This window comes from Galeopterus variegatus, unplaced genomic scaffold (genome assembly GCF_000696425.1).
Source record: "Galeopterus variegatus unplaced genomic scaffold, G_variegatus-3.0.2 Scaffold2922, whole genome shotgun sequence".
NCBI classification, from domain to species: domain Eukaryota; kingdom Metazoa; phylum Chordata; class Mammalia; order Dermoptera; family Cynocephalidae; genus Galeopterus; species Galeopterus variegatus.
This window is the reverse complement of record NW_007729033.1, coordinates 336,828-408,780: the sequence shown is the minus strand read 5'-3', so window position 1 is coordinate 408,780 and position 71,953 is coordinate 336,828. Positions and strand designations below refer to the sequence as shown.

Here is a 71,953-nt window from a genome sequence, read left to right as displayed (position 1 = left end):
CTCACAAAGATTGCAGAGTTGGGCCGGTCTGGCGTGTTCCACTCCATTTCTGTGCCGTCTCTGCTGACTTACTTGGCCTTTGTTGTCTGGGCTGCTCGCTGGTACCCGCAGCAGGGCTTGGGCGCTCTCAGGAGTCTTCTTTTGTGTCGGCCCTAAAACCTCGAACCTGTTGTTGCTTGTTTGTCGTTGTAGGATCGTTGTTGAAAGAATTATTCGTTTTTTGTTGCTCTTGGAAATGCAATTAGTACTCTGGTATCACAGCGCACACTTCTCAGGATCGCGATGTCTCCTGGCACGGCCGCTCCAGACCCATCGCCATCTTAAATCTCCAGAGCCTTACAACTTTAGAACAAGCAGTTATTTCATGGATACCCAAGCACATGAGGAAACTTTCACCCAAATAAATTAAGAGATTTGGCCAGGTTATAAAAGCTGAGTAAGTTAAGAGCCAGGACAAAGTAGTGAATTGATGTTAGGGTAATAAACCAAAAATGTGACACTCAGTTGACTCAAGTTCTTCCTTTTTTTCCCAGTTTTTCTGAAGTATAATTGTCAAACAAAAATTATGTATATTTAAGGTGTACAACACGATGCTTTGGTAAATGGATAAATTGTGAAATGATTACCACAGTCAGGCTAACTCACATATGCACCACCTCACACAGTTACTTCTTTGTGTGGTGAAAACACTTAAGTTTTACTCTCTTAGCAAATTTCAAGCATCCGTTATTATTAACGAACTAAGTCATCATGCTCTACATCAGGTCTCCAGAACTCACTTATCTTGTAACCGAAACGTAGTACTCTTTGACCAACACCTCCCCCTCACCCCCACCACTTGACTCCTGGTGATCATCTTTTTGCTCTCTGTTTCTATGAGTTTGACCTACCATATGATCCATCAGTTTCACTTCTGATATCCAAAGGAAATAAAATCACTATCTCAAAGAGATATCTTCACTTTCATGTTCATTGCAACATTATTCACAATAGACAAGACATGGAAACAACCTGTGTCCGTTGACAGATGAATAGAGTAAAATCTGCAGTATATGTACAAAGGAATAATATTCAGCCTTAATAAAAAGAAAAACAATTCTGCCATCTGCAACAGTGTGGATAAAGCTGGAGAACATTATGTTGACTAAAATAAGCCAAACAGACAAATACGACATGATTTCACTTATACATGAAATCGGGTTCCCTTTCTGGCTCTTACACTAGGAACGAGGAAATTTTCCAGATAAAAAGGTAATCAAAAATGACTATATTTTATGATGTTAAGTATACCAATTACCCTGATTTGAACATCATATATTACACACAGATATTGATATTCAATGTAGTACCCCACAGATATGTACAATCAATTATGTTTCAATAAAAAATTAAAAAGTAGGTAATCTTAGACATCTAGATATTATACTCTCCTAATATTTTTAGAACACTCCAAATAAATTTTTAAAATTTAAATAATTATAATATTTAATACCTGATTGCTTCAGTTTGAGCTGGTGAGCCTAGGAAGAAGACAGAGTTCTTCACAAAACAAATGAAAAACTGTACTTCTGATGAGAAAATATACCCAATATGTTGCCGTGATTATAAAGGTGAGCTTCCCTCATCAACCTTTTTAGGCAGAAACGGTTTAAACAATAACAACAAAGTTAAGTTTTAGTGCCTAATAAAGTGTGCAAATATTATTGGTTGTCTATACGAAATTAATTTTCTACTTTTTTCTTACTAACAAAATTCTGACTTTATTCTGGTATATACCTACACAAGGGTAGGCATATCCCTAATTCAGGAGTGACTCTTGACCATCTAAGTCAGTGATGAAGTCAGATTGGGGATGTTTATTGACATGTGAGGGAGTTCTGCTTGGAGGCTTCTGCAAGAGGTTTCTTTTCTCTTACAAAGCAGCAGCTGGATGAGATAGTCTCTCCATACTTCTGCATGTTGTGTTTCAATATGATGCCTGGAACTGTTGCAACTATTTTATGAGGAAAGGTAGTCTGAGAAAGAAGGCAGCACACTAAGAATTGCAGGGAAGGAATCCAGAAAGAACCAGGGTATTCGATGATGTCATCGAACTTTTAACCATTTCTGGAGTCTCCCTACCTCTGATCTTCTTGTGTGAGATAATAAACATCCTTATGACATAAGCCACTTTGAATAGGGTTTTCTGTACTCACCAAAAACATACTGACATAAAAGGTAAGAGGAATTTTGAATCTCTCCCTGACAGGTGGAATAGACAACCACTTTGGGAGTTGTGAGACTCTGAGAGGTGTAGAATTATGGGGAAGCATCTTGAAAAATAGTTGGGTGATAAGGAGGGGTAGATGAACAAGAAGGCAGCAAGCAGGATCCTAAGGAGCATGTCTGGTGATAAATTTCATACGGCAGGGTGACTGTGAGCTTTCTGTACCATGACAATTATGAGCTATGCTCTAATAATTCTCTGTAACACCAACTCTTCAGTAAAACTTAGCAAATCTACAACCCTGTGTTTTTGAGAAATAAAAGAAGGGAGATAGTACCTAACAAGGAATAATGTGTCATAGTGCAAGGACAAGCTAAGTCTGCATCACCTGGTTACCAGGAGAAATATTTCCTGCCACACAAATTTTCCAAGAAATTGGCAAAGTAAATGAGTGAAGAAGAAAAAAACCAAACAAACAGTGTTTTTCCTATTACATAGTAACAGTCCACGCAAAAGACTGACTTCTATGACCAAATGTGTGGGGATTTCTCCCTACTAGAAAGCAAGGCCATTCTGCAGTGGACACCAGCTGAGTGTCCTCTAATTCAATTCATTTCCCACACTATCTACCTGGAGATAGTGTCAGATCCCACAGGGTGAGGGCTCAGTCCCCATGACTGCTTCCCACTTCAGATGCCAGTCTCAAGCCCAAGCCTCTAAAACTTCTGACCAACCAGCTATAAATCGGGGTTCTTTTTTTTTTTTTTGCTTGGTGTCACCCGCACCGCGCTCAGCCAGTTAGCACACCGGCCATCCCTATATAGGAACCGAACCTGCAGTGGACTGCTGCTGCTCTCCCAGTGCTGCACTCTCCCTAAATCGGGGTTCTTACAATTGTCTCCTCCCTCTGTAGGCTGCATTAATTTGCTTCAGCAGCTCACAGAACTCAGAGAAACACTTATTTCTGTTTACCAGTTTATTATAAAGGTTATTACAAAGGATACAGATGAAGAGATGCATAGGTCAAGGTATGGGGGAAGGGGCACAGAGCTTTCAAGCCTGCCCTTTCAAGCCTGGGCTTGACGACCTCCAGGAATCTCTGTGTGTTCAGCTATACAGAAGCTCCCTGAATCCTGTGCTCTTGGGTTTCTATGGAAGCTTCATTATGTAGGCATGATTGAAGCATGAACAACTACGTTGAAATGGCATTGGACGAAAAGGGTATGATCTAATGCTAATAGACTGGGTAGGGGAACCCAGCGAGGGCTGTCTGTACACATTCATCTTGGCCTCTCTGTGCAGCATTCCTTCCTCCTGGGTACAGGGCAGGACTCATCCTGAAACAAGGGTCTTATGGCCTACAATCAGATAATGTAGGTCATAGAATTTCTTTATGGCCAGCTCCAAGACAGAAAGGTGGGGAAAAGTTAGAACAACCATGGGCAAAAACCAAAATATACATATCAAAATATCACAGTAGATCTAGAAACTTTTTTTCTTATTGTAAAATGAAATTGTAAGAAATACTAAAAGATATATTATTAGTAAAGTCAAAATTATAAAAAAATCTTTACGTAAATACAGATTTATTGCTTTCCAATACCAAATTATTATAAATCAAATATTCCTGTGGTCTGAATATTTGTGTCTCCCCAAATTTCATATGCTGAGATCCTAATCACCAAGGTGATGGTATTAGGATGTAAAGCCTTTGGAAGGTGATTAGGTCATGAAGGCTCTGCCATCATGAATGGGATTAGTGCCCTTATAATTAGTCCTTTCCAACACCTGAGGATGCAGACAGAAGATTTCTTTTATGAGCCAGAAGATCATCCTCACCAGATGTCAGATCTGCTGGCCTCTTGATCTTAGACTTCCCAGCCTCCAGAACTGTGAGAAATAAATTTCTATTGTTTATAAGCTACCCAGTTTATGGTATTTTGTTATAGCACCTTAATGGAATGAAACAAATATAAACTACATAAAAGTAAAATTTTATATTATTTGAGAGATATATGTGTCAAACATATACTCACTCAAGGGCCAGCCTGTGGCTCACTTGGGAGAGTGTGGTGCTAATAACACCAAGGCTGCGGGTTTGGATCCCTATATAGGGATGGCCAGTTGGCTCACTTGGGAGAGCGTGGTGCTGACAACACCAAGTCAATAGTTAAGATCCCCTTACCGGTCATCTTTAAAAATATATATATATATATATATTTATATTCACTTATACATATAAAAATATTTTTAATATATATCCAAAATTTTCAAATAGTTTAATATATGCATTCTCAAAGTCAATTATTTATGGTAACTAGGATACGGTACAAATATCTATTAGCACAATTTATTTAAGTTCCAATTAAGGAACGGCGACCACTATGCAAGGATGTATGTTATGTGATTTGAATAGTATAAACTGAAAATGGCACGGCTCCTGTGCTTCAAGAAATCACAAAGTAATGAGGAAGGGAGATACACACACGACATGCAGTGATGTGTGTAACAAGTTAGTAAAAAATAAAGAATAAGAGTATAAGAAAAGTATTGATTTGCAAATGGATATTTTGAAAGGGCCTCATTAAGCAGAACCTCAAATTAGCTCGATGCAATCATTTCATACTATACACATACATCAGAACATCACTGGGTACCCCATAATCGTATACAATTATAATTTGTAAAAAAAAATAATTTAAAAAGTTTTTAAAGAAAGCAGAACCTTGAAAGCTGGCCATGACATCAGCAAATGGGAATGAAGAAATAGATCTACCAGGTAAGGGACAAAAGATAGACAAAGTTATGGTGATCAGTGAATAAAGAGTATCTTTAGAGAACAACAAATAATTTAATGTCAGTAGAGAGTTTAGATGTCAGTTTATAGAAGGTTAAAGAGCTTATTCTGTCTGTGTTGGTGAACCATAGAGGTTTTTGATCAGTTGTGTTTAAAGAAGTTGACTCTGAAGCAGTCAGCAGGCTAATTGGAATGGATGAGACGACCATGAATAATAGTTGGAGGTATTCGGGTGTGGGGTCAAGACTAGGGTGTTATTGGTGGTAATAAAAGGGAGACAATGAGGCAGGAGATATTTTGAAGGTAGAATGGGCAAAAAGAGGCATCAAATTTGATTCCAGGATTTTCAGCTAGATTAGCTGGGAGAACTGTGATGCCATTGACATAAAAGTATAGAGAAGAATAATAATACTGGAAGTTTCTTAGGAATATCCATGTGAGGCTGACAATAGGCGAAGAAGAGAATAATAAATAGAGAAGCAAGGAAAAGAGGTGACAATTCAATAGCCCTTCATTTACATAGAACTATGAGCACAGATAAAACTACAAAGAGTGTGAAGTGAGAGGAAGAAAAACAGCGAGGGCAAAGGGCAAGAAATGTCCTGATTCAAGATAGAGATATCTCGTTTGGAAATAGTGGCATAGAGTTGGCATTTCTGACTTTCCTGGAAATCATCCAAAAACAATAAGGAAAAAGAGAAACGAAAACACTAAAGCCATTTTTGGTAAAACTACAAGACAGTTACAACTACAAACCATATAATACTGAAAGGGCTTCCAAAAGCAGTGAGGATCAGACAGGAAAATGCTTACAAAGAAGCAGAGAACAACAGTGCTACAGATGTTCATCTCAGAAACAGCCAGGACAATAGTACAGTTCATGAAACAGATGGACATGCCCTAAGGTGCAAAAATCCGTATCCCTAGCCTGCAACAGTAAGAAGCAGCAGCAGGCACTTCCTGCAAGAATTCAGTTTGTTTCCAAATAGTGCTGCGGGCAAAGCCAAATGAGGAATCACACAGAGGGGCCATTTCTGCTGAAGCAGGCTTTCTTTGCAGCAGCGGAGGAGAGACTTCACCCTCTTAAAGGAACAAACTTAGGCTGCCTATCCAGCTGTCTTGGTCCTCCCTTACTCCCCCAAACTCTTGTAAGTATATGGAGGAATTGACCTGTTTCGGTGACGAATAATAAGGAAATCTGTTCAGGACCTACATGAAAATACTAGAAGGAAAAGGAAAATGAGAATGAAAGGAGGTGTTTCCTACCTAGGGACAGGAAAATCAACTAGCAAGTTAGGGACACTTAACAGGAATATTGTTGCCAAGGAGTAAATAAAAATTATTGCCAGAAATTTAATATAAATGAGAAATTCTTAATGAAGCAATTACCTCTATTAAAAAAGAAAAGAATAAAGAGCAGAGATGCAGCCACTCAGCAAAGATTCAGTGAGGACACAGAGGTAAAATAAAAGCTGAGGGAAATCAGAAAAGAGGGGAAAATGTAAACTCACCCCTGGAAAAGAGTGATTTGGAAGAAGCACAGAGAAAATAGGTACTACTGAAAATACAGTAAGTGACATAGAAGATAAAAATAAGGTGACCCCACAAAATAAAATGAAAATGAAGAGTTAAAAATGATTAGAGAAAAAGTAACAGAAATTGACAAAAGGCAAAGAGAGGTAACATACACATAATTGAAACTTCCATCTTAAATAAAACTTTGATAATAGAATAGAATATATATTTGAAACTATATTCAAATAAATATCCAGAAATGAAAGAGGACACAAATCGTTTCAGAGAGAAAATCAACACCATCAAACAGCCTAGTAAAATTTCTGGATGTCAAATAATCTTTAGGAATGCAGGCCCACTATTTGGGCAGCAGAGTCTTCAAGTTTATCTTGTATTTCTGCTCCTCTGCCTGTACCAGTGGAGCCATTCTGGGCAAAATTAAGTGAAAAGGAAGAAGCTTTCTTTTAGTACATAGTACATTTAAAATACATACACAAAGGAAAGCTGCATCCACACATGCATACATAGCCGAGAACATACATGAAAAACATTGGAGTAATTATCTGTGAAGGGAAGGGAAGTAAGTGGGGATAAGAATGAAAGGAAAAAATAAAATAAGGGGGAAGCCTGTTGTAAGCTGATAACAGAATATGACGAACAGAAGACTGTTACCTCAAGTCTCAGCCCTGAACTTAGGAAAAAAAACAAAATCTGCTGCACAAACAGTGGGAAGGACAACCAGGTAGTAGGAAGAATGCAATCATATTTTTAAATATTATCAGTATTTTTGAAATATTATCCTGCTACAACAGCTTTAATTTATTTAATTCCATCTTATTTCTCATTGGTATTAAGAGAACATAGTAAAGCCTCCATTTTTTTCATTTCTTGGACTTTATAACGCATTTTGGACCAATTTTTTAGATACTTGTCGTTTCTCTTATGTCTGAAGATATGGATGTCAAATTTAACATGGCTATGTTTCAAGATTTCATTTTTTGTCTGTCAGAAACTCAAACACATTTCCTTGGTGTAATAATATTATAAATGTTAGTGAAATGAAGTGCCAATGTATCAAGGGCGAAAATAAAGAGGGTATCATGGTTAAATGCATAATGATTGAAGACAGTTTACATTATATGTTTTATTCCCCATATGTCATATTTAACAACTTACATATCTGTTCTCCTCCATTAAATCTTAAGGTTCTTTACAATTAGATCAGTGAGTTGTTTGGTTTTTTAAAATTTTCGTAACCCACCACAATGCTAGTAAATGTGTTTTGCTCAGAATAGGCCCTAAACCAATGTTCGCTAGGTGAAGAAATGAATATATTGCAGCCAACAACATGTTAAAGTGAAAAACAGAATTAAGTCATTGTATATTCTGTAATACCATTGTCCTCCAAAACAGAAAGGAATTAAATCTGAATAAGGATCATTTCAATGCCACTCACCTTTTCTCTTCCACATCTCAAGCCTGTTAGGTAACAGAATAGTATAACTGCACAGATAAGACAGTGTTTGTGGTGCAGGTGGCTGAGCACTTATAGGTAAAAGGGGGAGTGAAAAAGGAGCCCCTATATTAATAGAATTCTGTAAAAAAAATAATAATATGCAGAGCCTATACATACCTAGGTTATTGCTCTGGAAAATCATTATGATGTGTAAAGCCCTATGGGCATAGAGATCAATAAACAAATTCTCCAGTCCATGGGAATGGGACCACCTAGTGGTCGGAATATATCCTCACCCTTTTAATTTGTGGTCTCTTAATAATACATTTCAACTTTAAAAGGCCTGCTGCAAGTGCCTCTCAATCATCCCTGGGAGTATTGTAAATAAATCCTGGAAAGCAATTTGGCAACCCGTGTCCAGATTCTTAAGACTGCTGCCCAGACCCTTTTGTAATCTAACTTTCTTCAGGCCCTACAGATGAAGTAACAGCAATGATACTAATTCAAACTGGCTTTCTCTGTTCATGTAGGAACTCACCCTTCCATCAAGTGTCCCTCACCTCTTTCAGGGAGTCTTCGATGATGTCTAGGATTTCTCCAGCTAAGTCCTGTCCCCATCAGTGATGCTGCTGGTTCCTCTGGATTGGCCCTGCTGCCCAGGCATCATGGACTCTGAAGCTTCTCTCTGCTCAGAACAGCCACTAACAAATTGACTGACGAACTGTCAGCCAAAGAGCAGTGCTAGCTAGCCCTCCACTTTCTCCATTCTGTTTCATATTTTCTCGTCCAAAGCCCTAAGCATTGCTACTTCTGCCCTCACCCTTGAACTCTCCTTTGTGATGACAGCTCCTGCATCTACCATCTATATACCCTTTCTCTCACAGGACCCGGCTGCCAGCCCATATGGTCTGGCAGAGGACAAGTACCATGCTGTCCTCTCTACTTTCCCACTCTTGCTCAAATACTCAAAATTCCCCCTCTGTATTAGTTTTGTATTGCTGCTGTAACAAAGTACCACAAATTTAGTGGCTTAAAACAATCTGAATTTATCACCTTACAATTCTACAGGTCAAAAGTCCAAAATCAGTTTCATTGGGCTCAACTCAAGGCATCTGTCAGCAGGCCTGTGTTTCTTCTGGAGGCTCAAGGGGTGAATTGTTTCTTTGCCTTTTCCAGGCTCTAGAACCTGGCTCAGGGCCCCGTCCTCTGTCTTCAAAGCAGCTCAGCATCTTCTCTTTTCTTTGACCTCTGCTTCTGTTTTTATACCCTCTCTGTCTGACTCTGGTATGCCTGCCTCCCTCTTAGAAGGACCCTGTCTTACATTGGCCCCACCTGCATGATCCAGGGTCTTCTCTTCATTTCAAGATCCCTACCTTAAATGCTTCAGCAAAACCTCTTTTACTATATAAAGTAACATATTCACAGGTTCTAGGGATTAGAATTTGGACATTTTGGGGGAGCCATTATTCAGCCCATTGCACTGTCCTTTGGCAAAATCCCAATGCTTTCACAAAAACCAAGAAAGATAATTGAGTTCTTCAAGACTCATCATCATTTTTGCCAACCATTCACCAACATGATTAGGTTTGGAATAATACTAATAATTGTAACCTAAGTGTTAGTCGTATATAAATCCTAATAGTCCTTGAGTCTGTTGTGGTTACCTTGTACTTTAAGATTTAAGTAAAATTTCCTTACACTCTCATCTTACATGTAGTTGGAGATCCATTAATCCTTCCAGTTTCTACGAGGACTCTTGGGAAACTTGCATTTCTCCTGCTCGTCACCAGTTCTGATTTCTTGCTTTTGCAGCATTCACAGTCCCACTCTACATCTGAGATCTTGTGCATTCTATCCCCCTTTAACAACCTCTCCCACATGCTAGACATGGGCCTGAGGACTGCACTCCCCTAACCCAAACCCTGGCCCAGACAGAGGCTGTGTGGGTAGCCGACTCTAGCTAAAGACAGAAAGGTACAGAGGTATTTAAAGCACAGTGCAGCACAGCACAGCAAACATCTTAAAATGCTCTAACTCCAGCTCATCCAGGCTTCACTTTTTCTACCCAAAGAGCCTCTTAGCTATTATGCTTAAAAATAATGCTCAGTTATCTTTTCATGAAATGATTGTGCCTGCTTATAAACTAACCCATTTTTGCTGACACAAATATTTTTAAAACTCCATTTACTGAGCCCTTATTACATGGGATTTACTGAGCTAAATGCTTTTTATGCATTGTCAGTCCTTAAAACAACCTTATGATGTGGTCATTATTATTAACATATCGACGAAACAGATGAGAAAATTTAGACTCATAGATGATAAGTAATTCTCCCAAGGTCTGGCAACTGACAAGTAGTAAAGAGAAGATGTGAGCACACAGACCATTGAGCACAATGCATGCTTAGGAGACACTGTGTCCCCTGTAGAATCTTTCAGTCCTGTGCAAAGATCTCTTGCATGCTGCCCACACATCACATTGAGGCAGTCAGAGAAATGCACAGTGTGTTAACTGGGGCACTCTGGTATTTCTGGCTCCCTCCCAGGGCCACCGACTCCTACATCTTGAAAGGAACGGTCCCTTTCCATGCACAGCAGAAGTGGTGCAAGTGAGCGCAGACAGTGAGCAACTTTGAGACATCCCCTATAGACAACTCACCTCTGTCCAGAGTCTCCTCTTTCCCAACAAGGACTCCTTCAGGAATGGAGCTGTTTCCTGTTGATTTAGCACTGTGTGACCAGGGGCTAGCAGCTGTCTTCTGCTCAAGGCACCATCCAAGAACAATGATCTAGTCAGATGACCCAACTTCTTCACCCTCTGATCAGGGGCTACACCTCTATGTCTCTACTTTCTAAGTGGTTCCAATTGGAACATTTCTTCCTTTCCTATTCCAGCCTTGTGGCCCTACAGCAAGTGTTCAGTGAACAGTAAAATTCTCCATTAGCCCCTTTCGGGAAGTAGTTTGGGTGGTCACCTGATGTTATCAGCACCAACACCCTTCCTAGCCCCACTTCTAAGGTTTCATGGTTTCCATACCTTTTCTATCATCTTGCCCGAGGGCCCCATCTGTCCAAGAGAAGAGAACAAGCTAGAGAGAAACCCCTTACTAGGTCCTGTCTATTCTGAGTCTGGGTGGATGTCTCTGTTCTTTCCTCTCTCCATCAAGTCCAACTTTACTAAATCATTCAAGACTGGTTCTCATAGCATCGAGGTTTAGAACACAGTTTCTAGAGTTTGAGTCTTTTTGTTCAAATCTTATCTTGAAAACAGATGCATAGACCAGTGGCGTAGAATAGGAGCCCAGAAATAAATCCAGTTGGCATTTACAGCCAACTGATTTTCAACAAAGCCAAGAACACACAATAGGGAAAGGACAGTCTCTTCCATAAATGGCATTGAGAAAACTGAATATCTACATGGAGAAGAATGAAATTAGATCCTTATCTCTCACCATATACAAAAGTCAACTCAAAATGAATTAAATACTTAAATGCAAGACCTGAAACTATGAAACTACTAGAAAAAATCATAGGAGAAAAGCTCCATGACATTGGACAGGGCAATAATTGCTTAGATTTGACACCAAAAGCAAAAATAGACAAATAGGATTACATCAAACTAAGAAGCTTCTGCACAGCAAAGAAAACAATCAACAGAGGGAAGAGGCAACCTGCAGAATGGAGGAAAATATTTGCAAACTATTCAGCTGATAAGGGATTAATATCCAGAACACACAAGGAACTCAAACAACTCAACAACAACAAAAATAAATAATCCAACTAAAACATAGGCAAATAACCTGAATAGACATTTCTCGAAAGGAGATAGACAAATGGCCAACAGATATATGAAAAAGTGCTCAACATTACTAATCATTAGGTAAATGCAAATCGAAACTACAATGAAATATCACCTCACTCCCATTGGAATGGCTACTATCAAAAAGACAAAAGATAACAAGTGTTTGTGAGCATGTGGATAAAAGGTAACCCTTGCACACTGTTGGTAGAAATGTGGATTAGCACAATCACAACAGAAAACAGTATGAAGTTTCCTCAAAAAATTATAAATAGAGCTAGTATATGGTCCAGCAAGCCCACTACTGGGTATATCCAAAAGAAATGAAATCAGTATGCCAAAGAGATATCTGCACTTCCGTGTTTCTTGTAGCATTATTCACAGTAGCCAACATATGGAAGCAACCTAAATGTCCATCAACAATAAACAGATAAAGAAAATGTGGCATATGAATATATATGTAATGAAATACCATACCTTCATAAAAAAGATGGAAATCCTGCCATTCGCGGCAACATGGGTGAATCTGGAAGGCATTATAAGTGAAATGAGCTAGGCACAGAAAGACGAATATTGCATGATCTCACTCTTACATGGAATCTAAAAAAGTTGCTCTCCTTGAAGTAGAGAGTAGCATGGTGGCTACCTGGGATGCTTGGGTGGGGTGGCGGGGGTGGGAAGATTTAGGGAGATGTTGGTCAAAGAATACATATTCACAGTTAGGTAGCCGGAATAAGTTCAAGAGATGTATTGAAAGGAATCGTGACTGTGGTTACTGATGATATATTGTATTCTTGAAAAGTGCTAAGATAGTGAATGTTAAGTGTTTCACCACAAAAATAACTATGTTACGAAAGGCATTTGTTACACAGCTGGATTTAATCTATATATACTTCAAAACATCCTGTTGTACACTATAAATACATATAATTTTATGTGTCAATTTAGAATAAATAAACAAATTTGAAAAATATCTCATTTTGACCACTTGCCAGCTGTGGGACTTTGAGCAGGGGTTAAACATCCCTAAACGAGGCTCAGTTTTCTTATCTGCAGTTGGAGATGATTTTAAGTGTTTAAGGATTGCTGGGGTGATGAAATGAGATAATGCATGTAAAAACTCAGCAGTAATCTGCATGGCACAAGTTCCCAATAAATATTAACTACAAGTATGATTAAATCTCTCTAAAAACTAGCCATTCTCCATTAACATCATCACAGTGGTGAGCATTTTTAATTCACCACATTGTAGGGTCTTGTTCCAGAAGCATACTGCTTTCAGGGCTAACCTTTTCTGGTTTGGGTGGCCTTAGATGTAGTCTTTGAGGGGCCAGTTCCATAGCTGCATGCTCATAAAGGTCGTCTTCTCTCTTGTTACTAGCCAAAGCCAATCTTTACACCTAGAATTAGTCACATCCCCTGTGGCCTAATCGAGGAAATTGCTTCAACAATTCTTCCCTCTCTTCTTTATCATAAATTTTCCCCTCTACTGGATTATTTTTTATCAATGTGCAAAGAAAGTATTATTTCCCACTTATTAAAAAAGACCCAACTCTTTTGACCCCCACTTAGCCCTTCAACTACTGTATCTTTCCTCTTTTTTCTTTACACCAGAACTCTTTAGATATCTATACTGAGTATGTCCACATTTCCTCCTTCTATTTCTTCCTTAATCCACTCCAGTCAGGTTTTGCCAGCACTAAGCCAGTGTACCTAAAAAAAAATGCTTAAGATCATCAGTGACTCCACGTTCTTTTTTTTTTTTGGCAGCTGGCCAGTAAGGGGATCAGAACCCTTGACCTCGGTGTTATCAACAGTGTACGCTAACCGAATGAGCTATCTGGACAGCTCCACTTTCTTAAATACAACAACGTGGCAATGTATTCTTCCTCTTACACAATAATCACAGCATTTGATATAATAGATCACTTTCTCCTCTCTCCATCCATTCTATTCATTTAGATTTCATACTGGTTTCCCTTCTGTTTTGCATTCCATCTCAGTCTCTTTTGCTGTCTTCTTCTTGTTTCCTTAACCTCTACATGGTAGAGAGCTTCAGGGCTCAGTGTTCAGACTTTTCTTTTCTTGTCTCAACTTTTTCATCTTAGCTGATTTCATCTAATCTCTTTTATTTTCTTTTTTCACCTCTCAATCTCATCTAGTCCTATGTCTTGAATAATAACTATCTGCTCATGGCTCTAATGTTTATATCCTAAAACTTTCCTACAAACTCCAGGCCAATATATTCAATAGCTCACTTTTATATCCCTTTGCATGCTGAATAAGTGTCTCATTCCTGACAAGTATGAAACATAATCCCTAATTCTGCCCCCAAAACTTAGTCCTCTTTTAGTATTTTTCATCTCAGTTAATAGCAACCAACCAGTATCTTCTGCTCCAGGCACAGCAACCTAATTTGTTTCCCAATTTATCATGGTGTTTCATTCCTTTGTGCCCTCCACAGTGCTGTTCTCTCAGTCTAGACCATTCTTATACTTTAATAGTCTTTCAAGAGTCATCTCAGCCAACAAAAATCTCATTCTAGCCGAAATACTTCCCTGCTGTGCCTGCCTGCCTTAGCATGTACACCTCGATCACAGCAGAAACAACAGTCTACTGTAGTTTTCCTGTCTCCCCATCAGAATGCTAAGCTCCTGGGCCGGCCCGGTGGCACACTGGAGAGTGCGCCGCTTGGGAGCGCGGTGGCGCTCCCGCCAAGGGTTCGGATCCCATGTGGAGACCGGTTCCTGCTCACTGGCTGAGCGCGGTGCGGGCGCAACACCGAAGGTTGCGATCCCGTTACCGGTCAGTAAAAAAGACAAAAAGGAAAATCACTGGCTGAGCCCTGGGCCGGCCCGGTGGCACACTGGAGAGTGCGCCGCTTGGGAGCGCGGTGGCGCTCCCGCCAAGGGTTCGGATCCCATGTGGAGACCGGTTCCTGCTCACTGGCTGAGCGCGGTGCGGGCGCAACACCGAAGGTTGCGATCCCGTTACCGGTCAGTAAAAAAGACAAAAAGGAAAAAAAAAGAATGCTAAGCTCCCTGTCCTGGTCATCTTGGTTTGGTATTTCTAATGTATAGCACAGGACCTGGCTTGTGGAATGCAATAAATGTGAATGAATGAATGGAAGAAAGGACTGCTGTATATTAAGTTTGTTCATACATGAAACCATAAAATAAAAGGTAATGTAGAGACATATATCCTTTCACTAGAAAGATGGATGAGGTATTCTTTGGCAGCAACATTTCACACTCATCTTTGAAGGAAAGATGACTTTGAACATTTGCCTTGAGAGTGGTTTATTTTATTCCCCCAAAGTCATCCAAAGACAAGATAACATTTTCTCTTCCTCTTCCTGACATAGTCATTTTCTCCTTCAGACTAAATAAAAGTGTCTTAAATGAGTATACTCCAATTTCATTGAAAAAAATATTTATCAAATTTCTGTGTGCTGTATATTGAACTAGATTCATCAGCTTCCATTTTTACTACCATCACCTCTCTCTCTCTCCCTCTCTCTCAAGATTGAGATCAGTTTGCTGTAGGTCTAACAAAAACTGTGCTGTAACAATACAAAGAATACAAAATTCTTTATTATCATAAGATTGAAACTATATAAAAAAGCATGTGTGGGTAGAGAAATAGTATTATGTAATATGAGACACGGTTCACAAACGTTTACTGAGCACATACTGTAACCCATGCATTGTTTTAAATGAAAGATTACAAAGAAGGACAAAGATTACAAAGAACAAACAGTTCCTCTCCTGGAGGAATCTAAGGTCTAGTGGCATTTACGCAAATTGCTGTAATCTCATAACTGTTATTGGGATGGAGAGAAAAAAAGGAGTTTTTTGGTGTGTAAGAAGTGGTAGGTGTCCTCCTCACATAGTTATCAAGAGATTAGTGTCGATGTCTGGGAAGCACAGTAACTGCAAAGGCTCTGTTCAAAGAGCCAGTGTGTGAGGGCAAGTTGCCCACGCACGTGGCTTGCAGCGCTGAGATGCCTCCCTTCTCCAGGTGCTGCACTGATGTCTGTTCACAGCTATCCTTCCCCATTTCTGCATGAAGTACCTTCTCTCAGAACCAGTCCCAGGAAGGGCTGGGCCATCAGTTACTTCACAGGCAAAGAGATGTGAAGTATCCAGTGACTCTCCTAGGACCCAAAACACCAAAGGCTTATTCTGTCCTCTTCAGAAAAGGCCAAGACCTGAGAAGCACAAAAGCATTTTGCCCTTTCTGAGAAGGGGAGGCAATGCGCTACCTTCCATTTTTTTGGGTGTATTAAACGTCACCTAGGACAGGCAAGGAAACTCTCTACTTTCAGACACAGGCTTGCAAAAAGTGGTGAAAGACAAATGCATGTTAGGTTGGAGGTAACTGCTTAAGAATCTATAAAAAAGAGATGTGTGTGCGTGCACATGTGCATGCATGTGTGTGAGTCTTTGAAATTTTTGGTTGGATCAAGAGGTTTCAATGATGCCATTAGGGCTCTTTTTCTCCTCTCTCTTCATGTCTTGGTCCTGCTTTCCTCAGTGTGAACATCAGTCTCCCAGCCCATTTCATAAAAGAAACCCCCGGACCCCCTTCCATACCCCTGCCCTGAGGCTTTAGGTCTACAAGGTCCTTAGCACCCTAAATCTCAGCAGGAGAAAGATTCATTCTTTCTAAGAGTCTCTGGAAAGGACTCCAGTGAGCTCTGCTTAGTCATTATGCCTGTTCCTAGACCACAGCTGTGTTGGGGAAAATGGGGTGCTTAGGTAGACCAACTTGGGTCACACAGCCACTGCTACCATGCAGAGAATGTGAATGAAATCCTTACCAGGTGAGAGAGGTAACGATTTCTAAAAGGAAAAAAGGAAAAGACTTTTAGCAGACAAATACAAAAACAAACAAACAAAAAACCCCAAGAGAACAGGTGTACACTACACAAGATGGGAATACTAAAGTTGACTTGCAAGTTTCTGATGCTGAGTAAATGATTTTGTTGATAGAAAGTGCAGAGGTAGAAGCAGTCTGAGCTCATACAGAGAGTTGAGCTTTTTAAATGTTAAGGTGCCTGTAGGATATTTGAATCAGGTGTTCATAATCTGAGAAAAAATGAGTCAGGAGCACAGGACAAAAATGTATATTTAAACTATAAATTTTAAAATATAAAATTTGTGTTAGGTTGCATCAGGGTGTGCAGTAGGAAACCCACTACAACAATTCTTAAGCCAGAACTTTCTTTAGCAAAAGATCAATAATCTAGTTTGCTTATTTTAGAACTCTCCAGACATTATCAAGCACCCCAGAAACCGCGCCTCCTCCAGAAGTCTCTGGACTCCCCCCGCTTGGCTTAGGTCTGAGGACCCCATAATCAGAGCCCCCTTGGCCTACTGGACCCGGGCTAGGCGGTCGCGGACTACAATTCCCGGCGTCCCCCGCGAGGGGGCGTGGCGTGGCGGGGCGCGGAGCAGCCGCCCGCGCGAGCGGTCGGGCGGGGATCGGGCGACGCGGAGCTGAGGTGGCGAGGGACGAGCTCCCGGATGTGGAGAAGCTGGGGAGAAGGCGTGGGAGGAAGATGGACTCGGTGGAGAAGGGGGCCGCCACCTCCGTCTCCAACCCGCGGGGGCGGCCGTCGCGGGGCCGGCCGCCGAAGCTGCAGCGCAACTCCCGCGGCGGCCAGGGCCGAGGTGTGGAGAAGCCCCCGCACCTGGCGGCCCTGATCCTGGCCCGCGGCGGCAGCAAAGGCATCCCCCTGAAGAACATTAAGCACCTGGCGGGGGTCCCGCTCATTGGCTGGAGAGCCGAGGCGTGGAGAAGCCCCCGCACCTGGCGGCCCTGATCCTGGCCCGCGGCGGCAGCAAAGGCATCCCCCTGAAGAACATTAAGCACCTGGCGGGGGTCCCGCTCATTGGCTGGGTCCTGCGTGCGGCCCTGGACTCGGGGGTCTTCCAGAGGTTCGCATGTGCGAGAGCGGGCTGCGCGGTCTGGGCGGGGGTCGGGACAGGGAGCCGGGCTGCCGGAGGGGTGGGGGCCACCGGGGCCGTCGCTCCTGGACGGCGGCGATCGCTCCTGCAAGGAGCCTGCGAGATCCGGGGTGTCTGCGCTGGGCCGAGAGCCCGGGGAGGAAGGGCTCCAGCTTCCTTGTTCCGTAGGTGCCGATAGTCATGACCTGCAACAGTTCCAGTGCCCGCCCTTGAGAATGCCATTCGGGAAAGGGGAAAGGGGAGATTACCCCTTTCCAGCAGTCTTCTCTGCCCGGGTCGACCTCGCGGGGATAAGTAAAGGAGGCCACCCCCTTGCAACGTCTGTGACAATATGTGAACTCCTTTAGACAGAGGCCCTTGGGACTCCCCTGTTGCTCTGCCTCTGATAACTGCTTGGTGCTCATCGATTAAGCAGGCATCAGGTTCATGAATGGAGTCGAGTGTCAGGGCTTTCTGGATTCAAATTCAGCTTAGAGATCCTTTTCTAACCTTTGAAAAATACTCTAGCTATCTGCCTGTGAGTCAGCACAATCTAGAACGCTCCTTACATGTGTACATACGTGAGAGACAGTGGGAAGGTGTACAGCTGGCTGTTTTATGATATGCCTGTGAAGTCTTTGGCACCTCGTCTGCCCTAAGGACAGTTTTAATTGTGCATCATTTAGAGATATTGCCGTATGCCACACTGGTCAAGAGTTACAAGCTGATGTCATTCATAAAAGAAGGGAGATAAAATTCTCTGCCAAGAATGAATTTGTACGTAGCAGCTTCAACCTGATTACACTTGCATTTTTTGTTACCGTGGAAATTAAATCATTTTAACCTTTCGATGTTTTGGTTTTTAAAGAGATGACTTTTTGAAGCATATTAATTACCCACAATTAATTATCCATATTAACCCATGGGTAAATGATTTTCATTTAACCAGTCTCATTTATAAAGGTACCAAAAAGGTATAAATTTGCTAATTAATTTTTAACCCAAAGGAAGCTCCGGGTGGAGCAGGGCAAATAGGAGTTGGCACCCAAAAGATAACACTAATGTTATAGGAAGTGTGCAAAAAAGAGATAGGGAGGGACTTGGGGATTTGGTTCAATTCAGTAACATTTATTGAGCCCTAATTTTTGCCATACACATCTGTGGGAATACCAAGATGAATGGGACATGGTTCTTGTCCTTGTGAAGCTCACAGACTTTTGAATAGTTTTACCGTAGAAAGAATACAAACTGAATAGAAGGACTGAGAGAAGTAGGTGCATCCAGGCAGCGGTGATATAATAAAATCTCATTTTTGTGGAGTGCGCTAGTGGTCAAACTCACATTCACAGTAGATTGAGAACAAAGCTGTCATTTGCAACCCTTGGGTTGCATATGTCAGTATACCCCTTTCAAACTGGTTTAATGAAAAAGGATAAGGCTTGTCTGAAGTACAATCATATTCAGGGACAAAAAATCATTCATTCATTCAGCAAATATTTACCACCTGCTACGTGACAGGCAGTGTTCTATATCCTGAACGGCCAGTTAAAGCAATAGCAGTATCAGTTCCTAGTCTCTTGGAGCTTGCATTATAATAAGGACAGACTGACAATACACAGACGAATTAATGTATTTTGTATCAGGTGGTGATAGATGTTTTTGAGAAAAATAAAGCAGGCTAAGGGGTGCTGCATTCTGTCATCAGAATCCTCAGTTTCCCTTTATGGTGAAAGCTTGCAATTATGAAAACTTTCCTGCCCTTTGATATGTAAAGCTACCCCCCAAAACTGTTTTCCTCAAGGACTTGAGAGCCACAGTGTCAGTGAAATGCAAACATTCTAGGAGATAACTCCCGATCTCTGTCCAAGTCTCTGTTGGAAGATAAGGGCCTATCTTCGGTGGGCGTCTTGCTTCAACTTGCACTAGTCCCTCTTGTCATAAAGACAGAAATTGGTTTCTCCTCCAGATAAGTACCAAATAACAAACCCAAGTGGCCTAGTCATATGGACTAGCTCCCCTTAATACCCCTCAGTGCCTTTCCCTTAGCACACCCCACCCTTTAAAAAGTCTCCAGCTTTTTCAGGAAATTTGAGTTCAGTTCATGCTGGACTCTTTACCCTATTGCAATAAGTACAGAACACAACCCGTCCTTTCCACTTTAACTAGTGTCTCGCTTTGTTTATCCTTGACAGCACTCCTTATATCCTTCTAGGTTTAAGTGTAGTCAAAGAGAGCTGCTCTCCAAGCTTTAACAAAAGTCCTGTTGGGTCCTCTGCTCATCCTTGAACTAGTCACTATGGCAAGGGGAACACAGGGCTTGTATTGGTATGATTTGGCCACATCCTCCACTCCTGGAGCCACATCCTCCACTCCTGGAGCCAGAGGAAGCCCCCTCTGAAGCATACGACACATTTAACATGAACAAAATCGGAGTACGATGACCAAAAGTGAGGGGTAATAGATTCTGGGAGTCAAAACCCGACAAACAGCCATTACAGTAGACACTGGGGATTTTGCCTTGAAAATGATTGACAATACATGTACATACTAAGCAATGATTATTCTGTTTCCATTTATTTAAATGCATTTGTACAAAATTCCATAAAAAAATAAATGACTCGAGTATCAACTTTTTCTGTACCAGTTTTATTTAATACATCTAGATAGAGTGTGAGCTCCTATGGTATCTGTCTCTATACCAATAAGCAATTAGAAGAAAAAGAACCGGTATTTCCCTTAACTAACATTTCTAACTCATAGTATCTCTAACTTATTATCATGTAATAGCAGGACTTTACTCTGTTCAGTTTTCATGGCTACTTTCAATCTGGCATCCTTTTTAGGGACTTAGAAAGTTCAACTCAAAAGGTGATAGAAGGGACTAGCACTACTTCCATGAAGCCTCTGCTGATCTGCTCAAGTGGAAAGTAATTGTGCCTTTGTTTCCCCGTACGCAGCAACATTGTTTGTACCTTCATTTAGTGTGTGCACTACTATGCAGGGAGGTAGATCATAGACCTTGGAGTCAAACTGTATGGATTTGAATTCCAGCTTCACCGTGTATTAACTGTGCAACTGTGGGTAAATCACTTATCTGTGTGTCAGTCTCCTTATCTGCAAAATGGACTTTTGTCTACCTCATAGGCTTGCTGAGGGGATTAAGTGAGATAATGTATATATAGCCCTTAGAAAAGTGCCTGGCACATAGTACGTGATGTATTATTGACATTTTCCCCTTGTATTGGAGGTTTTTACAGTCTTCATGTCTTCCATTGGCCATTGTTTCCGTTGGTTGTAAATGGGAAAGTTGCAATGATCTTCAAAATTCTTTCCAGTGCTAACATTCTTTGACTTTGAAGAGTTAAAGGAAATATGTCTTTATTCTCTGTTTTAGAGGTTGGCAGACTTTTTCTCTTAAGGGCCAGATGGTCTCTGTTGCGACTACTCAGTTCTGCCACTGTATGTTGTGAAACTGGCCATAACAATGCATAAATGAATGAGTGTGACTGTATTCCAATAAAATATTATGAAAACAGGCAGAGGGATGGGCTGTATTTGGCCTGGGGTGACCCCTGCCATACTAGGAAAAAAGGTTCTTGTGAGTAGGTACTATCTTGTTCATCTTGGTATGCTTTATATATTAGATCATCAAATAAAATGTGTTGATTTGAATTTAATTGATTTATATGAAGCAGCAAGAGGACTTTGGAGCACTCTTTCTGCCTCCCACCTTCCCTTTCTTCAACAAATTAAAGAAAATTGTAGCTGCCTGATTCGTGTTTTTCAGGACTAGAAGACATCTTGGAGATTATTTTGTTCAAAACCATGATTTGACTTAATTGAGGCAGGTTTCTCTGGCCTGCTCAGAATCAAAGCTAACAATACTTTTCAAGGCTGCTAAACTTTGCATACTAACTAGGATAGTTAGTAGTTATGAAAAATGCTGAGATTTTTTTTTTTTTTTTTTCATTTAGTAAATGCTTGCTGAGCATACATCTGGCCAAAAGTGTTGTGCTAATAGTAAAGATGCAGCAGAGATCAAGATAACATGCCCCTTACAGTAATGATGTGATGTTATACTTGCTCTATCTACTTATATTTAACAGATGTTAGTTTCTTCCCAAAACTGTGGATGCTAGAAAAGTTACATTTCTTTCATTATAAACTGTATTATACCTGGTTCTAAGTTGTTACCTACCTGATTAGCAGGATGACCACTGTACTCATTAGTGAAGTTTTCTTCAACCCTTTCTTGGATACTGCATTAATCCTGCACACAGAAAAATTAACAGAGGCCTGGTCCTCAATCCCTCCTTGCAACCATTATCTGAAGATACTGTGGAGGAATCCTGTGTGACTTTGAGGGTGCTGCTTCTACAGAGGGCCACACTGAATCTGCTCATAGAGTCCTCTAGGTCTGAGCTTATTGGGGATCCGAACCCTCGGACGGGAGCGCCGCCGCGCTTCCCAAGCGGCGCACTATCCAGTGCGCCACCGGGCCGACCCAGGGCTGACTTTATAAGAGCTTGATTTTCAATGGTGGTTCAGTGCTGTGTAAGTAAATCTCAGAACAAAGAGATTTTTAAAGTGTTGCCTAACATACTTGTGAAAAATAAACATAAGTTTTACTGTTTTCCTAGGGTATGGATTTTTGATTAATGAAAGGCCTATGCTATGTTATTATTCCTAAAATGGCAGTTTACAATTTGAAACAACTGTCGCAGGCACCATGGTTGATACTCCTTTTCATCCTGTTAGATGTGATATGACTTCATTCAAGGCTAAAGCCATCACCATTAGACTTTGACATTTACTCTACTTGATTTTAAATTTTATCAGGCCTGTTTGTTCACTTGCTCGTTCTTTCTCTTTTGCCCATCCTCGTCTGATGCCCCTAAATCAAAGGAAAATAATCTACTCACTCAAGTCCCTTTAATAGGTGATTGTATTTTAAATGTATGTATGGAATGCTATTTTCATATTTTCATATTCATAGTGCCATTGCCTTACATAATACATACAAGTTAAGCATTTGGAGCTTTGAAGACCTGAAAGCAGGACTTCAGTTTCTAACAGATGCAGTGCGAGGTTTAACTGAGACAGTGTAGATGCTCCTTTATTACCACTCATATTTAAGTGAGTAGCTAATATTTATTAAATGTTTATTCTGTGGTAAGTGGTTTTTATCTAATTCTCATAACAACCATATGAGGTACCCGCTGTTATCACCACCTACATTTTGCTGAAAATTGAGGCTTAGGGAAATTATGGATTTTCCCCAGGGTCATATAGCTAGCACACGGTGGAGCCAGAATTTGCACCCCTCCCTACAGAGCCCACGCTCTTAACCACTTACCGTTTCATTCATTAAATATATATTGAGCACATATTATGCAGCAGGCACTGTCAAAGTGCTTTGTAAAAAAAAGTCAAGCATTATAAAGAGCATAGTTATTTAATTGCTTCCTCACCTCTCTTTCCCTAATAGTTTCAAGGGAATTGTAGTACTGTATTGGCCTCAGCGTCTACCAACAGTCCAAGAGTTTCTCAAGAAAATGGACTGTTCTGTATATATTGTTATATCCTCAGTTTCCAGGGTAGTGGCTGGGACAGTCACATTTAACTCAGTAAACATTTAATGAACGAAGGAACGAATGGATGGGAAAAGGAGGAAGGAAGAAAAACCTCTTCCAAACCTCTATTATTTGTTATTTACTTTTCAAACATTTTGAAAAAGTCACTGAACCCTCTGGTGTTGAAATTTCATTGCAGTAAAGATCAGAACAATAAAATAAATGGCTTCAGTAATTTACTTCAGTTAATGACATGAATTAGATGTCAGAAGACCCATCTCTTCTGCTTCTACTGATCACTTTTTACTATAAATATATACTATATATATATAATATATACTTGCTATATTGCCATCTTATCACCCTCATTTCACCTATTTTAAAAATTCATGGGGTTTTTCATTGTTACTTCACTTTGTTATATACCTTTGACTATGACATTTCCCCAGTGAAAAATCTGCCCCCAAATTATTTCAAATTTCAAGATGCAGGAAAATGGGGACTCCTATGTCCTGTCTTGCACAGAGTGACATGAATAGATATCTTAAGACACCTTATCCTTAGCTAGTGGCTCGTCTTGTTTACCAGGCTTCCTTTGAAATTTTTTGTCGTTGTTGTTATTGACTTTACCCCATGTTTTAATTCCTCCTTCTACAAATATTAAAAGAAATAGGTGAAATTAATAAATGAAATCCAGACATGTTAGAAAATTATCTTTAGTTTCTCACTTTCTTTTCACTGCTGACAATTGAACATAGACATGACACATAGTTTCTTTTCCATCAGTAGATTTTGAGTGTATGAGATAAAAGAACAAACATGTATATTCCAAAGACTGTAAGTCATTAAAATATCTCTGTGTAATATCACTATGAAAAACCATTGTGGCTAGAGTAATATCTGCATCTTCTGTTTCTAGCAATGGCAATTTATAAAAGTCTGGGAAACAAAACTTCAGCAGAGAGTAGTGTACCTCCCCAAAATAGCATTTTGCTTTTAATCATCATCTTAGAAAGTCTAAATAGGACACTATTTATGCTGTGGTTAATAGAGTTGAGTTAAACTCTCCTGGGCCAATCAAGTCATGTTCTTCAAGTCTGTTATCAATGACTATACCCCAGTTGATTCTGTGTTGAATATCTGTATACCCATTGTTCATTGTTAAACAAACAAAAGAAATGGATTATCTGATTATTTTGAGCCCAAATTTGGGCATTTACTCTCTTCTAAGTTTGAAACTGTTTCAGCATTATGATTTGGCTAAGACAAGGCCATTTTTTCTTAGCAAGTATATTAAAATACTTCATAAAATGTATAGATTTGGAAGCTGAATAAGAAGCAGAATCTTTTTAAATTTCCTTTATATTTGACTTATTGTGCCATTTTGCTTAATATATCAATAATCCTAAAAATACTAAATATTTCCAATTTTATAAAATTATATCTAGGGCTACATAAATAAAATTTTACACAAAAAATAATATACATAAAATATAAATACATATCTATCTAGTATATCGATCTAGATATACCTAGTATATCTAGGACTGCATTTTTATTCAGATATTGATATAATTAAATTAAAATACTTCATAATTCTTTAAATTTGATATTACCTTGGATCTGTAACATTATTTTGATGGTACAAAAACTATTCTAACATTGTGTAAGCTGTACTTTAGAGTTGCAGAGCTCCTTTTTATTAATGATTTCTTTTGGTGATTTAGCTGTTTTATTTTTTTTTTTAATATCTGAACAGTGTGTGGGTTTCAACAGACCATGATGAAATTGAGAATGTGGCCAAACAATTTGGTGCACAAGTTCATCGAAGAAGTTCTGAAGTTTCAAAAGACAGCTCTACCTCACTAGATGCCATCATAGAATTTCTTAATTATCACAATGGTATGAGTTTGATTAATAGTTTATTCAAAATTTATGTAGTATCCAACTTGTTTATCACCTCACAAGACTTGTTTTAACATTTGAATTTAAGCTCTTAGTATTACTCTCTTGCAAGGAACTTTATTTTGATGTCCTTTTCGTTTCTTTTGTCTTCTTAAGAGGTTGACATTGTAGGAAATATTCAAGCTACTTCTCCATGTTTACATCCAACTGACCTTCAAAAAGTGGCAGAAATGATTCGAGAAGAAGGATTTGATTCTGTTTTCTCTGTTGTGAGGCGCCATCAATTTCGATGGAGTGAAATTCAGAAAGGAGGTAATTTGTTACTTTACTGAGAATTTTTTATATGTAAATATACTTTAGGAGTGAGAAGAGTAGAATGGGGGCAATGAAAGAGACTCTTTGATTCATAACTACAGTAGGCAATGACATGTATAATTATTTCTAAATCTTGTTTTTGAGTCAAGACAGCGAAACCAAATTAATTCTTTGCTTTACTCTTTTTGCGTACATACTAACCCTCTATTTCTATTTGCCTTTTGAGGAAGACATGTCATTTTTTCTAGATCAAATACTTTTTGATTGTTCTAGACTTATTTGATAAACTCCATGCAAATCATATTGAAATAGCATCTACCAAAAAGTTCTGGAGGACCTCAAGAATGAAACTGCAAATTGCTTCCCCAAATTTGTAACTTCATGTATAAGAAGTGTTCTGTAGGGTTCAGTAGGGGCCTGATTTCTAGCCACATAAAGTAGCAAAATATGTAATAAAGAACAGATTCACTAACAAATAGGTAAATGTAACATATGTGGGGAAAGGCAATGTGATTTCTATTAGGTGCACTGACATTTGTTGAGCATAGGAAAACTGGCCTGATTGTCTCTAATAAATGTGTGATTTAAAGGAGATAGTAAGGGAGATGCAATGAAACTGGAGAAGGTATAAAAAAGAGCAATTAAGACAAGACGATGAAGATAGATTAAAAATGATTTTTCCTTCTCCAAATGTGAATGTTACCAAAACCAATAAAATATATTGATGAATACATTTATGTATTGATTTCATTCAATAAACATTTATTGTTTTCTCTGTGCCAGATTTTATGTTAAGCTATATGTATAAAGTTTTGAACTTATTTACCAAATCTCAGAAATAAGATCTAGGAAAGATCTCTTAAATCTTAAAAAATAAATTTTTGGAACAAATCAAGGAAACCCAGAGTTAAGCTGAATATTGAGCTTTATTGGTATATGTTTAATGTTAGATAAATTCAAGACCTACCTAGATTAAATAGGTGATGTCTATAGTGGATTGAATTATGCCCCCCAAAACTTGCTGAAGCTTGAATTGTGCCCCTCAATTTTATGTAGTAGAAACTTAGCCCTCACTGTGACTGTTAAAAGGGTGTGAAATCCTATTATGGTAACTGAAATGTGGAGCCTTGAAGATGTGATTGGATTGTAGGACCATGCAGTAGTGAATGGATTAAAAATGGTGGTCAGGGGTGTGGTTCTGAGGGCTTTAAAAGAAGGGGAGAGTCTGTCTGTCTGATCTCTCAGCTGTCGCTCTTCCACCATGTTCAATGTGAGACCCCTGAGTCACTGTCGCCACCACCTGGACTTTGGGCTTCCCATCCTCAGAAACTGTAAGCAGTAAATTTCATTTTTTTTTTTTATAAATCACCCAGTTCTGAGTATTTTGTTATAAGCAACAGAAATGGACTAATACAAAAATTGGTACCAGAGAAGTGGGGTGTTGCTTGTAACAAATATTTGATGTGGAAGCAGCTTTGGAACTGGGGGTTGGGCAAAGGTTGGAGGAGTTTGGAGGACTCAGAAGAAAACCAGGGAAAATTTGGAATGTTTCAGAGACTGGTTAAATGGTGGTGAACAGAATACTTATGTAAATATGGACTATAAAGACCACTCTAAGAAGTCTCAAATGTAAATAAGAAGAGTCTTATTGGAAACAGGGACAGGGATCAACCTTGCTATGAACGGGCAAGGAACTTGGCTGCATTGTGTCCATGCCCTGTGATTTTGTGGAAGTTAGAACTTAGGAGTTATGAACCAGAGTATTTGGTGGAAGAAATTTCTAAGCAGCAAAGCATTAAGGAAGCTGCATGGCTACTTGTAACAGCCTATGTAGAGTTACGGTGAGTATTTGGTGGAAGAAATTTCTAAGCAGCAAAGCATTAAGGAAGCTGCATGGCTACTTGTAACAGCCTATGTAGAGTTACGGTGACAAAGGCACAACATAAAGCCAGAATTTAAAAGAGAAGCACTGTGTAAAGATTTGGAAAATCTGCATCCTGGCCATGTGGTAGAGAAGCAGAGAGTATTTTCAGAAGAAAAAATCAATGACACTAAGAAGATTAACACAAAAGTATGGGATTATCAAGAGAAGGGGAAAAAGACCCTAAAGGCATTGCAGAAGCCTGTGGGGCCAACCCTTCCATTTCAGGCCCAAAGGCCTAGGGAGACAAGATGGTCTTGGGGGACAGGCCTGAGGTACACTCCACAGGCTTGCTGCCTGGGGCCACGTTGGAATGCTGCTCCCCACAGCAGCACCTCAGCTGCTTTGGCTGCCCAGGTGTGGCTGGATGCACAGCTTTGGAAAATACAAGCCAGAATCCTTGGCAGAGTCCATGTGGTGTTAGGTCTGCAGGCTCACGGAATGCCAGAGCTGGGAACGCTTGGGAACCTCCACCCAATTTCAAAGGATGTATGGAAAAAAGTCTGGGGGGGCTCAGGAAAAGATCTATCTCGGGGTGGAGTCACCACAGACAAGCTTCACTAGAGCAATGCCGAGCAGAAATGTGGGGTCTGAGTTGTAGCAAAGAAACCCCAACAGTGCCATGCCTACCAGATCCATGAGAGCAGGACTGCCATGGAGGCCCCAGACCTGCGAAGGTAACAGAGTGAACACAAGCATGGGAGAGCTAAAGTGTGGCCTGAGACTAGGAAAGCCATAGGAGCAGAGCTGCACAAGAACCTGGGGACCCAAACCCCATACCAGCATGGAGAGGAGGTTGAACATGGAGTCAAGGCTCATGATTCACCAGTTTTGAGACTTAATGCCTGCCCTGCTGGGTTTTGGACTTGTTTGGGACCTGTTACACTTTTCTTTTGGCCTCTTTCTCCCTTCTGGAAGGGGAATATGTACCCTATGTTTGTCCCACCATTGTATCTTGGAAGTAGATTATGATTTCACAAATGGGACTTTGGACTTGTAAGCTGAAAAAAGTTAAGACTTTGGGGATGAAATGAATGTATTTGCATGTGAAAAGATGAGTTTTGGGGGGCCATGGGTGGAATGTAGTGGATTGAATTATGTCCCCCCAAAACTCATTGAAATTTGAATTGTGTCCCCCAAGTTTTATGTATTAGAAACTTGGCCCCCACTGTGACTGTTAAGAGGGTGGGAAATCCTATTGTGGTAGTTGAAAGGTAGAGCCTTGAAGAAGTGATTGGATTGTAGGACCGTGCAGTAGTGAATGAATTAAAATGGTGGTCAGGGGCATGATTCTGAGGACTTTAAAAGAAGAGGAGAGTCTGTCTTTCTCTCTCTCAGCTCTCTCTGCTCTCCCTGCTGTCACTGAAGTCACCACCAAAGGAAGCCTTCACCAGATGTGTTCCCTGGACTTTGGATTCCTACTCTCCAAAACTGTAAGCAATAAATTTTGTTTTCTTCTAAATCACTCAGTGCTATTGTGTTATAAGCAACAGAAATGGACTAAAACAGCGTCTTAGTTCATTTTCTATAGCTTATAACAGGATAAGTGAAACTGGGTAATTTATTAAGAAAAGACATTTATTTCTTATAGTTTGGGAAGCTGGAAAGTCCAAGGTTGAGGGACACATCTGGAGAGGGCCTTCTTCCTGGTGGGAAATTAAGAATCCCAAGATGGCATAGAGAATCATGTGGCAAGAGGGAAGAGTGTGCCAATGTGCTCCCTTCCTCTCCTTCTGAAGCCACCACTCTACTCTCATGCTAACTTCTTAAACCATTAACCCAATAATCCATGAACAGGTTAATTATTCATGAAGGCATAGCTCTCATGATCCATTTACCTCTCAAAGGCCCTGCCTTTCAAATACCATAGTTGGATTTCCCACCCTCATAATACTGTTAAAATGGGGATTAAGTTCCAACATGAGCTTTGAAGGGGCAAACATTCAAACCATAACAGATGACAAATCTATAAATAGCAGATTAATAAGTATTTTTTAAGAAAATTAGAAATGTTTGACGAAATATCTTTTAATGTTAAGAGTGAATATTAGAGTGTTAGAGGCAGTAGCTTTGTCTTTTCATATTCTGGGTTGAAACTTCAGTTCACCTCAGTGCAGGTGACTTATCAGGAGATATATCTTGTATTGATGGACAGTGATTTTGAACCAGACTGATATTTCTTATGATTGTAATCTTATATTTCTTGTTTATAAAATCATTATTGCTGAAAGTGCTAGCAGATTAGTCAATACTTTAAAAATTATTCTACTTTATTATCTATAACATTTGGGGTTGTTTTTAGTCGTTATTCTAGAACTGCACTAGTACAGTAGCCACTAGCATTGATATTCCTTGACTGTAAAATGTTACATTTCTAAGATTTAGTATGAAATAAGTATGTACAATATCTCATTAATAATTTTTTATTTATCACATGTTGAAATGAGAATATTTTTGATACATTGGGCTAAATAAAATATGTTATTAAAATTAATTTCACTTTTTTTTTACATTTTTTAAATGTAGCCACTAGAAAGTTTAAAATTACATATGTGAGGGAGAAAAGGGAAAAATTGGTAAAGGGCCACGAAAATCAATTACATTGTATATGATAAGTAAAAAAAAAACAATAAAAATAAACAAGTAAAATTACATGTGTGCTTCACATTATATTTCTGTTGGATAGCACTGTTCTAGAGATTACACTCTTTACGCTTTACTTGTTATAGTCTACCTCAAATTAGCATTTTACAGCTTTATTAAGAACCTCACACCAGTATAGTTCTATTTATCCCCTACCCTTTGTACAATTATCAGAACCATCTATTCCTACGTGTATTATAATCCCACAACACATTATCGTATTTATTTTAAACAATAAGTCTTTTAAAAATCATTTAAAAATAGCCATTTATCTTATCCTTTCTGTTCTTCTTCATTCCTATTCATATATGCTTCCATCTTGTAGTGTGCAACTGTTGGTGACAAATTCAGCTTTCGTTTGTCTAAAAACGTCTCTAATTTGCCTCTATTTTTGAAGGGTATTTTAATTGATTATATAATTTTGGTAGGTCTTTTTTTGTCCTTTCAGCATTTTAAGATTGCATTTTTAAGATGTTATTCTTTTGAAGGTGCATCTTTAAGATATCATTTAATTATCTTCTGCCATCTTTTCTTCTTAAAATAAATCAACCATCATTCTTATTATTGTTTCTCCAAAAATAATGTGTCTTTTTCTCCTTGGTCTGTTTTTAAGGTTTTCTCATTATCTTCAGTTTTCTATAGTTTGATTCTGATGTGTATGGCTATGGTTTTCCTTGTGTTTATCTTGTTTGGTGTTCTCTAAGCTTCTCATATCTATAGGTTGATATCTGTCATCAGCTTTCAAAAATTCTCAGCCATTATCTCATCGTATATTTTTTCTGCCACATTTTCTCTCTCCTCTCTTTTTGAGACTCCAATTTAAATAAATTCTAAACAATTTTATGGTAGCCATATGTCTCTCACATGGGTTTTGTACTATTTATTTATTCATTCATTTATCTATCTGTGCTTCATTTTGAGTAATTTCTACTGACTTATATTTTAATTCATTGATCATTTCTTCTGACATGTTCACTGCACCATAAGTCTTATCCAGTGAATTATTTCAGACACTATGTTTTTCCATCCTGTAAGGTACATTTGAGTTCTTTCTTTAGGATTCCATTTTCTGTTGAAATTTTCCATCTTTTCATCCATTTTTGCAGTCTTTTCCTTTAATTTATTTAACATAGTTATGATAGTTATTTGAAAGTTCTTGATTGCAATTCTAACATCTCAGTCATTTGTAATTCTGTTTCTATGATTGCTTTTCTCTTGATTTTGAGTCACATTTATCTGTTTCTCCATATGTCTCATATTTTATCATTTGCCTGACATAGAGATTGGAGTACATGTTTTCCTCCAAAGAGGGCATATTCTTTCTTCTATCAGACAGATAGTATAAGGGGCTAATCACTTGAATCCAAGTAGGAGTTGGGCTGGGTTGAAACTTCAGTTCACCTCAGTACAGGTGTCTTATCAGTAGATATATCTTGTGTGTATTGCTGACACCCATCTCACCCTGCTCTTGCTAACAGGACTTGGAATCTAAACATCACAATGCCGTAAGAATCAATGCCTTCCAGCCCATTCCGAGCCTCCTGTGCTACAGGACATTTAGCAAAAATCCTGTAGGGGGAATCGTTGGATGAGAAGAACTACCTCTATGTGTAGGATTTCTGCAGATGGCAGTCTGTGACTCAAGTCCACAAGGCCATTAAAAACTTCTAGTTTCTACTTATCCTGGAAGAATCCCTCTGATTATGCCAAGCTTGATCTTTCTTTCACTTTCTCCTCAAACTCAGCAAATATCCCCAGGAAGAGCCACTGCTTCTAGGAAAGAGTCATTTCTTTCCTTTTCTTCAGAGTACCACTTGAATTAGCTAGTTTGTTTTTCATTGCCTGTCTCCACCACTAGATTGTGTGCTCCATGAGAGTAGAGAGAGTTGTGTTCACTGCTGTGTATCCAGTGCCTATAAATGTTACCTGCAGCCATCCAACATGTGATTGCTGAGTTTTTTTCCTAGGTTATATCAAACACCAGGGTGGAGTGAATAGAGGATGATTTAGTTAAGGAAGTAAGTAGAGCTTATCCCTAGAGCCTTTACCTGCAGAAGTGACAGCCACAGTGAATAAAGATTCTCAATGACCACCACTATTAAACACACACACCTGCGCACATATGTACCCACACACGTCCACATACAAATTCAGGAAAAATTTAGTAAAAGGCAAGGGAATCTCTGTATTCTAATACCAAAAGCTTAATTTATTACCTCATGTTACAATCATTAATGTTGACATTACTGAGCCTTAATTATCAGTATAATAAACAAACAATTTATTTATTATTGTGTATAATAAAATTTTTAAATACTGGTAAGAATGTATAATACACTATATAAACAGGTCCATCAATATAAAAGCTTTACTAATTTAAAGGGGAAAGCTTCAGTTTTCTGTTATAATTACATGAAAGTAATTTTTCAACCACATCAGGTAAGTAACACATACATTGTATATCTTTTTTTTAACAGACTCAAAATAAAATTTATTGAGAGCAAAATAAAAATACATTGTACATATAATAGCTCTGTGACATTTGCAGCTTTAACATTTAGGGGTTTTTTTTTTGTTTTTTGTTTTGGGTTTTTTTGCCACAAAACAAATCTTAATACATTTTAAAAGACTAAGATAATAGAAAATATGATCTCTGACCCTAATAACAGAAGGAAATTTAGAAAATTCACAAATGTGTGGAAATTAAACAGCACTTTCCTAAATAAACAGTGGGTAAAAAAGTCACAAGGAAATTAGAGAATACTTTGAGATAAAAATCAAAGCGCAACTTATCAAAATTTATAGGATACAGGGCCCATGTAGTGCTTAGAGTAAAATTTACACTTGTAAACACCTATATTAAAAATTAGAAAAATCTCAAATCCGTAACATGAACTTCCACTTTAAGAAAACAGAAAAAGAAGAGCAAACTAAAGCAAAAATAAAAGGAAATAACAAAGATTACAATGGAAATATATGAAATAGGGATTAAAATACAATATCTCTATTTTCAAATCAACAAAATCAAAAATCAATTCTTTAAAAAGATCAACAAAATTTGTAAACCTTTATCTAGACTGACCAAAAAAAAAAAAAGAGAGAAGACCAAAATTACCAAAATCAGAAATAAGCAGGGGCATTATTACATTGTCATTATGATTTTTTGTGATGATAAGATTTAGTTTCTTTCTCTTTCTTGTTTGCATTTTCTACCACTGGATTTTTTTCTTTCTTGTGTATTCGTGGTAGTGATTATTATTTTTCAGATTCCTGATGCAGAACTTCTTTGAGGCTTTCTTGTAGGGCTAGTCGTGTGGTGGTGAACTCCCACAGTTTTTGTTTGCCTGGGAAATACACTATTTTTCCTCATTTCTGAAGGATAGCCTTGCTGGCTACAGTACTCTGGGCTGACTGTTTTTTTCTTTTAGTTTTTTGAATATATCATTCCATTTTCTTCTGGCATGTAGAGTTTCTGTTGAGAGGTCTGCTGTTAGTCTGACATGGGCTCCCTCATAGGTGACTTGATGCTTTTCTCTTGCTTCTTTTAATATTCTTTCTTGACCTTTGCTAATTTGATATTAAATGTGTGTTGGAGAGGATCTTTTTGGGTTGAATCTGTTTAGGGATCTTTGAGCCTCCTGGATCTGAAGGTCTGTCTCTCTCTCTCTCTCTACCTGGGAACTTTTCCATTATTATTTTGTTGAATAGGTTTTTCATGCCTTTCCTTTCTCCTCCCCTTCTGGAACACTTATGATTCCAATGTTTGTGTACTTAAGGTTGTCTGCTAGCTCTCTTAGATTTTCTTCATTTTTTAAAATTCATTTTTCCTTTTTTTTGTTTGAAAAGACTATCTTCAAGATCAGAAATTCTTTCTTCTGCTTGTTCTAGCCTGCTGCTTAAGCTGTGAGTTGTGTTTTTTTTATTTTATTGAGTGAATCTTTTAGTTCCATGAGTTCTGCTACATTCTTTTTTAAGGTATTAATCTCTTTGTAAATTTCCTTCTTCATATCCTAGATTTTTTTTTTCTCATTTCATCATGCTGTGTAACTGAGTCTTCTTATATCTCAGTGAGTTTCCTTAAGATTGTTGCTTGGAATTCCTTTTCTGTCATTTCAAGGATTTCCTGCTATATAGGGTCTGGTATTTGAGAATTACTATATTCTTGTGGTGGTGTCATTTTCCTGAGTTTTTGTATTTCTAGCATCTCTACACTGTCTGGTCATCTAGAAGAGCAGTTGCTTTTTCTATTACTCTGGAGTAGGCTTTGCAGAGAGAGATGTCCTCTTCTTTTTCTGGTCTCCGCCAGTGACTGTCCTTGTGTCATTGAAGTCGAGTATCTAGCCGCTGCCTCCACTGCTGTGGCACCAAGCTGCGGTTTTGGAAGCCATGGCTGTGGTGGTGGCTGTGGTGGGCCACCTCTGTGGAAGTGGTGTTTTCAGTGTGCTCTCTTGCCTGCTTACAGGTGGGTGTTGCTGCCCTTGGCTCCTGTCTAGGACCTCAAGTGTTGCTGGCCTGCCTGCTACTGGGCATAGCCACATATTGTATTTCTATAGATGGAAATAATGAGAAATAGATTAAAGGATTCAAATACTAAATATGGGTATTTTATGACAAGTTCAATTCTTGTGAAGCTACTTTGCTTTGATGTCGTCCCAAAGCACTATATTTGTATAAATACCTTAAAACCTTAATTATTTCAAATTCCTTTATACAATGCTTTATTTTTCTATTAACAATTAGAAAGCAAATACAAATCATCAGAATTATTTGATATTTTGTTCCTTTAAACATTTTTTTCAGTTATGTATCTAGATACAGAAATAGTCTACATTCTTAATACATTTTTATTTGCTTTTTTAAAGTTAATAAATGAACACTTTTTGTATTCAAAGCAATGTGGACTTACTGTAGCTTTTTTTCTTTTAGTTCGTGAAGTGACTGAGCCTCTGAACTTGAATCCAGCTAAACGGCCTCGTAGACAGGACTGGGATGGAGAATTATATGAAAATGGCTCATTCTATTTCGCTAAAAGACATTTGATAGAGATGGGTTATTTACAGGTTTGTACCTTCATTTTGCAAGATCGTTTTAAGCCTTTTTCTATATGTACTTTGAGTTCTAGGGAAGAAGTATGGCACAGTTTGTAAAGGACAGTATCAACCCGTAGAGGAAAGTCAATAGCCGATAAGATTTTTCATCTGAGGTGTTTATCCTACAGGTTTACCCCAGGGTGATCTTTCCAATCCATTCAGTAAATACAAAAAGAATTCTTCTCCAACTGTAACATTAAGATAAAAAATGAATCAAGTACTGAATGTCTCCACGTATCCTGGTATTGATATTATTCCCTCCAGAACTGTAATCCATGTTTGTTTTGCAGTTAGGTTGTGTCTATATGGTTTAATAACCTCTATTGCTTTAAAAAAAAGACAAAAATCAATGTAGTAGAGGTGAAAGAGCATCAACCTGGGCACAACGTTCTAGTTCTAACTCTATATCTAACTATAAACTTGAATACATCATTTTATCTATTCTGATTCTCATTATTCTCATTTTAAAGTAAGTCTCTTATCTTTACAACCTACATGGTTGCCTCATATATTTGTTAATTTGCTAATTTTAGCTATAGCTATTGTTTATCCACTGCTTAGTATACAGCCAGGACTATATGAAACACTTTCCATAGTTGTCTCATGTAATCTGCTTAGCTGTTGAATGAAGTTGACATTCCTATTCCAGTTTTACAGAGGAGGAAACTGCAGCTCTGAAAAATGAAATAATTGACTCAAGGTGAAAACAGCTAATAAATTGTACTGTTACGATTTGGATTCGGGTCCTTGTGTTACTGAAAATAGCATTAAAATAAAAGAAAAAAATCTACATTCTGCAGAAAAATTCTAATGTAACTCATGCTCTGAGGAAAACAGGAAGAAGCATTTTTTCCAATCTTCTAGTCAATGTATAGGCAAACTATAGACTGGATATTTAGTTAAGTTCAAGTGTTGAGGAAAATTAGATTTCACACATATGGATACCACCCTCACCAAGCTCTTTTCTAAGGAGCACTGTGGTGTAACCCTTTTCGAAAGTGTGGATAAAAATGATGTTTCTCATTGTAACAAGATTTGTGATTTTTGGCAATTCTGAAAAACAAAATTTTCTGTAATTGGTCTGATCATTCAAATTATTACTGTGAGAGGAAAGGCCCTTTCTCCTGCCCTCTTGCCCCCAAATCAGAAGACTGCCCTGCCTTTGCCTATATGTGACCTGAACAACTGTTATCCACTCTTCCTCTGTAATCTAGGGATCCGAGACAGTTCTGTACAACAGATGTTATGGTTATTTTTCCTCCCCTATCTTGCCTGTTAGTTGCCAATTGGAACAGAAGTTCCAAAGTCCTTTATACTGCTTTTGGATGATGACGGGAGAGACTTCCAGAAAACAGGAGTATACAATTAAGGGATTTTCAGAAAATCCCATGTGGTCAGAATACTGGAGGGTAGATATTATTTCTGCTTTTTTCAATCTTAAACTAGAAATCTATTTAAATAAAAATGGGGAACTTGCACTGCATAGATAGATTTGAAAAGTGTTAAGGCTTTTTGTTTTGTGTGTACTTTCCCATCAAAAAAATCATTTGTTGTATGTTACTGATTTTACTGCGTTATCCATTTTTCTCAGTACTGTAGAAACAAAATCATTGTTTTGTGTTATAATAAAGTTTTTGGTACATGTGAATGAATGTTAAAAACAGTACTCATGACATTTGTACTATCTTTAGGGTGGAAAAATGGCATACTATGAAATGCGAGCTGAGCACAGTGTGGATATAGATGTGGATATTGATTGGCCTATTGCAGAGCAAAGAGTACTAAGGTAAAAAAAAAAAAAAAAAAAAAAACCTCTATAGCGTTCCCCAAAGCCATGGGTTGGGATCCCGTATACGGATGGCCAATTAACTCACTGGGTGGGCGTGGTGCTGACAACACCAAGTCAAGGTTTAAGATCCCCTTTCCGAAAAAAAAAAAAAAAAAAAAAACCTCTATAGCGTTTGCTCTAGAACCTAACATTATTTTTAGTTGATATGCTTAACTGTAATTCCGGACACTGATTTCTAATACTCCAAACATCTTAGGATCTTTGTAATTGGTTTGTTCCTGTGGAGAAGATGTATACATGAAACATGCTTTTAGGTGGTTTATTCAGTAGCCCAAGAAACACGTAGTCTGGTTAAACTAAAGTATTTATAGTTCTTGCACTGTAAGTTGAAGTGTATATGTGAAGTAAATTTGAAGAGTGATGTTTAAATAATTGAGTGGAGGATGAGTTATTCAGTTCACTGGTGTTAGCCAGATAAAAGGGAATGATTAGTACTACATTTGTACTCAAAGGTCTATTTTGGTTTCTTTTAGATATGGCTATTTTGGCAAAGAAAAGCTTAAGGAAATAAAACTTTTGGTTTGCAATATTGATGGATGTCTCACCAATGGCCACATTTATGTATCAGGAGACCAGAAAGAAATAATATCTTATGATGTAAAAGATGCTATTGGGATAAGTTTATTAAAGAAAAGTGGTATTGAGGTATGTGCTTCCTGAATATAGCAGTACTTTATAAGATTTTGATTCAGCGCCAAAGAACATGCAAGGAATTAAAATATATAAATTTTTAGAATTAATTATTAAAATATCTGAAATATAGCCTCTACGTACCTAGAAAAGTATACTATTTATTTTTAATTAGTAAAATTAGGAATTTGTCTCATCAGCAAATAATATTTCTTGTTTTTTTAATAAGTGTAAACATATTACTTTTAAACAGGAGCTATCTATCTAGTATTTCTTACAGGATCTTGCAACAAGAAGGATTTTCTAGATAATAGGTGTCAGCTTTTAGAAAATGTCAAATATCCTGTGGATTTCTTTTCTTTTTTTTTTTATGTTTCCGGTGTTTTTTTTAATTAAATTATCTTACAATTTTAAGAAATGCATTCTTAAACCAAAGAAAATCACATAAAATATAAGGCAGGGATGCAAAAATAGTTTAAAAGAATAGAAAAAATAAACATGACCAGACATCACAGGATAGGAAGCATTTTTGAGGGTAGAATTTAGCTTTGAGTATACCCTGACAACTGGCTGAGTTCTAATTGACCAGTAACAGGCAGCAGGCAGTTTGTCTGCAAAGTCTCTCTCTGGCTCAGTTGCAAGGAGTCACTCTTGTAAGGACCCTTGCATAAGCCATACCAGGTCACAGAGTGAACTGTGATTTTGCAAAAGGCAGAACCATTGTTCAGGGATGTTTTCTTATTACAGAGGTCACACAGGACCCTGGCTGCCTGTCCCCAAGGCATGCTGACCAAGAGAGCTTTCCACCACACAAGGAGCACAGTCGGGCTGTCAGCCCCCCAGAGTGCACCTCATCAGTACTGCCTGCACTTGGACTCCCTACACGGGCAGCTCCCCTTGCCAGGCACTAGGTCTCTAATTGCTGTGGCATTTAGGAGTCTCTGGGAGGGTCTGAGACCCTCCTGCCCATCTTCTTCTCCCCTTCGCTCCCTTCTTTAGCATCTCCCGCCTCACTAATGATGACATTTTCACCAAGTGGCAATGACAAGAGAAATTAGTTCACAGCCTTTGGCAACTGAACATTGAGCATTCAGATTAAATTTACAAAGGGAAAAATATAATCTGCGCATGCAGGGAAATCATTTGGTATTTGAGAAAGACTTCAGGGTGAAACAGTCAGCACAAACCATATCCTGTGGATTTCTAATGTAGCTTATTCTTATAAATGAAATTTTTAATTCAAAATGACTTTAAGTGTATTTTTTAAAATGAAGGCTAATTATTGTTATAATTCACTAGAGTTTTTAAATATGTGTTGCTAAGTTGTACAAGAAAGAGATAATAGACATTGCTCTGGATGAATTAAATTATAGGAGAATCTTAGATTATATCAAACAAAGTATGTTATATTTTTACCTGTAGATAGAATCCATCATATTGCAGAAAACTGTCTCACCTTTATTGGACTATTAGAAATAAAACAAGCTTTATTTTAAAGTGTCAGCATTTTTAAATGAGTTTATTTTAAATAATTGGTCCTTTAGAAGGTCCAAAGGATTGCTATTTTGTGACTCGGATTATTTACAAGGTTTTATTTTATTATTACATATTTCTGTTTCCTTCACTTTCTAATTTTTTCTAACTTTTTTTTTTTTAAAGGTGAGGCTAATCTCAGAAAGGGCCTGTTCAAAGCAGACTCTCTCTTCCTTAAAACTGGACTGCAAAATGGAAGTCAATATATCAGACAAGCTAGCAGTTGTAGATGAATGGAGAAAGGAAATGGGCCTGTGCTGGAAAGAAGTGGCATATCTTGGTTGGTACCTTTTTATTCAGCCATAGTAAAATGAACCAGGAGTTTTTCTTTTGTAAGAAAAATTCCCCAAATTGACATGATTGTAGGGAGATAGGAACTCTCTTACACTGCTGACCAAAGTATTAAACTGGAACAGCCTTTCTGGAGGTTTGTTTGATAATACATGTCAAGCGTAGCCTGGTAGAATGACTACCAGCACTGCACCACTGACTACCCAGTTTTGAATAAGATAAGCCTTGTTTCCTCATCTGTAAACTGGAGATGTCAAGAGTACATGTTGTCATAGGGATATTGTAGGTATTAATAAAATAATCTGGATAAAGCACCTCGCAGAGTTTTAGTAATAGGAATTACACTGTGAATATTTTTTGTGCTATCATTAAAACGTATATAGTTTTTTCTCTCCAAATTCCAATTCCAGGAAAGAAATTGGACAAATGTGCCAATAGCTGAGGAAAACGGAACCTACCTAAATATTCTGCAAAAAAATAGAATATCCATAAAATGGATACTATGCAACTGTTGAAAATGATGCTATGATCTATATTTATTGACATGGTCAGATGTAGCAATAAGCTTTTCTCTTTAATAGTAAGCAGATATATTTATCAGGTGCCTATGATATGCAGGCATGGAACTGGGTGCTGGAACTGTAAACTTACTGCTTACAGAGCTTACACTCTAATGATATCAACATTTTAAATATTAATAATGACAAGTAATTAAGATACATGATAACTATAAATCATGTATGAAATAAATATTTACCAGGGTAATATGAGCCTCAAAAGAAGCAAGACAAGAGTACTTTGGAAGCATATCATCTGGGGACTTCAGGAATAGCCTTTGACTCACGTGTCAAGATTCGATGGGGGAAAACACTTACAGAGCATTTATTAGAGAATGATCCAATTTTTGTAGGAAGGAAACAGTTATAATGGGACATATAACAAATTCCAGCTATACTTATCTATTGGACCTTAAGCAAACTTCTCTACATCTTAGTTTTCCTATTTATAATAGAAACATAAACCAAAGTTTATATGGCCATTGGAAAGAAAAACAAAGATAATATAAAATGCTAAATGTAGTGCCTACATACAAGGGCTATTCAAAAAGTTCATAGAAAGATTCATATTATCTTAGTTCTATTTTTCCACGAACTTTTGGAAGTACCCTCATGTAGTAATAATAAGTATATCATTTATACAGGTAAAACTCTAGAATTATATATGCCAAATGTAATGATTATTCATAAACAGTGATAATTAGAATGATTTGAGGATCTTTTTGCCTTTATTTAAAAAATTTTTTTCTACCAATGATATACATTATTTATATAACATTTTTTTAAAAACACTATAAAAAGTAGAGATGAGAAAATGAAGACAATTGGGCTGGCTCGTGGCTCACTCGGGAGAGTGCGGTGCTGATAACACCAAGGCCACGGGTTCGGATCCTATATAGGGATGGCCGGTTTGCTCACTGGCTGAGCGTGGTGCTGACAACACCAAGCCAAGGGTTGAGATCCCCTTACCGGTCATCTTTTTTAAAAAAAAAAAAGAAGAAGAAAGAAAATGAAGACAATAGAGAATATCCTCCAAATTTTTATTTAAAAATCAGAGCAGTGTTTTGTATGGGGTACATTAAGTGTATAAAATATATTCCTTAAAAATATCAACACTCGGGCCGGCCCGGTGGTGCACTGCTACAGTGCGCCGCTTGTGAGCGTGGCGGCGCTCCCGCCGAGGGTTCGGATCCCACATACAGACCAGTTCCCGCTCACTGGCTGAGCGAGGTGCGGGCGCAACACCGAGGGTTGCGATCCCATTGCCGGTCCCGGTCCAGTACGGGCGCGACACTGAGGGTTGTGATCCGTTGCCGGTCACGAAAAAAGACAAAAAGGAAAAAAAATATATCAACACTATGTAAGTAAAATTTAGCAAGTAAAACTTAAAGACTGGATGATACAAAGAAATACTAACTTTAATTTTTATCACCTTTCAGTGAAAACAATTCAAATTTAAATACATTTAATAATAAAAGAAAAATTTCAGTAGAACATAAATGTAGAACAAATTTAAAACATGCACTCTCTTAACCAGCATTTTATCGGTAGTATTTGAACTAAAGTATAGTAATAATTAATTATACTCAGAATGGTAAATTTAAAGTACTGGGAGCTTCTGAAATTCATCCCAAAAAAAGGAGGAAGGGAAAAGAAAGGATATAATTAGGTCATTGTGATTTAGTATTTATTTTAATTCTTTTAAAATGGTAATTTTTCAAAAACTAAGTGGCATATAAATCAGAGAGAACTATGACAGATTAAAAGAGACTTAAGATACATATCAACAAAATGCAGCATGTGGACCTGATCTGGCTCCTGATTCAAATAAAGCAACTAACTATAAAAAGACTATTTTGAGACAATTTGGGGATATTTGGACATTTTATAGGTTATTGGATGATATTAAGGAAATATCATTGATTTTGTGAGTTTTATATCGTGGGGGTAAAATATGTCTGAGAATTTCTTCCTCTCTCCCCCCCAAAAAAACTAGGGGATAGGGAGTAGAGAAAAGTATGGATAAATGATCTAAAATGTTGATAGTTATTCAGTATGAACTTAGGGTTGTTGCATATGTTTGAAATTTTCTTTAATAAGAAATTTAATTTGTAATTTATGTAGAGATTTTCTAATAATCATAGTATGTATGGCAAGCAGAAAGTATACTCCATTCTCCTCTAGCTGATAAGAGTTTATTTTTAATTGCTTAGGGAAAACCCTAAACTTCATTATACTTTAAAGTATTTTTGTTTTATCTAATCTTTAGATTCTTATATGCAGTTCCTTAAGTCTTAACTAAAGTTACCAGAGTTACTTATTGGTTGCTGTTTGCATTATTTAGCTAGAATATTCTTTATCACTTTAAAGGTATAATCAGTATTTATTTTACTTGATAGGAAATGAAGTGTCTGATGAAGAGTGCTTGAAGAGAGTGGGCCTAAGTGGCGTTCCTGCTGATGCCTGTTCCACTGCCCAGAAGGCTGTTGGATATATTTGCAATTGTTATGGTGGCCGTGGTGCCATTCGAGAGTTTGCAGAGCACATTTTCCTACTAATGGAAAAGGTTAATAATTCATGCCAAAAATAGAACTAGCGTAATATTGGGAAAGAAAGGAGACAGCCTTCTTTAGCCACTTTGTTTTATTTTAAGTACAATTCCATGTTGTAATGTTACAGAGGATGTGATTTGATTTGCTTTGTGATATATCTTAATATCATTTAAAAGCAAAGTCTTCTCAATTATCATTCCAGAAACTATGAAATAATTGTGCTCTACTTTTCTCTTTATGCAAGATAATTATTTAGACATCAATTATAGTCTTTCTCAGATTTTTAGTAAATGCAGGTAAGAACATAATCAAAATTGACTTTTTATTGTACCCTGTAAAACTGTGTTTTTGTGCTTTCAATGATGCTGGGATTTTATTTATTTGGGGACAGTGTGTCTGGTAAATATGCCCTTCTATTCATTAATAAAATTACATTTCACAAACTCGATGAAAACTGCCTTATTACTAAAGAAGTTTATCACGCATTTTCTTTATTTCCTTTAACACTAACCATGCAAGGTTTTTTTTGTTTTTGGTTTTTGGTTTTTGGCAGCTGGCCAGTAAGGAAATCCAAACCCTTGACCTTGGTGTTATCAGCACTGTCCTCTCCCAGGTGAGCTAACCGGCCAGCCCCTAACCATGCAGTCTTAATGAGAAGTAAGGCATTAGATACCAGGTGTAAAGCATCTGATTGTACTTTACATATATGTGTGCATAGCACATACATACAGATACAAATACCCAAATAAATGCATATATTGTGAATATATTGTTATATATTGACTTGAGAAGGCAGAGTAAATCATTTTCAGTTACTTCTGAGGTAATGGTGATTTTGTATACTGTATCTGGCTATCATTACAATTTTACAGCTAAAACATTTCACTCCTACCTGGTTGGACTCCAAGAATGGGGCATTATCTCATCAGTGTGGACACTTACCTGATAAATACTAACCATTTCCTGTGAAACGTTTACATCTATTTCCACCATAAAAAGAATTCGTATGAAACTCTGACAAGAAGCAAGACATTCAGGCAGGCCAAAGCTACACAGGAAGCTGTTTTTCTGTCAGGACATGTTGGATCTGCACAGTTCAGTGTCTGCCCCTATAGGATAGACATAAGTTGGAGGGATAAAAAGAATCATCTTCCATCTTAATTTCCTTCCAATCTTGTCCTGGTTTTACACTCTTCTTCCTGACTTTATTCTCTCCTACCCTCTTAACTTCACATATCCCCAAATGTTCTAACTCTACCTCTTGCTGTTCCTTGGAGGTCACATCTCTATACAAGGTTTCAACTACAACCTCCAGATGACTCTCATACATTATCTCCAGCCCCAATACTCTGTTGTGAGGTCTGCCTGCATCTCAAACTCATTATGTTACAGACCAGAATACTGAACTTCACCTCTCAAACTGCTGATTTTTTCAGTATTAAGACATTATAGCTTTCCTCAGTCTACCCTTTTTGTCTCTGTTTAGACACCAAATCTTGAGTTTGATACCACTAGCCCAGTGTCCTTTCAGTTTATTCAATACTATTACTAGATTAGTTGTTCTCGTGTTTGCTGTTATCCTTTTCAAAATCATTGTGACTTCATGCTGACCACAGAATAAAATATACTTCAGTCCAAACATTGTAGTCTGGACACAACCTAATATTTCCAGCCATAGTTCCTTATTATTACAGGTCCCTCCACCCCAGTCAAGCTATTCTGCTTAATTCTCCAACAATGCATTTATTAGCCTATTCCTTCTCAAGTCCTACCTTCATCAGCATGAATCATTCATTCCTCAAAAAACTTTTGCTAAAATACCTCCCAAAGTAATTACTATGTGTGAGTATAGATTATATTGGAGTCATTGTTTCATTCCAATGACCAAATCCAAGTACAAGGAGACAATTCAGTCCTCACTGTTACAACTACTTCGTGTGTTCCCATTAGTAGGAAATCTTGTGAAGAATGGATCATATGTTCAGCTCTGATATGTAAAGAATGAAGAAATTACCACCCTTATCCATAGAAGAAAAACTGGACAAACTGAAAATACAATGACTTTCCTTGAACCTAACTGAGGTCACAGGGCAAACAACCACCAAAACTCTGGAGGGAGAGGCACATGCAGAGAGATAAAGTACTTGATACTTGCTTACCTGGAGGAGAAGCTGCTGGTTGCTATAAACTGATAGGAACACTTAACTAGTAATTTTGATCATTTTCATATATTGCTGGAGGCTCAGTGTGGACTACTGGGAAACTCACAGAGGCCACTATCATGGCGGGAGTGGGGGGCACACACATACTTTCCCTCCAAGAATACCGACAGGTTCTCACAGGGAGGATCTGAGGACTCACAATGAATCCCTCGTTGCCCTGGCAGGAGGTGGGAAAGAATAGCCACTGTGAAATCCTTCTCTCTGACAAAGGCCTACTCTCCAGTAGGAAGGACTTCTCCCCAAAGGGCAATACTGAGAACAGCCCAGCTAGGAAAGGGGAATTCTGCTCAACTCCAACTCACTTTCCTGTCTCACCCAAGGGAGAGAAATCCACAGTCATCAGGAGAGAGGGCATCAAGGAAGTAGATTAGGAATGCCACAGCCAGGGAACACAGTAGGGAGCAATGGTAAGAAAGCTTTACCTCTGGAGGAGGAACAGAAACGCTTGTGAAGGTCATACACCCGAGACACAAGCCCACTAAAAGACCAAGACTGAGAAGATTTTCGAATGCTCCCCCTCTTCCACACCATACACCACACCAGCGATCTCCAGTATAACAACTGAATTACAGCTGAAAAAGCTGCAAGACTGGCTTTCTCTAAGGAGAAATACAAAAGGAAGTCCCAAAGGAGAGAGAAAAAGAAAAAAGGCACTGGAGGAATTTGAAGTCTCTGGTACCTCCAGCTACAAGAAAGATTAAATAGCTCAGCTCCCAGCAAGATTAGCATAAATACTTACACTAAAGACCTATTTTTCTTAGTACCTATTACCTAGTACAATATATCTGGTTTTCAACAACACCAATAATAAATTATACTATCGAAAGGCAAGAAAAAGCAGAGTCTGAACAGACAGAGCAATCATCAGCACCAGACTCAGATATGACACAGGTGTTATCAGACAGGCCACTGAAAATACCTATGATTAATCTGTAAAGGGATGTAATGAAGAAAGTACATAACATGCAAGACCAGATAGGTAATATCGATAGAGAGATGGAAACTATCAGAAAGAATCAAAAGGAAATGCTGGAAATCAAAAACAGTCACGGAAATGAGGAATGCCTTTGATGAGCTAATCAGTAGCCTTGAAACCGCTAAGGAAAGAATGGGTAAACTTGAATATTGGTCAGTTATAGAAGTTTCCAAACTGAAATACAGAGGAAAAATACTACTAGAAAAAAAAATAAAATAACAGAAAATATCCAAGAACAGTGGGGATAATATCAAAAGGTATAACATATACCTAATGGAAATACCAAAAGGATTAAAAAGAATAGGACAGAGGGATATTTGAATAATGGCCAAGAACTTCCCAAATGTAATAAAAGACACCAAACCACAGATGCAGGAAGCTCAGAGAACACCAGATAACGAAGGATTAAAAACAAAATCCTACGACCAGGCACATCACACTCAAACTGCTCCCTTGCCCCAATAAGGGATGACACTGAGGGGCCCTGCTAGCTTCAGAGCTCCCTGTGAGGTCGGCTGAGGCCTGTGTTGAGACTGCATAGGAGCCCATCTCCTCCATCTCTCCAATCCTTCTTTCCATTCCCTTCTGTAAGTGTGATCCCAAAAGCACACCTTTACCAACCTCCTGGAAACTAATCTCCCAATCAAAGTCTGCTTCCCCACTCAGGATACCAGGAAGTATTTTTTGAATGAGTAAGTGAATTAATATACAAAATACACTATGCCATTTGGGATGGGTACTAGGTAAAATAATTACATTACCTGAATTTCCAAGGTAAGCGTGTTGATTATTTCCTAATTATTTAAAGGGTCATGTGTGACTATTGCAAATTCTTAATAGTCTCTGTTGTACTCTCCTGTCTCTGGTCTTTGGGTTATTTATTACATACTGATACAAATCACTTTCTCCAAGTCTAAAAGCTTTTTTCAGGAGTATGTCACCTTTGATAACCTGGTGTTCTTGTCTGCCTGAACTGGTTGGGAGATTTTTGCTACTAAAATTGGCACCAAAGAATTTTGGTTTGTCCACATTTCATCGATGATATTCCTAATGCAGTACCATTTCATGCTTTGTTATTAATTGCTCTCAAATTTTTAAGATGAAGTAGATGCAATATTATTTGTATGCTGAGGAAAATATATACTTTAAAAATCTCAGTAGTTGACATTTGGCCACTGGGTGTCATCACAGATCTAACTTTACAAATGTGTTTTCATCAGCTGATTGGAAATAAGTAATAGTCTAGAGAGATTTAATAGCATATTTTCACTGTTTAACCTTCATACATCAAACATCAATATCCACCACAGGAAATTCTTCATGAAGTATAATTTCAATATTCTTTAGTCTCTCTCCACAATAAATCACATGGAAGTAAAGTTTCTTCTAACCATGTTTGCGGTAGGCCTTCAGTGATTAGGAAGTGTGATAGGAAGGCTAACTCTGGGTAAGGACGTGTAAACAGTTGTACTGCTGCCTTGTTGGAGGACCAGGGCCAAGGGAAAAGAAAGACATATTCCCAGAGCTACCCAGCTCGGTACCCTGGTTACCTGAGTCCATAAAAATGACTTCTATCTTAACTTCTTTTAATCCTCACAACCTTTACAAAGTAAGTACTTTTATTTCCTCCATTTGATGGATGTGGAAATTGATGCAGAGAGGTTAATAACTACCTGAGATCATAGACTAGATAGGAGATCCAGAATTTAAGACAGAGAACATTCCTAAGGGTAACAAAGGTCTTGGCAGTGATTCCTCAAAGTGTCATCCCTCAACCACCTTCACCAAAATCTCTCATAATAATTGTTAAAGATAATAATTATTAAGATATATATTCCAGGCCGAGCCCATGGCGCACTCAGGAGAGTGCGGCGCTGGGAGCGCAGGAGCGCTCCCGCCACGGGTTCGGATCCTATAGAGGGATGACTGGTGCGCTCACTGGCTGAGCACGGTGTGGCCAGTCTCAAAAAGGACCAAAAAAAAAAAAAAGATATATATTCCAGCCCCATCCCAGAGCTACTGAATCAGAACCCCCGGGATAAGATCTAGGTTTCTGCATGTAACAAATTCCATCAGGTGACTTTTTTGCACACTAAATTTTGAGAAGCTATTAGCTGAGGAGTGAGGTTGGGGAGGTCTCCTCTCCTGGAAAGGGAGGAAAGAGAGGAGGCCCTCTAAAAGCATAGCAGGAGTGGAGTCCAGGCTCGGGAACCCTCTCTACCCTCCTTTATATGCACTGGAGACTTCTCCCTGCTTACTAGCAGCCTCAGGTGGTCTCATGACACCCAGCCTCCGATGTGTACTTGACCATCCGTGGAGTCCCCTCTCTCTCAGGGCTTCTCAACCCCGACTAGCTTGCTCGAGTCACTGTGGGGAGCTTTTAAACATGCAGATACCTGGAGCTAACGCAGACCAATTGAATCAGAATCTCTGGGTGTGGAGCCCAGGAACTGGTACTAAAAAAAAAAAAAAAAAAAAATTGTTTTTCTCTGTGATTCTCATGTTGAGCCGGAATTGACAACTACTGTTCTTGAGCTATAATTCTCACACTGGATTTTTAACAAGAACCTAAGAAGTGATTGATTCTAATGCCAATATTCAGCAAAATATACTTTGAGAAACTCGGTCTTAAAGAATAAAAAGGTAGGGCTGAGAAAAGAGTGCCTCGGAATTTTTTTTTTTTTAAAGTTAGACTAAGCAACCAGGCAGTTTTGAACATGTGTCAGAGACTGAGTGGGGAGAAGCTGTTAAGGGGCCATCAAGTTCAGCCATAGTCTCTCTGTCCTCATGCCTGAACCACTCAGCCAGAGGGTCGAGATTTGCAAATGATGCGACCTGATTGGTTACCTGGGCACCCTGGGTCCTCTTCCACCACAACAGTTGCATGTTAAGTGTGCTGGTCATGTGTGAGGGACCACTGCCTCCCAACTGCAATCTCTGGGGTTCCTTTCTGGACCCCATTCCTGACTCCACACACAGATTCAGGTCTGCAGGGCTCTATCATTGCACTTTTTCTGTTTAATGCTCACCTTCTGCTTCTAGATGAAAGCTTGGAAGAGACACCACCATCTGGCTTATTCATCAGCATTTTTAGGGGTTGTTACAGCACCTGGAGTCTATTCTACAGGACTCCCTATCTTTCCTCCATCCCTTGTAGAAATAATGGGCTAATTCCCCTCTGCTTAGCAGAGGCCTGAGATACAGACAGGGGAGAGCAACGGAGTTAGAGGTTGCAGCAGAGACAGGATGTGAGGTGGCTTGGGAAATGACTCCTCTCCCCGCCGTGTCCTGTTCCATTATCCTCCATCAGCACCTGCACCCACACTCCTCCTCATTCTTCCCCTTTCTCAGGGGTAGTGTCCCTGAGAGGGACAATTCAGGGCATGGGAAAGGTGCTGACCTGGATGGGCTCTCAGAGGTCTTTCTGTACAGTCTCCTCATTACAAATGCTTTGTATTTTATATCTTGCATTTCATAGCAGAAACCTAGGTATAGACAAAGCTTTGCAGAGCCGACATTTATGATTGAGGCCAGGAGCTTACGTGAGGCTACAGATTACTGTTGGTAGCAGTACAATCACCAGATGAGGCTAGACTAGCGCACTTCCCAGTTATCCTTCCTGCAGTACCTGGCCCCTTGCTTGATTGGCATCCTAGAAGGTGCACTGTGACCGGCCTGTAGCCTCCTTACCCTTTACTCCTTTTACTTGCATTGTGTAGAGGGCTCAAGGGATTCCTACTTAAGTTTTATGAATCTCAGGGGTGGGAATTCATTTCACTCCGTTGGCTACAGAAGCCTTATAAACAGTTGAAATCAGGAGCACAAGACAGAATACAGTTGACCTTCACTATGTAAGCAAAAGAAGAATAAAATGAGATATTTATTGAATTGGCTAGAACACTCTTTTTAGAGCAAAATCAATTTTAACATTATTAATTTATATAATATTTTAAAATATTTTTATCTGGAGCAAAGAAACTTCACTCTGTCATTTGCCAGCTCAGCTGCATACTACAAGATTTAACTGCTCACACTAATTTATTTTAATTAAAATTCCCTTTGGGCCGATTGCTCAGAAATATGGTCTCTCTTCCCTAAAACCTAGTTAGTCATCGCTAGGATGTCCTCTCCCCACCTGCGTCTCCTCTCGGTTGGTTACTATTTGTGCAGATCCTAGTCAGCTATGAAACTTTCACCAAATGAAGGAGCAATCTCAACAACTGAGAACATCTCAAGACACATTTTCTCATTTCTATGAGAGCAAATTTGTTGCTGTAAATTAATATGAACCATTGAAATAAATAGCAAATGTGAATTGAACAAAATCATATTTTTTAGCAATTTACATACATATACGTATCTGTCATAGACAGATTGACTCAGATTTGTATTCCAGTTATTAATGACAACTTGAGAGACTCGTTTTCATCTCAGGGATAGTGATAATACAGCCAGTCCACAATTAAGGATTAGTAAACCCTCCTAGCTATACACCAACAGTCACGAAGATTTTAAACTACTAATGTTTATAGTGTAAATGAACAAAAAAACGCTCTAATTTATTTACCCAGCTCTGTTTAGTTATACAGCTTGAGATTATACTCCTCATACTTTGGAAATGTAATAATCCAAATTGTCCTTATCTTAATGGGACACTGTGTTTGCCCATAATTTGTTTCCTACTATGACTCCTTATATAGCTATGTGTCAAGTGGCTTTTCATCCAAAGTAGCCATAAAAACCATTTCCTACTTCCTCCTCTGCTGATTGAAAATTTCATCTAGACCTATACTTGTGCATCTAGAAAAAGGACCAACAATTATCTTATTAAATCAAATTAAAATAAATAAAAGAGATGTAAACATTGTTTAAATGCTGCATCATTCCTCTTTGGCACAAATTTTCAGTTACCTGACTTGAGTATTTTGTATATGTGTGAAGAGCTGCTTAAAGACAGAAATATTTCTATTTTATAGTCTTACACATTACAAGGAGAAACTACCAAAAAAAAAAAAAAAAAGAAAGAAAGAAAGAGTTAAAACACACACGAATCCCACAGACTTCTCCACTAGATTTACCTACCATATAGGTGGTAGCTACAGGTTATTCTTATAACTTATAACTGATTTTTGCTTACCTTTATGTTTGAAGGAGGATTGGTAATGCCTTTTATTATACTCCGAATGAATTAAGAGATAATGAAAAGTAAGAATCAATAGTATATTGTGACTGGTTTGATTTGGAATGTGGAGAAAATACAAAGAATTAAATAACTCTCAGCATTCATGCCTACAGGACCAAGAAGCTGGGCAGGTATATAAAGCGACAGGAATGTGTTCACTCTTTCTTTAAATCATTCATTAATTCTTCCATTCAACACAGACTTATTGAATAATTTCTGTGGGAAATACACTGTATCAACCCTTGCAGAGGCTTCCTACCAGGTCTCCGTTAAGTTTACAGTAAAATTGGGAAGAAAAGATTTACACAATGTGAAACAGTTGAGTAATAATGGAAGGGAATATATGATTAGGTAAAAAAACTTTTGACTAATGCAGACAGAAGTACTAGGAGAATACAAAAATAGTATCTGTATGGGTTGCAGTTGATGGATCTTGGACGTGACCAGTGCCATTTTGCACATAATAAGCATAAAATGGCCACTAGCCTTTCCCTTATGAAAAACTTCGTGGTTTCTGAGAAATAGAAACTCCTCTACTCCTGCATGGGTACAACCTTCCACCTGATTGCATCAGCCAGCCTTATCTTCCACTCCAGCACCAAACCCCTCTATGATTATGTCAGCCTTCCCTACAGCCTATATAAGCTCTCGCACCCCCACACCTGGAGCTGCCCTCCATTTTGAGCGCAGCCCAGCAGATTCTTTTCCTTTAATAAAGCTTGATTGGTACCCAGTGTTTTGGCTCATTTTCTTTCATTTTGGTGCCAAAACCCAGGAAGGGTCCTGGCCAGGACCTTCAGACAATCCCCTCTCTTGGGCTGATTGACTGCCCTTCCTGGACCTGCCAAACCGGGTGCCTCTGGGACTTTCTCTTTTTGCTGTTTCAGACCAACACATCCAACATCAGCCTCAGTTCAGGGTGACTCAGTGAGTCTGTCTTACTTCTATGGGTTTCCCCAAGTACTCTCTACAGCTACTGTGTACTTGCTATGAAGCCCAGGCACCTGGCCAAGGGAACCCCTCTCATACCCCACAGCTATTGGAGGATGCTCCTTTAGCTGGTCAGTGGCTCCTCTCTTGAAAAGAAGGTGCACACCAATGAGGATGCTTCTTGGTGTTACCCTTTTTCTACTGGGACTGATCACTTCCTTTCTCACCCTCTAAATGGGATCCTCACAATCCAAACCTCCATGTTCTATGCCTCTTGGCTGTCTCCTGGCCAATTTACCTCTTGGCCTCCAGGAAGACATTAAACTTAAACATCTCGTTTTCTACTGTAATTTCTATGCCCTCTGGGCTGTCTCCTGGCCAACCTCTTGGCCTCCAGGGAGATATTAAACCCAAATGCCTCGTTTTCTACTACAATCAGGTTTGGCCCAAGTACAAACTAGACAATGGATCCCAGTGGCCAGAATATGGCACTCTTGATTTGGATACTCTCAGAGACCTAGATAAGTTTTGTCACCAGAGCGGCAAGCCAGAGAGATTCCTTATGTTCAAGCCTTCTTCTATCTCCAATCGCATCCTTCTCTCTGTCAAAAACTGTCCTACATCTCAAATTCTCCTAGCTCATGCCCTACCTCCCCTTCTGGACTCAGATCAATCTTTTGATCCGTCAGACCACTCTGCTCCCTGACCACCTCCTTATGCTCCAGATCCTTCACCAGCCCCTCCACCTTTTCCCTCTCTTCCCCACACCTGGTCTTGAGATGCTTGCCCTCGGCCACCCAACCCCTCCCCATCCCCCCCTTTGTCAGGTGACAAACTCACCTCAGCTCCTTTATACCCCCTCCATGAAGTGGCTGGGATGGAGGGAATTGTCTGGGTCCATATCCCCTTTTCTCTTTACGATCTCTCCCAAATAGAAAAACAACTGGGATCTTTCCAGTCCAACCTGGACACATATCTTAAGGAAGTCAGATATCTCACCCAGTCTTATGATCTCACCTGGCATGATATTCTTATGATTCTCACTACTACTTTGTCCCCTGAGGACAGGGAGCTGGTCTGGATAATGGCCCAACAACAGGCAGACAAGGTCTCCCAACGAGACCTCCTCAACACAGCTTTCAAGGTTTTTAACCATAGGGAGGAGGAAGAGAAGAAGGATCAATACAAAAGAGATCAGGCCAAATATCAGCTTCTGGCTAATGCCATCTGAGGCTCACATACCCCTAAGCCAGCTTCCTCTAGGGACAAGCCATCTGGGAACTGCTTCACATGTGGTCAACTGGGCCACTGGGCATGGGCCTTTCCTAACCCCAGGCCTCCTCCTGGGCCCTGTCCTCACTGCAAACAGCCAGGTCACTGGGGTGTTGACCATTCCACTTGCCAGAGAGGGAGTGGCCCACTCCCTAACTCACAGCCTTTGGCTTCATGGCCATCCTTACTGGAACTTCTTGGATTCACCCAAGAGGAAGACTGATGATGCCCAGGGCTTGAGGCCCCCATGGAGATCACTACGTGTGAGCCCAGGGTAACTCTCCTCATAGCAGGTAATCTGATCTCTTTTGTCATTGATACAGGGGCCACTTACTCCACCCTTCCTGAATATGCAGGACCAACAACCCCATCCTCTATCACACTAGTAGGGGTCACGGGATCAGAATACCACACACGGATCACTCAACCCTACATCACACACCAATTTTTAATAATGCCTCAATGCCCAGCCCCCTTACTGGGATGGGACATCCTTTCCAAATTCAAAGCTCCCTTACACTAAACACTTTAACTCCAGCTACAATACTCCTGTTACAGGCTGCCCAGACCTGGCCCCTGAGGCTTCCATCTTCCCCTTCCCCTTGGACAAGGTTAATACCCTAGTATGGGATGCTTCTTCTCCCCCATTGCTATGCACCATTCCCCTATCCTTGTTAAGTTGCAGAACCCCTCTTTGTTCCCTAATGTCCCACAATACCCCATTGCTAACAAACACCTAATAGGCTTAAAACCTGTCATACACAAACTCATTTCTTCTCATCTCTTATGGCCTACCCACTCGCCTTTTAATACACCCATCCTTCCAGTTATAAAGCCTAATGGCTCATACCATTTAGTTCAAGACCTCAGGGCCATTAATGTGGCCATTTTGCCCATAACGCCAATCATTTCTAACCCTATATTCTTCTATCCACAATCCCAACAAGAACCCATTTCTTCTCTGTACTTGACCTCAAAGATGCGTTTTTTTTCTATTCCCTTACACCCATCTTGCTAAAACCTGTTCACTTTCACTTGGACTGATCCCGACACGTGCCACTCCCAACAACTTACTTGGACAGTTTTGCCCCATGGATTTTGGGACAGCCCCCACCTTTTTAGCCAGGCTTTAGCACAAGACTTACCTGAGCTCCCCTTAACTCCCGGCACTTTAATATAATACATGGATGGCCTCCTCCTTTGTAGCCCCCTCCTATGAGGATTCACAGGCCCACACGTTGCTCTCCTTAATTTCCTGGCCTCCAGGGGATATCTAGTGTCCCCCAGCAAGGACCAAATTCCTTCTCCTTCAGTCACCTATTTGGGAGTCCACCTCACCCCCAACACCAGAGAAATAATGGTGGATCACAAAAGTTTAATCTCTGAACTACCAAATCCTACCACAAAGAATGAAATTCTCTTTTTCCTGGGGCTTGCAGGATATCTTCGCGTGTGGATTGCCAACTTTGCTGTGTTAGCAAAACCACTTTATGAGGCAGCCAAAGGGGGTCCTGCCATTCCCTTATACCCCACAAAGCCCATTCATTCTCCCTTCCAGTGATTAAAAGCCACTCTCCCCGCAGCCCCAGCTCTATCTCTCTCAAACCTATCTCATCCTTTTATCCTAAACGTCACCGAAACCCAAGGATTGGCAGTCAGGGTTTTGGGACAAGAGGTGGAAGATATCTTCTCCCCTGTTGCTTACCTTTCTAAAGAATTGGACATCACAGCTTGAGGATGGGCTCCCTGTTTATAGGCCTCAGTGGCAGTCACTCTTTTAGCATAAGAAAGCTCTTAACTAACGTTTGGACAACAAACAGTCATTTGTTCCCCCTATCGTCTTCAAGACCTTCTCAGCCATAAGGCCAAGTCAATTCTCTCCCCTTCCTGCCTACAACTTATTCACCTTACTTTCATTGAGAATTCCCAGTTTTCCTTCAAACCTTGCCCTCCCCTAAATCCAGCCACTCTCACACCTCTCCCTTCCAGCTCATCACCTTTAGGCCAGCATCTCCATACTCTTTCACTCCTTAGGGATCTTCTTAGGGAACAGGCCAACCTTCTATTACCTCATTCTTTCCTCACCACCCCCTCAGACTTTAAACTGAGCCCAGGACAGCAGGTGTATATTAAGACCCAAATCCCAAAGCCTCTCTCGCCATGTTGGGAAGGGCCTTAAACACCACCCCCACAGCACCTGAGACTTTACCCAAAGAATCTGTTAACACCAAGCCAGAGGGGTCCGCCTGCTCAACCCCCAACCCGACACCTCCTTACACTTTGTCCATTTTAGGACCCATGAAATTGAAAATCTCCAGGACCTCCACTCTTCCCCCAATCCCAGAAGAAGGATGATCCTCCCCCCGGCGATTGTCCTCTCACTCCTGCAGGCCTGCCTCACGTCCTTCATACAGGAGCTGCTCCAAGACTGGTCCCAACCTGCCACCTCTAGTGTTGAAGACATCTTTGAATGGGTAACTGAATTAGCCTGGCAGGGCACCCTCTGCGATTACACCCATGACGAGGTTACCCACTACTCCTTTTTCCTACTATGCACCCACTCAACCTCTCAGCCCCTGAACACTTGCCTTTTCTCTTCCTCCTGCTTCTTTTCCTAACAGAGACACATGCCACACCCTGTTCACAATGTATAACCAAGGTCTTGGTAGGTGGAAAGACACTTTCCAAGCTCCCGGGTCAGCCGCCCAGAATCTTTGGGGGAACCCTAGAGGACACATTCACATCCCTGACATATGTTCCCACAACATGCAATGACCAGACAACTGCCACACCATGTTCTTATGGGGGTAAAAACTACTGGATAGCTCTTTCCAAAGGGTATTCTGCTGGAGTCCAATGCACCCCCCGCCAATAAAAATATTTCTGCTTCACCCAAACCACTCCCTTAGGCTATAGTGATGGGGAGGATTTCAGGACAATACACATCAGACCCCTAACCATGATGGGACTTATCTCTCTTCTTGGTCCCTGCCTCTTTTGGTGTTTCTCTAGTTTCTTAGAGAAATGTATGCAGGCTTTCACCAATCAAAAGGTCACTGAATTCTTCATGGGAGGAGGATATCAGCTCCTCAGAATCAGCTACCCTTCCCTGGAAGAATACAGCCTCCCCACATGAAACCAATACCCTGCCACCTAATTGTTTTACCCGCCAACATAAATCTTTTATTTTTTCATGTCTTTGCCCATCTCCAGCAAGAAGTAGCTTCAGAAGAATGAGACCTCTGCCCCTTTTCCCTTCTCCATATACTTAAAAGGCGGGAATGGTGGATCTTTGACGTGACCGGCACCATTTTGCACATAATAAGCACAAAATAGCCACCAGCCTTTCCCTTAAGAGAAACCTCGTGGTTTCTGAGAAATAGAAACTCCTCTACTTCCACATGGGTGCAACCTTCCACTTGATGGAATCTGCCAGCCTTATCTTCTGCACCAGCCCAAACCTCTCCTGATCACATCAGCCTTCCCTACAGCCTGTGTGAGCTCTCCCACCCCCACACCTGGGGCTGCCCTCTATTTTGAGTGCAGCCCGGCAGATTCTTTTCCCTTAATAAAGCTTGATTGGTACCCGGAGTTTTGGCTCACTTTCTTCAGCAGTACTGGACCTGAGTTTTCTGGAAGACATAGAATTTCAGATGGTCCATGAACTCAAATCACAGCCGACATTTGTTATGAGCTGCGCTCATCTGAGTGCTGTACTGAGCTAGGTGTGGTGGGGGTTACAAAAATGAACACCACATGGACTCTAACTGGCAAGAACTTTACAAGGTAGCATAGGAGATGGACATTTACCTAACAATAAAAGGCCCAAATGGAATGGTTAAGTGTGGGAAGTAAAATACAAATGAAGAATCATGGGAGATACAGAGGGAGATATTAAAATTAAAGGGGTAAAGAGCAGGGATTATCAGAGCATATTTTCATAGAGCGGGTGTTACATCGATTATGGGGTGTAATGCAATTAAGGCACGAACAAATGCTTGGAAGTGAGAAAGCAGTGGCTCATGACGCCTTAGGAACATCGTTAAGATGTAGCAGTTATTCATTGACTACAAAGGGCAAGGGTAGGGCAGAGAAATGGAGGAAGAGGGAAAGGTATGTGACAGAGGGAATCAAAAGGGGAAAACGAGAGAGTTTGAATGAGGAAATACATATTGTTATTTTGTAAGCTTCAAGGAAGTGAAAAAGCAAAGGGGTAGGTCAGTCAGAGCCCAGGGAGCGAGATCCAGAACTTTTAAAAAGGGAAAAACCTCAGAGGGCCTGGCTAGCAGGGCAATCATTCTACATGTGTCTCTCCAGGATTGCCCAGATTGCTTTAGCCCACCCCATAGGTGTGACTGGTGATTGCTTCCATTTTCTGGGCAATGATCCAGGAAATGGGCAAAAGATGGTAGTAGGATTTGAAAGAAATTACTAGTCTATTTGTACATTCTCCAACCCTGCCCTGTCCTCCAGAAGCAGGGACGCACAGTGAATGGGAGTTAAAGTTAGGGAGGATGGAATTCTCACTATAATGTGGATGCCCACTGATGAGGTACCTAATTGCACCTGATATTTATGGCAGGTAAAAGAAAAAATTAATAAGTGACCACTTAAAGATAGCTTAGTTATCTTTTGGCCTCTTTAATGAAAGAACCATTGACAATTTATACTGCTATATTTGTGTGCATCAAGACAACTCCTGGGTGTTGTTTATCAGTAGCATTGAACTCATAGGTACAGAATAAGCTTTGACAAAGTAATTTTTCCAAACATTCATCTTAGAAACATTAATCAGGAAAAGGACTTTAAAACTGGTTATTAAAATACTTCATGAAAATGAAATAGGGAAGGCTAACTTTCAACATCATATACAGTTAGGTATCATTGATCTGTTTTAATGGAAGCAATCCAGGCAATGACCAGCATCTACATTTATGTATGCTCTGACTTGCAGGATCGATCTATCTTGATTTAATCCCAAACTATCTCAGCGACTATTAAAAGCCCATGATTCCCAGGTTATTCATCATCGTTTAAATTCTCTTTTTCCATACTGCTCTGTAAGTCTTCTATACCCCTTGACCTTTCACACCCCCTGACATTCTCGAATCTCCCGCTGAGCCCCAGGGAACAACACACCAGTCATCAAGGATTCTTATAACCAGGCAATGACCCGGTGTCTAGATCTGTAGATGCTTTCAAACAGCATGATCAAAACAGAAGTCTTTATCCACACGTCTCCTCCACCCCACAAAATCATTCTGCTATCAAGCCTTCACATCGAAATAAATGCCACCCTCAGATGTTCAGTTGGTTAACCAAATATCTAGGCTTCGTCATCTGTTCATTTCTGTCTCTTACTCCTATATGAATAGGTTAGCAGCTCACTTTCCATATTACATCCTAAGACTGACCATTTCCCCCCGTTTCTGCTGCTACAGTCATAGGCCAAGCCCCCCCTTCTCTCACCTCCACCATTGCGAAAGCCATTTACTCCTGCCTCTTCCTTCATCCCATAGGTCCATCCTCCGTCTAGTAGTCAGAGTGATCTTTTGAAATTGTGTGTCAGAGTGTCTCACTCCCCTTTGGAGAATCTGTCCTACTTTTTGACATACAACAGAGCCTGGCACAGAGAAGGCACTCAAAAATATTTTTGACTGCTTGATAGTGAACTGGGAATTGAGGTTCTTGGTGACACCTTTAGATACTGACCTTAAGCAATTTCTTATCAGAATTGAATTACAACATCCCACAGTTACCTTACAGATCTAAAATATTATGACATCATTAAATATTTCAGTTCTTTAGATCTCAATGATCATTTTAATGTTGTGAGAAGATGATGTAAGTTCATAAGGTTTGGTTCCTCCAACATTACAGATGTTGTTTTCTTCATTTGTCAGCTTCATAGATCCCCTTTACTTCACTCTTATGGCTTTGTCATTCTCCAAACGTCAATATCAGCTGTCATTTTAGCTCCAACATGTGTGACTCTACCTCCAACATGAAGATGAATACTTGACCAAGATCACACCGGATTGCCTCTCTCATTCAGTAACCTTTTTTATTTGGGGAAGTGAGATGTCTAAGTAAATCTTTATAAATGTTAATTTTGAAGGAAAAAAACTGTATTGCATAAAATCAACAGGAATAAATTTTATTGTCACAAACATATACATAAGATTTGTGAAAATCTCTTTCTTGTTGAATTGTGATAAACGATGCAAAAGACTTGAACAGATTTGTTACTAAAAATAAGATTCACAATACATTAAGTGACTAAATCAAAGTGTTTGAATTCACTAACAGCTCATTGCTTTAAGTTCAGAGCCAAGAGACATACACAATATATCATTTTGATTTCCCATTAAGCCTTTTGTTAGATATTATGACAAATGTAAAGTATATAATATATGTATTGTCATTTAGGTAATAATTCTAAAATAAATTCACTGAAATTTCAATACAATGTTCTCTAGCCTAAAACTATAAAATAACACTCATTACGAGAGAGAGAATTCTAGAGATTAGATTAATGTCGGATATGCTTCTGGAAAAAAGTATACATATTCAAAACACTGTAAATAAAGACATAAACACTTCAAAGAAAATTATACTTTTCAAAACTGGAAAATAAAAAATTTTGTAATTTGACTTGATTAAAGATGAAGAAAATTCTGGAATGCTAAGCCGGTGTTAATGTGAAAGAGTATGTTTTCGTTCCTCATTCTCACCAATATATTGGAATGGAGTCATTTGATTAATCTATCCGTTAGGTGTTTCCACCTTAGTAAGTTTATGTTTGTCATAGTTAGGACACTGGGAAAAATTTCTACACAGACACCAGGAAATGTTGAAATAAAAATATTTATCTAGAGGTTATGATTGTCCCAATAGACAGAAAGTAAATTCTTGCTGGGATTTGTTATTTTAGATAATCCCTCACCTCTTTCATTGTATGTCAGTGCAGGTTATAGAACACCTATAGTAACATGCTCTTTCTGAACAGAAGTAATCTCCTTGCCTTACTGAACATCATGACAACAGATATATAGTGCATCAATTCAAAAATTTTATACTTCCTTTTATTAATTTCTCAATTACCAAATTTAATAGTCTGTCACATATGGTACTTTTGATACATCATAAAATGTCTGTTTTTTCACTGAAATATCTTCTTTCTATATTGGTGAAAAATATTTACACATTCCCCAAGCACTGCATGGAAAGGAAATTAGTTTCATTTCCCATTTATATTAAGAGTAGTCCTCAAAGTGTCTTGCCAGTTCACTGTGTTTCATTTTCTCTGTGAATAGCTCATCAAATACTCTCTTCTGCTTTGAAGTAAAGTAATTTATCCAATCACCCACTGCGCCTGGAAAAATTGGAAATGTATCAGAAAAGAACCAATTTAAATGTATAATATTCACAAAACAACTCTGTCAGCTTTATAATAAAACGTGAACATTTGTTATCTTTTGGTGATAAAATGAGAAGGGATCATCTTCCATTTACTTATCTGTTGTTTCTTATTCCTTCTATAATGGTCGTGCATTAATTTGTGCAGTTTAAAAAGTTATCTCTTAAAAAGAAAGGAAGATTAAAAATATACATATAAAAAATAAATTTTTTTTTTTGTCTTTTTCGTGACCAGTAAGGGGATCACAACCCTTGGCTTGGTGTCGCCCGCACCGCGCTCAGCTAGTGAGGGCAGCGGCCATCCCTATATAGGATCCAAACCCCTGGCGGAAGCACCGCTGCACTCCCAGCACTGCACTCTCCCGAGTGCGCCACAGGGCTGGCCCAAAAAAATAAAATTTTAAAAAATACAAAAAAGGAAGATTTAAAATATGTCAATGTCATAGGTTTTACTATAGCAGGAAAAGAAGTTTCTCACATAAACTTAATAAAAACGTAAAGCAGACAATGTGGACATAATGATTATTTATTTCCCTACCTGTGCACCTCCACAGCAGAATCTGCACTAATAACATGCCATACGGGTGGGTAATTGGTCTCATTTTAAGGAAATTTATTTTACAAAATTGATAGAGAACTGAAAACATTAACACCAAGTTACTTGTGCGACACCTTCACGTTCAATATAAGGTTTGGTGATTGAGACAAGATATACGCTTTGCATAGTCCAGCAGCCTCTCCTGATCATACAACAAACCCCTCTCCCTCAGCCTTGACCATGGGGTCAACCCCTCAGGACTGCCTTTCTCACCTCCACTATGCACACTATGCCAAACACCAACCCTCGATCTTGGCCACCATGGTTTTTTTTGCCATTTCTGGCCTCAAGCTTCATCTCTGGGGTCTACATGTACTAGGGCCAGTGATATATCATTTTATCCCTCCATTACAGACTGTCTTGTATTATTCTCTATTATCTTTTCTTTCCAATTAGCTTATACATTCTTTCAAGTTAGGGACTGTGATGAATTGTTTGTGCGTAATCCTGCAGTACCCAGTCCAGTACTGACCAGCATCCAGTAGGTGCTCAATAAATACATGTGGCTTGATTGGATGTCAGACAATGTCATATACAGCAAAAAATATATTACAATGTAAGAATTTTGGGTGGTGGTGATTCCTGGTCCAAAAGACTGGGTTGAAGAAGGAACAAAGAGGAATGGAAAACAGAATAGTACCAGAGGGAAGATCTCAGAGTCAGGAAATGACGTAGCTTCTACAACACACCAGTTGGGACACAAGGCCAACTTAATGAAGTCAAACTATTTGGCCTGTAGCAATATTAATTTTACTTATATTCTTTGGTCCTTCCTAGTTTTCCCAGCTTCTGTATCAGTCTGATATAGGAAGTGCTCAGTTTCCTTGGGTTCAGGTTTCAGGACATGCCTCTGGGTTTCCAGCCACTCCCTGAGGTCTCAGGCCTCCTTCTCTGATCTCTCTCCTGCAGGGCAGTAACTGTTGCCAGTTTTTAGCAGAACATGAGGAAAATCAAATCTATTTTTAGCACCAACATGAGGAAAATCAGACCACAAGGGGCTGGCTTATGCAAATCCAGTGGCTGGGCATGCTCAATAGAGAGCACAGAATATTCTTGAATATGCCTGGTGCATATAACTGGGAACCACCCCCGTAATGGAATATACATTAGATAGAGAAACTATAAAAGTGAATCCAAGCAGAAGGAGGGGTTGTTGCTTACTGTCCTAGAGGTAACCCGCACTTGACTGGCTGAGGTGTGCATACTTTACTTTGCATCTAACTTACTTTCAGCAAGCAGTTGCTCATTCTCTGGAGCCAGCCTGCACTCTGTACTGAGCATTAAGTGTGTTTTTCTTGCTCTTGTGTTAAACTTGATGTCTGTACTGAACTTACTTCTGTGTTAAACCTCGTGTGGGCCCGCTCAGTGTCCACAACATGCCATACTCTCTGTGGAACCTGTATTTCTTATCTGTGATATTAAACTTGTTCTCACTGTCTACTGTGACTCTGCCCTTGAATTCTTTCCTGTGGTGAATTCAAGAACCTGGTAAGGACTGGGTGGGTTGAGGCCGACTATCAGGCCCCGTGGAACCTACCTGTGGCATCAAGTCTGCCTGAATTACTGTTATCTTTCTTCATCTGACCTGTCTTTTGTTTGCTTGTCTTGTTTCTAATTTGTTCTTTCACACTGATTTTCTTTTACGTGATTTTTTAAGAAAAAACTTATTTTAAAAAATAACGTGGTAGTTAAAATAATGTGGTAGGTTACAGAAAATACATATAAGCAAAGGAAGTTAAAAATCAAGGAAATGTACTCAGTTAACACAGCTAACAGATCTGCTGGTATGCATTATCCCAAATGCTCTTCTTTGCAAACATGTATATGCATATAAACTACATTTAAAAATCACATAATTACATCCTGCTTTTTTCACTTATTATACCTTGGTAATCTTCCATCTTAATGTATATACACATTAAATATTACAGTAAATATTATGGCTGAGTAGAGTAAGATGAACAACCAATATGTCAAAGAAGAAATCAAAAGGGAAATTTGTTGCTTTGCCTCCCACGGATTTGTCACCCCTCTTCCCCTGCGTGATGGAGCTGCAAAGGATTATTCGAAGCCCATCACTTCTGAGCAGTGAGAAGCCCTGAAGGGATTAATCTCCCAGAACCCTCAAGACAGAGGCATTCCTTCCATTTGGGAAATTAACCAAGAACTGGGGTTCTCTTCCCACATTTATTCTCCAGACCAGGAAATTACAGGAAAAGAACATAGGTGGGGTTATAGTTTAACAGTATAGCCTGGTAACATCAGTCAAACAAGCAAAGTGACATTCCATAATGCAATTTGCAAGAGGTTAAGTCGATCCACCAACCAAAGCTTAATCTTAGCAAACATTCTCTCTCCCTACACAATTTCCCAGTATCTTTACATATTAATCAGTAACTTGTCTGTCCTTGAGCCAGCAACCTTGCTGGCTTTATCCTACAACAGAGACTAGCCTGGGGAAAATTTCCTGTCTTTTGTAAGGTTAACATTTTTATATGTACTTTTAAGAAGTCGGGCTAAACCTGAAACTGCAAGAAACTAGGCCCTGTGGAATATATTTGCTTTATAGTATATTCCACAGAAATTAGAAAATTTCTTGAGACAAATTAAAAGAAAAACAAAACATACAAAAACTTATGAGATGCAGCAAAAGTAGTACAAAGAGGGTAATTTATATTGATCAACACCTATATTAAAAAAGAAGAAAGATCTCAAACAACCTAACTCTATACCTCAAGGAACTAGAAGAAGAAGAAAAAACTAAGCTTGAAGTTAGCAGAAGGAAGGAAATAATGATGGCTAAAGCAGAAATAAACAATATAGACAACAGACAAAAAAATCAACAAAACTAAGAGCTGGTTTTTTTAAAAGATAAATAAAATTGACAGATCTTTAGCTAGACTAACTACAAGAAAAAGAGCACACTCTCAAATAGGTGAGATGGTTTGGATTCAAATCTTGATTCTACCAACTATTAGTTTTATGATTTTGGACAAGTTACTCAGATGTTTAGTGTCTCAGCAAAGTGTGGATAACATGAATATCATCCTCAAGACTGTTGTCAAATTAGAGTAAGATAAATTTTCTGGCACACAGAAAGCACTTAATAAGTGCTAACTGTTCTCACATAATTTTCTATAATTTTCATGATTCCATGGTAAACCCCTGTATAGATATGACTTGAGTTACTGATTAATGGCCATTTAAGTGCATTCTAGGTTTTCACTGATATAAGCAATATTGCAACATGCATCCTGTCCATACGTCTTTCCACACTCTTGTAATTCTCCCCCTTTTAATATGTGGGGGCCCTTGGACTTCAGACTCTCATATCCTCACTTGCCACTTTATCTCCATGGCCACTTTCATCATGTTCTAGAATATCAGCTCTATTTCACACTTCACAGGAAAGCCAACTGCAGGCACAAATTTTCCTCTCTAAAGTGAAGTCGTTTATTTGAAACAATTATTTTCAGAGTAGGGATTCCCAACTCCCACTTCATCCATCCAAGGAAGGGAGTAAGTGAATGGGCTGTACTGGTCCATGTTGTGTTTAGTCCTCACATAGTACAGATTTATCAAAAAGCACTCGTGGCAACTAGTGTCAGGGAGGATGTTTCCATTGCTAATTTTCTGTGCTTAGATGCAGCACAAGGAAAACGCTTATGAGACAGAACTTAAATGCATTAGGGTTAATGCTGTTAGCTACAATTATGTTGATGTAATTTCACCTGGGGATATTTGCTAGGGTTACAGTGTAGCAGGTCAGAGATGATCTCCATTCCCATTAGAGTAAAATTTCTCAAGTTTGTAGGATAAAACATGTGAATACTGATTATTTTGCTAATCAGAATCTCAAAGAACAGTGATAAAAGATGCCACGGGCAGCGCTGGACGCTGCTAAGCGTCAGAACTCCTTCACCGTGTTCTCTTTCTTCCTGTTTCTCTCCCCTTTGCTTATTTTGCCTTCCTTCGTGCATCCTTTCCTAAGTTTTCTGTCCTCCCTTCATCTTCTCTCCCCACCCCTCCAGCTCTTCTTCTCGACCCTGCCTCTCTCAGTCTCCCACGTTACCTTGTTCCTGTCATCTACTCTCAAACTTTTTGGAAGAGTGGTCTTTAGTCGCTGCTCCCCTTCTTTAGCTCTCATCTCTTCATACCCCTCAGTCTGGCTCCCATCTCTACTGCTATGGATACTGTGCTCTCAGAATTCACAAATCATAAATGCCTTGTCCTGTTTGATCCTGGCTTTCCTCCTGATTCTGGCTGATCTCTTTTCTTGGCTTCCCTTGGGCTGTTTTCTTCCTGCTGATGTTAGGGTCTCCAGGGCTCCAAACATGATCACTTTCTCCGCTAGCCCTTCCCTCTCACTCTGGCAATTCCACCTAATTCCACAACCTGTTTATGGTTCGTCCACTAACTCCTCAACTGAGCTGTAGCCATCAGTGATTCCACTGTCATGGCCAGAATTGTGACTCTCAATGTTTCTTACCTGAACTTTTTACAACAACCTCTTAATCGGACTTTCTGCCTCCACTTTCATCCTCTTCTAATCAATTTTCTACCCTGGCTCTATGATTTTCTAAGACCCAGGTCTGATCGTGTTAGGTTCCTTCTTAAAACAGTAAACAAACCAGCGGGCAGGGGAAGCTCTTCATGATGTCCATCAAAGCTTTCGCTCTCTGGCACCAACCTTTCTCCATCTCCCTTATTTTGCATCGCACATCCTATACCACTTTAGCACAGGAGACTACCTGCCCTTTTTAGACAATGCCATCCAATTCCATGGTGATTCCAAGCTTTTCTTCTTGATGTTAGCTCTCGCTGCAATGTATTTCTTTCCCATCATTTTTCTGGTAATATCCTGCTTGTGCTTTCAGTCCCAGGTCCAATGTGATGTCCTCTCCCTAGTTTGCTAGGGAAAAATGACCTCTCCCTGACCCATGTTTCTATTCACATCTGTTCATACTAGTAGTATAGCCCCTATCACCTTGCATTACTGTCTAGAGTATGACCTTTTAAGGGAAAGGGATGTGTTTTATTAAGTTTTGAATCTTAGTTTCTAGAAGTAATAGTTTACTAATAAATATTTGCTGAATTGAATTCCCACCTCCCTCCTGGCTCTGGTTTTGCAACTGTAAGGAAATAAGAAACGAACCACCAAAAAAGACATTAATAATTTGCAATATCTGTACAACATGAGTTAGCAAATATTTTGCTTTTTGGGGAATTAAATTTAGTTGAGTCAAAGAAGGCAAACAAATTTGTGTTTCTAGTAAGAAACAAATAATACATCAGTGCAGAAAATTTTGTGTTTGTAACTTATATTGAAATATTTTCCCCCCAGATCTAGATTAAAAACTCATGTGGATTTTCAAACAATTCTATATCCAGATATACACAACTTGCTTCTAAACCTCAGGGATGAGTGGGGCAGATTTATTTCCTTCTCTTTGTGTTTCCCTGCAGAGGAATGTCTTCAGATAACAAGATAATCCCAGCTTCTCTCCCCACCTCCCACTTCTGGAGGGTGAGTTATCTGGATAGAGTATGGGGAAATGCACCCTCCAAACTCACGGGCTCCTTTCTCTCTCCTGAAGAGAACAAGTGTCCTGTTCAGCTCTCCACCATTTTCAAGTGGCTTGTCCCATCAGGGGGAGGGGGCTGTGTTCAATCGGCTGTGACTAAGTGGATATGTTCGTATAATTCCGGGTAAATTATTAGCAAACACGCGAGGCTGCAGACTTGAGGAACACTCTCTCAAATAGCTTTATCATTTCCATCTGTTTGACTTCTGTGTCTCTCCCTCCACTGCTTTCTAACTGAGCAAGGAAGTCTCAACTCTGGAAAGAATGCAATTCAAGAATTTCCTTTAATAAGCATTCACTAGGGCCGGCCCGGTGGCGCACTGGATAGTGCGCCGCTTGGGGAGCGCGGCAGCGCTCCCGCCCGAGGGTTCGGATCCCACGTACAGACTGGTTCCCGCTCACTGGCTGAGCGAGGCGCGGGAGCAACGCCGAGGGTTGCGATCCCGTTGCCGGTCCCCGGTCCGGTACGGGGGCAACACTGAGGGTTGCGATCCATTGCCGGACATGGAAAAAGACAAAAGACAAAAAATAAAAAATAAAAAAAAATAAGCATTCACTAAGGGGTGACAGAATGCAGTACATCGTGCAAGTAATGAGTTGTATGAGGGTGAAATGAGAGATTAAAAATGGTAAAACGCCAACTACTTCCAAATATAAGCCCCGAACACCACATTGCTTTCTGGCTTACCTTTCCTGAATACCAGGTTCCTGTTGGACGTGAGGGCACAGATGGTATGATTTGGGTCACAGTTTATTTTGGCTGCATTATTTTTCATTTCACTGAATGATGTTTTCCGAGCAATCTTATTAATTTCACTGTCACTCACATTTATACCGAGGAAAGTAGCTATTTTCTTTATGCTTTTAAAAAGATCCTGAGCAATAATCAAATAAACAAAAATAAGTATAACTCTTATCAAGACACCAAATTAATTCCCCAACACCTGAAAGCATAATTCATTGATTGATTTCCTGTTTTAACTTAATTTGATTTAAGATCTGATTGTCAAAACATTAGGGAGGACTTACTTCCTTCATTTCTTCATAGAATATGATTAGAATGTTTTTGTCATTTTCGTGCTCTTCCCAGTTTAAAACATGATCAAACCAGGATCCATACACAACTGGAAGAAAAGTGAATTATTGTGTTAACATTAAACATTGTGGCTTTGTGTCTCTGGGTTTTCCCCACTTTGGTGAAGTAATGAAAGTAAGCACATACATATTAGACCCAGGAGTGAAAGAGTTTTTCTTAGAAGAGCTCAATTTCACTATTGTTTCAACTAAATACAATGTTGTGATATGAAGCTGGGTGGCCATGTCGTTTAATAAGCCTATCGGTGTTTTTTTCTTATTTCTAGTAATTTTTTTTTGATTTTACAATATTACTTTTATTAAAGAAAGGAAATACACGTTGTGCTTAGAGTCAGCTTGAGTTTGCACATCTTTAAAATGGGAGAAATAATTACAGGCTAGTAAGTATTTTTTTTTTTTTTTTTATCATCAGGACAAATAGTAGCAGAAACAAAGAGATATACGTTTTCCCAATAATTGTGTTCTGATCAGTGCTTTGTCTCCTGGAAGAAATAGGGAAAAATTGAGAATTTATCATATTTTTCCTGTAAAGTGACATGTTTTTCATAATATAGGTTCTTAGCATAAAAAGTTTAGAAACTTCTTCTTCAAAAAAGATTTTGTTTAAGTTTAAGGCTAAAAATACAGTCTTAAGGATTCATCTGTAGTTAACATTTTCTCTTTACTGTTGTTATTAAATGACAGCCTTAAAAAACCTCGAGGGCTTAAAAGTAAAATATTATCATTAAAAATAACATCTTCTTCAGTGATGATTAAAAATAAAAAGTGAGCAACTTCTTGACATCACGTGAAGTTAACTAGCTTGAAGTTCTAAAGCATAAAACATAGTAATTTAAAATACTACATGTACATGGGTCCATGAATCCTCATCATCCGAAGTTTGAATTCCAGCTAAAGCCCCAAGTATAAAAGAGCTACTCTGCTAATGATTTTCTGAAGGTCTGCTGACTTTTGATTCATTGAATAAACATTTATTAAGCCATTAGTGTCTGCCAGACATTGTGCGAGACGTTTTGAACATTAAAGCATTGAATAAATTGAAGTATAATTAACTTCAAACTAACTGCAATTTTTCATGTCTTCAGCTTTTGAGGAAACAAAGGGCACAAAAATAACCACAATGTATTTTTAAAACAAGAATTTCCAGGACTACTGTGTTGTCATTAGTCAGCCTGATTTTCTACCCTATGGAACCACAAGGTTATGTAATGAGAATACATTCTTAGAAGAGCTGCCCTGATACAGTCTTTAGTTATCAACAACCTTCGGCTGTTTCAGTGACTTACAACACCTTATCTTAGAATTACCCTAATGACAATATCAGTAATAAGTAATAATAGTGAATTATCCATTCATTCTCTAAGAATGGCCAACCTTTTCCCAGATGCAAAGACTTGGTGGGAAGGAGACTGATTTTCTCTCATGCAAATTTAGGAAGTTAACTAGTTGCTTAGTGCCCCACACTATGCTCATGAAGAAAACATGCAGCCCCACCTCTCACCAGCAGCCACAGCCCATCTTTCCAGACGATGTCACTGTGTAGAGTTGCTGATGCTGTGGAAGCCCTTGAGATTGTCAGGGAAGCCCTTGCTTCTGTGGCCAGGAGGCTGGGCAGGCTTAGAGACCCGGTGTCCCATCTCATTATTAGGTGTAATTGGCCTTGCCCTTTGTGGTTTTTCTGTAGCAAATATATTGCAACATGCCTCAAAACAGATTTAAGAATGAACTTTTGGAGCATAGTCTGATCATAATTTGAGAGCCAGCTGTCCTATTATTGACTAATTAATTTATACCCCACCTTGTTCCAAAAGGACTTAGCCAGCCAAAAGAATTTAAAGAAATTGGCTACTGGTGGCTTCCGTACAATATAGGAAAGTGTATTAGTATATTTGAAAGGTGTTTTTAAAAGCGTTAGAATTTTTAAATGACAGGTTGGGTTAATTTTTAAATCAGAATTCTCATGGTCCAGGTCATTAGCACACCTGTGGCTTTAAAGGATGTAGCTTCCAAAACAGATATTTGAAACCTCCTTTTTCTGGGAAATGTTTTTCTCCACATTTTTTTCAGTTAATTACAGAATTATCCCACCACCTCCTGGCCTTAACATATTCCTGTATTATCCTTTCTCTGTTTTCCAAAATTACTCCTTCCCTCAATGCCCCTGAAGAAAGGTTGCTCACTCTTGCTGCAGTGTCTTAGGGTCTGGAGAGTGAGCCAGAAATCCCACTCCTTCCAGAACTCCCCCTCCTAGAGTACCCAGCTTTCTCTGAGACTCATATCCTTTAAATACACCACCCTTTCCTTCTTTAAGTCACAAATTAACTTCCTGGTCTTTCTCTTAGTCACTGAAGACTTTGATCGTAGATTACAAACTTCTGTGTCTCCCCATCAGCTGGAGTGACTTTAATGGCAAGCTTCTACAACACTCTACTCTGATCATTTCCGTCCCCTTCTATTTCTACTTTGTTCCCCTTGTTCATCCCCTCAACAGTTTTCTTTCCAAAATCTTCAACTTCCTTGACTCTCTATTGCTTACGTCGATCACCTAGGAAAAAAAAAAAAAAAAAACACCCAGTATTGAATCTAAACACTTTACCTTTTCTTCTCTCCTGCGCCTGCTGAGTGCTGCTGGAGAAATTTACACAACTCTGTATTTACACCACTACAAATTCTTTTTTCCAACTTTAAGGGCTCAAAGGCCATTTAACAAGCTTACTTGTCCTACATCAACACATTCTATTATTCACATCGGCTATTTCAAACCTGCCACACTTTCTGAAAATCTTCTGCCCTAGTATTATAACTGATTATAGTAAGTGTCCTAGTCTCTAGTTTCTAGAAAGCACTCTGAAGACATGATAGTTGTGCAGAGAAGCAAAACTGTCTGACATAAAGTGGCCTAGGAAATACGAACTACTAATGTAAGATTGGAGAGGTAGCTCTAGGGGCAAGAAGAATAAAATGCTAAGATATTAGTTTCATCAAAACGGTGATCTGTCAGGATATTACCAGAACATAATCTATAGTTATTGTTTAACTCGAAAAACTAAAGTGTGTTTATATGCTATCTGAAATGTACCTTATGTGGTTATGTCAATGTCTAGTTATCTATATTTCTTTCTTGGACTATCTCACTACATAACTTATACCTATGACTGTATGGATACGGATACAGGATATCATGATGCTCAGTTGTAAAATGACATTTTTAGATTAAATGCCTACTAGCAACATTTCCACCCTAATGTGAAACTGTTTAATAAAAGTCTTGTCTCTATTAAAATAATAGGTGAGTAGATTTCTATAGCGTATTTCAGCCGTTACTTCATTTGAACCTCTAAGTAATCCTGTGAAGTAGATCATTTGATTAATTCTGTTTTATATTAGGAGTGTAGGCTTCAGGATGTTTAAGACACTTATCCAAAGTCACACAGGGAATAAATTATAGTCAGGACTCAATGCCAGTTCTTCTGCCTCCATTGCCTGTTCTTTCTACTACATCGTGTTCTAACTTGCAAGAGAAATAATCCTCCCTTCAAAAAGTCATTGAAGAACATCCTTGAAACAGTCATATACCTATACATAGACACCCATACACACATGCACATGTGCACACATATACACAGGAAAACACACAACCCTATCTTATAAATGATAAAAAGTGAAGCTACTGTTCCCATCTGAATAGATTTTTTTTTTAAAATTAGTGATTTAGCGACGATTCCTGGTGGTGGCAGGGTTTGCCTAGGCTGGATCGCCCAAATGTAGGATACTGATAAGCAAAATCCCTTTACAGCTAAAAATCTACTCATTCACCTAAGAAGATGTAAGAGAATCACCTGGTATATATTTTCCTAGACACTCTGCCCCTCCTAGATATTCTGCTATGACTCCTGATAATATGGTCACCATGGCAGATGCTCCAGGAAGGCTGGTTAGCATCACTGAGTTCTGGCCGGAGCTGGCATTCTTGGGGGCCTGCAATTACAGAAAAATAATCTCTAGGACAGGAGCAGTAGTAGGCCCGCTCCACCTTGCCTTAGGCAGACCGTACCTGTAGTGTGTTCTGCCTTCTGCACTGCATGGTAACA

The 71,953-nt window shown here is 39.2% G+C and overlaps 2 protein-coding genes across 2 annotated transcripts in view; one reads left to right on the top strand and one right to left on the bottom strand.

Moving 5' to 3' along the window:
• The first annotated feature begins 17,266 nt into the window (after positions 1-17,266).
• Positions 17,267-43,031, top strand: CMAS (cytidine monophosphate N-acetylneuraminic acid synthetase). Its single transcript, XM_008583467.1, has 9 exons — positions 17,267-17,448; positions 17,568-17,715; positions 25,057-25,199; positions 25,359-25,514; positions 35,008-35,141; positions 36,863-36,957; positions 37,494-37,665; positions 39,310-39,463; positions 42,431-43,031. Exons 1-9 carry the CDS (start codon positions 17,337-17,339, stop codon positions 42,619-42,621), a joined length of 1,305 nt encoding a protein of 434 aa, XP_008581689.1. The 5' UTR covers positions 17,267-17,336; the 3' UTR covers positions 42,622-43,031.
• A 17,073-nt stretch (positions 43,032-60,104) lies between these two features.
• Positions 60,105-71,953, bottom strand: part of LOC103599359 (sulfotransferase 6B1-like) — a 19,694-nt gene continuing 7,845 nt past the window's right edge. Inside the window, exons 4-6 of the mRNA XM_008583466.1 lie at positions 67,797-67,891; positions 67,456-67,642; positions 60,105-60,540 (exon numbers count right to left, since the gene is read on the bottom strand). Coding sequence (XP_008581688.1) covers positions 60,422-60,540; positions 67,456-67,642; positions 67,797-67,891 — 401 coding nt within the window. The 3' untranslated portion in view covers positions 60,105-60,421. The remainder of the gene's footprint in view (positions 60,541-67,455; positions 67,643-67,796; positions 67,892-71,953) is intronic.

Excerpts from the sequence above, each read along its gene's own strand:
- CMAS (XM_008583467.1), top strand. The coding sequence starts at position 17,337 with ATGGACTCGGTGGAGAAGGGGGCCGCCACCTCCGTCTCCAACCCGCGG. Across the intron at positions 25,515-35,007 it reads GAGTGAAATTCAGAAAGGAG|TTCGTGAAGTGACTGAGCCT; the intron begins GTAATTTGTTAC and ends TTTTTCTTTTAG. Across the intron at positions 39,464-42,430 it reads GAAAGAAGTGGCATATCTTG|GAAATGAAGTGTCTGATGAA; the intron begins GTTGGTACCTTT and ends TTTACTTGATAG.